General features: G+C 41.5%; 4 protein-coding genes across 12 annotated transcripts in view; 2 read left to right on the top strand and 2 right to left on the bottom strand.

Moving 5' to 3' along the window:
* The window catches only part of LOC149130183 (uncharacterized), a 20202-nt gene extending 14450 nt beyond the window's left edge, over positions 1–5752 (top strand). Inside the window, exon 2 of the mRNA XM_089345934.1 lies at positions 1–5752. This exon is cut by the window's left edge and continues 3641 nt beyond it. Within this exon, the coding sequence (XP_089202060.1) occupies positions 1–3043 (3043 nt within the window). The 3' untranslated portion in view covers positions 3044–5752.
* An 8711-nt stretch (positions 5753–14463) lies between these two features.
* LOC106884179 (uncharacterized) lies at positions 14464–39109 on the bottom strand. Of its 2 annotated transcripts, XM_089345928.1 has the most exons (9): positions 38967–39109; positions 30617–30692; positions 28342–29559; positions 26824–27098; positions 22992–23396; positions 21717–21834; positions 19161–19362; positions 16193–16359; positions 14464–15518 (listed from the first exon to the last, which is right to left on the bottom strand). In XM_089345928.1, exons 3-9 carry the CDS (start codon positions 28452–28454, stop codon positions 15371–15373), a joined length of 1428 nt encoding a protein of 475 aa, XP_089202054.1. In that variant the 5' UTR covers positions 28455–29559; positions 30617–30692; positions 38967–39109; the 3' UTR covers positions 14464–15370. The 2 variants fall into 2 exon arrangements, with proteins under 2 accessions (XP_089202054.1, XP_089202056.1); XM_089345930.1 differs by lacking the exon at positions 30617–30692 and having other exon boundaries at positions 38967–39101.
* A 5292-nt stretch (positions 39110–44401) lies between these two features.
* Positions 44402–56998, bottom strand: LOC106884185 (uncharacterized). Of its 2 annotated transcripts, none has more exons than XM_089345927.1 (2): positions 56904–56998; positions 44402–49752 (listed from the first exon to the last, which is right to left on the bottom strand). In XM_089345927.1, exon 2 carries the CDS (start codon positions 48931–48933, stop codon positions 45874–45876), a length of 3060 nt encoding a protein of 1019 aa, XP_089202053.1. In that variant the 5' UTR covers positions 48934–49752; positions 56904–56998; the 3' UTR covers positions 44402–45873. The 2 variants fall into 2 exon arrangements, with proteins under 2 accessions (XP_089202053.1, XP_089202052.1); XM_089345926.1 differs by lacking the exon at positions 56904–56998 and adding an exon at positions 53460–53618.
* Positions 56862–72089, top strand: part of LOC106884180 (uncharacterized) — a 48433-nt gene continuing 33205 nt past the window's right edge. For 3 of the 7 annotated variants that reach the window (XR_016239132.1, XM_089345925.1, XM_089345920.1), the window contains exons 1-7: positions 56862–57000; positions 65386–65450; positions 66140–66202; positions 67829–67896; positions 70217–70374; positions 71586–71624; positions 71743–71912. Coding sequence is in view for 5 of the 7 variants with exons in the window: in XM_089345925.1 (XP_089202051.1) it covers positions 65405–65450; positions 66140–66202; positions 67829–67896; positions 70217–70374; positions 71586–71624; positions 71743–71912 (544 nt within the window). In the remaining 2 variants the exon portion in view is untranslated. Of the gene's footprint in view, positions 57001–60190; positions 60312–61290; positions 61425–65385; positions 65451–66139; positions 66203–67828; positions 67897–70216; positions 70375–71585; positions 71625–71742; positions 71913–72089 lie in introns of those variants that run through there. The other 4 variants (XR_016239133.1, XM_089345922.1, XM_089345923.1 and 1 more) reach the window with 3 other exon arrangements.

The following is a 72089-nucleotide window of genomic DNA, read 5'->3' as shown; positions in this document are numbered from 1 at the left end:
CACCAACTGCCTGCTCATTGTAGTCATAAGCCGATCTCCCAGCCTGCGGGGTTACGCGAACTACCATTTACTGAATCTCTGCTGCAATAACGTTCTCTTGTGCGTCTGTGCGTTCCTACTGTTTTCAACGATGATGACGGACGGGCAAACAGATCCACAGAATGGTTGCTTAGGTTCCATGTCTTCAAACCTTGCCTCATTGCACCTTCTTGGTGCAACCCCGACAAAGCTGAACATTACACCATCAGATCCTACAGCGTCAAGCCCCACACTGTCAAGCTTTCTACGATCAGATCCTTCAGTGTTAGGCCCCACAGTACCAAGTCTACATGTGTCAAGTCTTGCATCTACAACTCAAGTGTCAGATCCTGTGGCGTCGACCGTTGTGCCATCGGACCAAATGATGCTCAACTCTGCAAAAACATCAATGTGTGGCATCCAGTTGTTCATCTGCTCGAACTTCTTCCTGCAGTACTGCTTCGGGTTCATGTCAGTTAGCTATTACCACTGCTGGACACTGCACCGCCCGCTGGTCACTCTGCACAGGAGGCGAAAATTTATAATCTATTCTATTGCAACGTCCTGGCTCCTCTCAGCGCACTTGAGCGCTGCCCTAGTTGTTGTCTTCGTAGACGACCTCACTTGGAGGCTGTTCACACCATTGCTCATCTCTCAGACAAAATCTGCAACAGCAACGATGCCGACAACAACAGCGGCAATGGTAAACGCGACAAAAGCACCGACTCTAAATGCCAAACTGCGACACGGTGACCTCACGACGGCTCAACTCCTTATCATCTTTATCTTCCTGATGTTGTTCCTAGCCAGTTTTATTTTCGTGGTTGTCATTCATATAAACGTCTACTTCATGTTGAGAAATGGTGCCGCAAGGAGCGTCAGTTTTGAACTTGGTCTTTCGAAAACAAAGACGACGAGAAAGAACGAAGAAATGAAGAAGGAGAAGAAGGAGAAAAAATGGAAGTTAAAGAAGACAAACCAAATCAGACCTTATGGTATGATACTCAGTAACAATAAACCCCTAAATGAAACAACAAGCCCCCTAAGTCTCTGCAATGTTGTTTCCATCCACAAAAATATCGCAGATTCGTCAATTTTCATTGTGGCCACTCGGGAGAGCTATGCTTCGGCAATGTTGGGAAAAGCCAGACCAGAAGCACAACAGCTCCACCAACGTACCTCATCATGCTTATCCACATCGTCGTCGTCATCGTCGTCATCAACATCGTTGTCAGCGTTACCTTTGATAATACTACCATCACCACCGCCACCACCACTACCACTACAACAACAACAACAACAACAACAACAGCAGCAACCACCACCGCTACCGTCGGCACCGAAACCACAACCACTGCCGTCGCCGCTTTCGTTGTCATCGGTTTCGTTCCACGATGACGCCGATCGCAACTACAACAGTAGCAACAACAACAGTGTGTCAGGTGGTTGTAATGGCAATAGTTGTGTACATAATAGTGTACATGAGGATAATGGTGATTGTGATGGTGGTGGTGGTAGTAGTGGTGGTGGTGATAGTGGTAGTAGTGGTGGTGGTGGTGGTGGTAGTGGTGGCTTTGGTGGTAGTGGTGGTGATGGTTGTGGTGATGGTGGTAGTAGTGGTGGTCGTTGTAGTGATGGTGTTGGTGATGGTGGTAGTGGTGGTGGTGGTGGTGGTGGTGGTGGCTTTGGTGGTAGTGGTGGTGATGGTTGTGGTGATGGTGGTAGTAGTGGTGGTCGTTGTAGTGATGGTGTTGGTGATGGTGGTAGTGGTGGTGGTGGTGGTGGTGGTGGCTTTGGTGGTAGTGGTGGTGATGGTTGTGGTGACGGTGGTAGTAGTGGTGGTCGTTGTAGTGATGGTGTTGGTGATGGTGGTAGTGGTGGTGGTGGTGGTGGTGGTGGTGGCTTTGGTGGTAGTGGTGGTGATGGTTGTGGTGATGGTGGTAGTAGTGGTGGTCGTTGTAGTGATGGTGGAGGTGGTGATGGTAGTGGTAGTGGTGGTGATGGTTGTGGTTGTGGTGGTAGTGGTCATGGTGGTTGTGGTGATGGTTGTGGTTGTGGTGAAAGCAGCACGAATGCTTATGAAGAACGTCATCCATACAGCTTTCTGCCAAAGAAATCGGCCCTCGGGGCCAACAGAGCTCCTCGTTTCGATGACATCTCTCCTCTCAACTACACCAGCATTGCCAGCAACAACACCAACAAGAACAATACAACCACTACCAACAGCGCCACAACGACCACACTTGCCTCCCGTTCTAGCATTACCACTGCCACCTACCCCAATACCACCACCGCTACACACATTATCACCACTACTGCCATCCACCCCAACACCACTACCACCACCCACACCAACCCTGGCACCACCACTGCCACTCACATCCGTCGCAATACCACTGCTGTTACTAACTCCAATGCTATCATTACCACCACCAACACTACCACTATCGACAACACCATCACCGTCACCACCAACAACAATAACGGTGCCATCAGTAACAACAGCAACAAGACAAATAATATAATTAACACCAACACCAACACCACTACCATCAATACCATCCCCACTGTCACCGTCAACAATACCTACTCCACCACCACCACCACCACCACCAGCATCAACTGCACCAATGTCAATCTAAGCAGCGTGATGGCTACCAGTCACACCAAAACGGATGATGTCTCAATCCCTCCACTCAACAACTCCCGGACAAGCCTTCTCAAATGTACCATGAAAAACAACCTAATACTGGCCCTGTCTTTCTACATACTTACTGCACCATTACCATTCTGTACAGTGTTTCGGATGAAAATGCAGTTCCACCCGGGGACAAGCGATCCTCTAGGTAACTGGACTCTGCTCGTTGTTTACCTGTTGTTTCTCCTTAATGGGATTATCTGCCCTTTCTACTATTTCTTCTTCAGTAAACATGTCCGACATTGTGCTCTCCGACTGTTTGCAAAAGCCAAATTGAAATGGGCTAACTGCCGTGCCAGCTTTTGCTTTTCCTCCCTCCGTACCTGACAAGAATATATAACAGCATAGGTCTGAGCAGATTTTAGGTTTATTAAAATACATTTGTGACATCTTTCAACCACCAAAAACAAATTCACCACAGTTACCATGGAGAAAAAAAATTCTCTCTTATGGCAAAAGGAGTAAAAACACCATATCTGCCCAGTATTGCCAATTATCAGATTCCCACACGCAGCATTTCTAGCTCTTTAGCAGTTATCAGTGAGGAATACCAAAAAGAGACAACTCTAGACTTGATTAAAACTACAGCTTTAACTAGAACAGAGTCAACAGCATTGACTGAGTTGCACTATTTGATCCCCAGGTTAGGCGAAATTCAGAAGAATCAGCACTAAACAGTGTTTAGACACAAGCAAATTTTAGGCTTGTTAAAATATGTTTGTGACTCATCTCAACTTCTAAAGGCAAATTTACAGCAGTTACCATGGGGAAATATATTCTTTCTTATAACAAAACGGTGTAAAAACACCATATCTGCCCAAATAGGTCTGTTATAAGTCTTCAGACTCATTAGGCTAGAGGTTACTCCAGTTTCTATGGCCTTTAAGCGACCACCTCTTTGAGTGGAATGCCAGTCCATTGCTGCATTAACCATCCTGCAAGCTGCTGTTGGTACTCATCCTTGATTGAAAGGAGGGGCAATAACAAATAAAGGGTCAATAGAATAAAGTGGCTGTGTTGTTAAATGTTTGTAGCTGTGGTATTTCATCTAAGGAAGGCCCCTGTAAAGACATATAGTGCCAAAAAACACAGTATAATTCAAAGCTAGGTGAAAAAAAACCACATCGGAAATGAACAAGAATGATATATATATATTAATTCATTATTTACATTATTTACATTCAACAGATATTTGTCCTCATCTTGTTTGTTGTTAACACAACATTTCAGCTGATATACCCTCCAGCCTTTTTCAGGTGTCTTGGGGAAATTTTGAACCTGGGTTCTCGTTCCTAATGTATTTTCGATGTTGTTGTTGTTGTTGTTATTATTATTATTATTGTTCAGGTCACTGCCTGGAATCAAACTCGGAATCTTGGGGTTAGTAGCCCGCGCTCTTAACCACTACACCTTATGCCCGTATATATTGATATTTCACAGTATTTTCTGCTCATATAGGCATGGGGGTGTGGTAAGAAGCTTGCTTCCCAACCTCATGATTCCAGGTTCAATCCCACTGCATGGCAAGAGCAAGCCTTGTGAGTGGATAAGTACCAGTTGAACACTGGTGTTGATGTAATCAGCTTACTCCTCCTCTAAAAAATTGCCAGCCTTATGCCTAAATGTGATACTAAACTCTGCCAAGGTCAACTTTGCCATTCATCCTTTTGGAGTTGATAAGTACCAGTTGCGTACTGGGGTTGATGTAATTGACTTAGAACATCCCCTAAAATTATGCCTAAAAGTTTGATATGTTGGGGTCAACTTTGCCACTCGTCTTTTCAGGGTCGATAAAATAAGCCCCGACTGAGAGCTGGGGTTGATATAAATTACTCTCTTTTACTCTTTTACTTGTTTCAGTCATTAGACTGCGGCCATGCTGGAGCACCGCCTTTAGTCGAGCAAATCGACCCCTAGGACTTATTCTTTGTAAGCCTAGTACTTATTCTGTCGGTCTCTCTTTTGCTGAACTGCGTTTTTGATTTCAGATCCTGCATAGGACAACTTTACCTTTCATCATTTCGAGGTCAATAAGCTAAAGTACCAGTCAGTACAGAATACTGACAACTTCTCTGCTCCTAAATTTGCTGGCCTTGTGCTAAATTTTGAAACTGTAAAGATGGTGAGCTGGCAGAATTGTTAGCACCTCAGACGAAATGCCTGGCAGCATTTCTTCAGGCATTTTATGTTCTGAGTTCAAATCCCACTAACTTTGCCGTTGTTCATCCTTTTGAGTTCGATAAAATAGGTACCAGTTGTATACTGGTATCACTGTGAATGACTAAACTCCTTCCTCAAATTCCTGGTCTTGTGTTTATCTTACAAACTTTTATAATTATAACTTTTTACTTCTTAGATTTTTTGCCTTAAGATGAAGGAAAATGATTAAAAATTAAATTTCTTACAAAAGTCAATAAAATCATATTTGTTTGTTTTTGCTTATTTTTATTTTTTATTTTACATAATCTGAGGAAAGAAGGGACAACACCTATAGCTTCTGCTCTGCGCCCTAGTGTTAAAGGATGTACACACACAACAGAGTGTAAGCTCCCTGAGAAAAATGTTGGACATAAGAAGCATCAGATGTGGTGTGCAAGAGAGATGTTTGCGCTGGTATGCTCTATTACTCTTTTACTTGTTTCAGTCATTTGACTGTGGCCATGCTGGAGCACCGCTTTTAGTCGAGCTAATCAACCCCAGGACTTATTCTTTGTAAGCCTAGTACTTATTCTCTCGGTCTCTTTTTGCCGAACCGCTAAGTTACGGGGACGTAAACACACCAGCAACGGTTGTCAAGCGATGGTGGGGGAGACCAACACAGACACACAAGCACACATATATATACATATATATGACGGGCTTCTTTCAGTTCCTGTCTACCAAATCCACTCACAAGGCATTGGTCGGCCCGAGGCTATAGTAGAAGACACTTGCCAAAGGTGCCACGCAGTGGGACTGAACCCGGAACGATGTGGTTGGTAAGCAAGCTACTTATCACACGTACTACGGATGGATGAGATCTGTGTGAAGAAGTGCCACTCCCAAACAGTGGAAGGAATCCGGGGGAGAGGGAGACCCAGGAAGACATGGGATGAGGTGGTGAAGCATGACCTTTGAATGTTGGGCCTCACCGAGGCAATGACAAAAGACAGAGACCTCTGGAGGTATGCTGTGACTGAGAAGATCTGGCAAATAAAATGAGTCCACAGCTGTAACCTACACCAGTGTCGCATAACCAGCCCACCCAAAAATACCTTGGATCGTAGGGCAACATGCCGTGCTTGAGGAGACCTATTGAGTCAAGTACATCAGCATCAGCAATATCAAAATCAAATCAAATGGAAATTGTAGTTGTGAGCCCTATGCCGATAGCACATAAAAAGCACCATTCGAACGTGGCTGATGCCAGTGCCACCTTGACTGGCTTCCGTGCAGGTGGCACGTATAAAGCACCATCCGATCATGGTTGAGGCCAGCTCCTCTGGCCCCTTGTGCCGGTGGTACGTAAAAAGCACCCACTACACTCTAGGAATGGTTGGCATTAGGAAGGGCATCCAGCTGTAGAAACACTGCCAGATCAGAGTGGAGCTTGGTGCAGCCTCCTGGCTTCCCAGACCCCTGTCGAACCGTCCAACCCATGCCAGCATGGAAAACAGACTTTAAACGATGGTGATGATGATATATACATATACATATATATATATATATATATAAAATTTAAGGAATGGAGAAAACGCATGTTATAATTGCATACTTTATTCCTACATATGTTTCAAAGGATTACAACCTATGTGATCCATAGGGATCTGTGGTGTTAAAATTGTAACCTTCTCTTCGGGGAATGCATGGGAATCATCTTAAACGTAAGCCATTATGACCGAATGTATATATACTAATATTTAGCAGAAGCGATAGAGACTCAAGGGAACGGGTAGTGTATATTTTGTGTCTTAAATGAAAGAAAAAGAGATTAATATATTAAAGGGTATTGAGAAGGAGAAAAAAGGGGAAAAAAGGAAAAACGGATATAATTTGTATTATGATATTTTCTCTTTCCATATTATTCTGGATTTGCTATTTACACATTGAATTGAACTTTATTGCATTTTGATTATAAGCATAATTAATAAGTTTATTATTATTATTATTATTATTATTATTATTATTTAGAAATGAATTATTTATCCCTTTCTGATGACTTCAGGTTCGACATATCTTGCCGCTATTTGCTTCTACTTGAATCGAATTTTATAACCTCAAGTTTTTGTATAGCAGTATTATGGATAAGGGAGGCGCAATGGCCCAGTGGTTAGGGCAGCGGACTCGCGGTCATAGGTTTAGATTCCCAGACCTGGCGTTGTGAGTGTTCATTGAGCGAAAACACCAAAAGCCCCACAAGGCTCCGGCAGGGGGATGGTGGCGAACCCTGCTGTACTCTTTCACCACAACTTTCTCTCACTCTTTCTTCCTGTTCCTGTTGTACCTGTAATCGAAAGGGTCAGCCTTGTCACGCTGAATATCCCCGAGAACTACGTTAAGGGGTGCACGTGTCTGTGGAGTGCACAGCCACTTGCACGTTAATTTCACGCGCAGGCTGTTCCGTTGATCGGATCGACTGGAACCCTCGACGTCGGAAGCGACGGAGTGCCGACAACATTATGGATAAACATGATCTTATATGACATTATTATATATTTATACACACATGAAGAAATAGTTTAACAGAAAGAAACTCAAATTTGTTTTTAAAATGCATGATTGACCGATGACACTGGAATTAAAGGCGCGTACACACATATATATATATACATATATATTGGCACTTGTAAACTTTATTATTTCTATGGGGCAGCGATGAATGATCGAACCAACAAGTAAGTAAGAAATATTCTTAAATGTAAATTTTGAATTTTGCTTTTGTTATAAAATTACATCTCACAGCTGCTAAAAATATTTTTTTTTCGGCTATAGAATTATTTCACACATCTGTTTATATTTTTCGTCAAACATTTGAAATTACTATGCCCAGTGCGACAGACAACAGGTACTTTGCTTTCAAGAAATTTTTCCTCAACTTCGACTCCATTGTAATTGAAGTTGCAAATCAAATATCTGGATAATTTTTGCTGTTTAACAATTAATATTCTTTTCTCTGTTGGTTTCCATGTCAATTTTTTCCCCCACAGTAATGTCTAATTTGATAATTTTCCATTTTCAAACAATCATGTCTAAATCGGGGCAAAATAACTAATGACTAATTTTAGTATTGGCAGAGTTTTGGATAAAAAATCTCCGTTTCGACGGTGATTTTTCGAATTTCTTTTCCACCACAGTCTAACTTTTTCTCATCTCCCTCCCTTCTTCTCTTTAACCCCCATCCACACCGATTTCAGCCAATTTTTTTTCTTTCTGTAGCACGCACTTTGGAATCCGGATGGATATAAAAAGAGGGGTAGGCCTAAGAACTCCTGGCATAGATCAACACACAAGGAACTAGAGAAAGGGGGACATTCATGGCGGAGTATAAGTAGAGAAGCGAGAAATTATGCGACATGGAATTCAATTATTAAGTGGCCTATACTCCGTGTTGGAGGGTTAAAGGCAAGAAGAAGACGCACTTAAAAACGATGGGAGAACCCTTTAACGGTTAAAAAAAAACAGAGAGATTATATTTTCACAAGAAAATGTATGTAAAAAAGATTATATTTTCACAAAGAAAAGGAGTACCAAAAGGGCTTCTCTCACGACCACACTCCATCTCAATAATTTCTTCTCGGTGGAGATGGTGTATATGTAATCTGGGTATACCCCCACTTTTAAATTTTGTTTTTTTTTTACGGAATCCTATGTTTCAGACCATGGAGAATCCGATTGTGGAAAAAAATTTTCAAAAATCTCAATTTCAAAATTTCGATCCCCGCCCCCCGGTTTTTATATAGATCCACAGGGTAAACCTAACCCTAACTCAAACCCTAACCCTAACCCTAACCCTAACCCTAACTTCGACTCCATTGTAATTGAAGTTGCAAATCAAATATCTGGATAATTTTTGCTGTTTAACAATTAATATTCTTTTCTCTGTTGGTTTCCATGTCAATTTTTTCCCCCCACAGTAATGTCTAATTTGATAATTTTCCATTTTCAAACAATCATGTCTAAATCGGGGCAAAATAACTAATGACTAATTTTAGTATTGGCAGAGTTTTGGATCAAAAATCTCCGTTTCGACGGTGATTTTTCGAATTTCTTTTCCACCACAGTCTAACTTTTTCTCATCTCCCTCCCTTCTTCTCTTTAACCCCCATCCAGACCGATTTCAGCCAATTTTTTTTCTTTCTGTAGTACGCACTTTGGAATCCGGATGGATATAAAAAGAGGGGTAGGCCTAAGAACTCCTGGCATAGATCAACACACAAGGAACTAGAGAAAGGGGGACATTCATGGCGGAGTATAAGTAGAGAAGCGAGAAATTATGCGACATGGAATTCAATTATTAAGTGGCCTATACTCCGTGTTGGAGGGTTAAAGGCAAGAAGAAGACGCACTTAAAAACGATGGGAGAACCCTTTAACGGTTAAAAAAAAACAGAGAGATTATATTTTCACAAGAAAATGTATGTAAAAAAAGATTATATTTTCACAAAGAAAAGGAGTACCAAAAGGGCTTCTCTCATGGTTTTTAAGTGCGCGGGGCTGAGGTGAGAAAGGAAAAAAAAAATCATAAATTTTCAAAAGGAATTTTTCATAAAAAGTCCACAACCACACTCCATCTCAATAATTTCTTCGGTAGAGATGGACTATATGTAATCTGAATCTTTCCCCCCTTATTTATTAATTTTTTTTACGGAATCCCACGTTTTAGGCTATGGAGATTCCGATTCTGAAAAAAAAATTTTTGAAAAATTTCACCCCCCGCCACCAAGCAGGCTATTTACATGCTAGAAATAACAGCCAAATCTCACAAAACTAGTGTTAGGGTTAGGTTTAGGGTTAGGGTTAGGGTTAGGGTTAGGGTCAGGGTTACGGTCAGGGTTAGGGTTAGGGTTAGGGTTAGGGTTTGAGTTAGGGTTAGGTTTACCCTGTGGATCTATATAAAAACCGGGGGGGGGGGGGGTCGAAATTTTGAAATTGAGATTTTTGAAAAATTTTTTCCAGAATCGGATTCTCCATGTTCTGAAACATAGGATTCCGTAAAAAAAAACAAAATTTAAAAGGGGGAGTATACCCAGATTACATATACTCCATCTCCACCATTTCTTCTTTTTAACTTTAGGGACGGGGTGTATTGAAAAGCCTAAAAGTAGATGTTTTTGCATATTCACAATCTCTGTTGGAGACAAGGTCGGAATCCGTAGAAAAGAAAAAAAAAGCACAAAAGGTGGTATGGTTATTCTCGGTGTCCTCACACACACACACACACACACGTAATTAAAAATGTTTAATCGGGGAATTATTTCATTCAATGCCTTTCTGTTAGAAACGTTTAGACCTTTGGCTGTTATTTCTAGCATAACCAGTTTTCTGGTGAGAGCTTCGTCTGCTTTCATTGCTGCTTCAGAAGAAATCTACGGATGCACAAACGCACAAAATGAAACAAATATGGACGAACTGTTCCGAAACACTCCCGAGTGGAGAACCGTTCTCAAAAATAGCCTCCGATTGTTTTCCCACCAAATCCCTATGCCCTCGGAATCTTCATAGCCCGGGGTTATATTTGCAGAAAATTTCATTAAAAAATATCCATTTTTCTGAAAGTTATGATCATCTAAAGTCCGTGGGTGGTGGGGAGGCTCCGGTCCCAGTCAAACTGTCTGACCCTTGACAGCATGGAAGACAGATGCTAAATGATGATGATGATGATGATGATGATGATGATGATGAGATATATATATATATATATATATCATCATCATCATCATCATCGTTTAACGTCCGCTTTCCATGCTAGCATGGGTTGGACGATTTGACTGAGGACTGGTGAAACCGGATGGCAACACCAGGCTCCAGTCTAATTTGGCAGAGTTTCTACAACTGGATGCCCTTCCTAACGCCAACCACTCAGAGAGTGTAGTGGGTGCTTTTACGTGTCACCCACACGAAAACGGCCACGCTCGAAATGGTGTCTTTTATGTGCCACCCGGACAAGCCAGTCCAGGGGCACTGGCAACGATCTCACTCGAAAATCCTACGGAAGCCAGTCAGGCGGTACTGGCAACGGCCACGCTCAAAATGGTGCATCTCATGTGCCACCCACACAAGAGCCAGTCCAGGGGCACTGGCAACGATCTTACTTGGCTTGCCGGGTCTTCTCATGCACAGCACATTTCCAAAGGTCTCGGTCAGTAGTCATCGCCTCGGTGAGGCCCAATGTACGAAGGTCTTGCCTCACCACCTCAGCCCAGGTCTTCCTGGGCCTACCTCTTCCACGGGTTCCCTCAACTGTTAGGGTGTGGCACTTTTTCACGCAGCTATCCTCATCCATTCTCACCACATGTCCATACCAGCGCAATCGTCTCTCTTGCACACCACAACTGATGCTTCTAATGTTCAGCTTTTCTCTCAAGATACTTACACTCTGACGGGTATTCACATTGACATTACACATCCAACGGAGCATACTGGCTTCATTCCTTGCGAGCTTACGTATGTCCTCAGCAGTTACAGCCCGTGTTTCACTGCCATGTAGCATGGCTGTTCGTACGCATGCGTCATACAGTCTGCCTTTTACTCTGAGTGAGAGTCCCTTTGTCGCCAGCAGGGGTAAGAGCTCTCTAAACTTTGCCCAGGCTATTCTTATTCTAGCAGCTACACTTTCAGCGCACCCACCCCCACTACTAACTTGGTCGCCCAGATAGCGGAAGCTATCGACTACCTCTAGTTTTTCACCCTGGAATGAGATAGAAGTTGTTTCCTGTTTGTTTACAGTCTTTATTGCACCTGAACATCTGCCACAAACAAAAACTAACTTGCTAGTTAACCTGCCTTTGATGTTGCTGCACCTCTTATGTGTCCATAGCTTGCACCGGGTACATCTTATATATATATATATATATATATATATATATATATATATATATATATGTATGTATGTATGTATGTATGTATGTATGTATGTATGTATGTATGTATGTATGTATGTATATATATATATATATATATATATATATATATATATATTATTCGTGGCTGTGTGGTAAGTAGCTTGCTTACCAACCACATGGTCCCGGGCGGGTTCAGTCCCACTGCGTGGCATCTTGGGCAAGTTTCTTCTACTATAGCCTCGGGCCGACCAATGCCTTGTGAGTGGATTTGGTAGACGGAAACTGAAAGAAGCCTGTTGTATATATGTATATATATATATGTATGTGTGTATGTGTTTGTATGTCTGGGTTTGTCCCCCCCAACATCGCTTGACAACCGATGCTGGTGTGTTTATGTCCCTGTAACTTAGCGGTTCGGCAAAAGAGACCTAAAGAATAAGTACTAGGCTTCCAAAGAATAAGTCCTGGGGTCGATTTGCTCGACTAAAGGCAGTGCTCCAGCATGGCCACAGTCAAAAGACTGAAACAAGTAAAAGAGTAAAAGAGTAAAGGAATTCCAAATCTGTCTGTTTTTTATGTTTTATTTATATTCTTATAATATTAATGTAGGATATAGAATATATAGTATATTCAGTAAAATGAAATGAAGTATTGATTGTCTTATTGAATAAATGAAATATTGAATATTAAATATTAAGTATTGAATATTAAGGGACTAGTATACTTTCTTGCATTTTAGCAATCTTCAAGGTCCCACGCTGTGACAGGAGTGTTATATGTTCAAACCAGCCAGATCTGGTCCAGATGCGAGAAGACTGCTGGTTTGGTCATGTAATGTGTATGGATGAGGACAGCTGCTTAAAGAAGTGCCAATCTCTAATTGTGGAGGGAACGTGTGGAAGGAGTACACCCAGGAAGACATGGGACAAAGTGGTGAGAAAGGATCTTCTCAGAGGCTATAACCTCGTTTTTATAGCTGAACCACTACCAGAACCAGAGAAGAAATATTGAGTTATGGAAACAAGGTCTGGATTCAAAGGGCCTCAGTGTTAATTTAACAAAGACCAAATAAGATGTAGGAAAACAAACAAATCACATTTAATAATGATGATGATATATTTATATATACATAAATACATACATACATACATACATATATATATATATATATATATATATATATATATATATATATATATGGCAGTGAAACATGGGCCGTGACTGCTGAGGACATGCGTAGGCTTGCAATGAATGAAACCAGTATGCTCCAATGGATGTGTAATGTCAGTGTGCATACTAGACAGAGTGTAAGTACCTTGAGAGAAAAGTTGAACTTACGAAGCATCAGTTGTGGTGTGCAAGAGAGACGATTGCGCTGGTATGGTCATGTAGTGAGAATGGATGAGCATAGCTGTGTGAAAAAGTGCTAAACCCTAGCCGTTGAGGGAACCCGTGGAAGAGGTAGGCCCAGGAAGACCTGGGATGACGTGGTGAGGCACGACCTTCGAACATTGGGCCTCACCGAGGCAATGACTTCTGACTGAGACCTTTGAAAATATGCTGTGAGTGAGAAGACCCGGCAAACCAATTGCGATCTAAATCTAAGGCCTCAGCCAGCCAACTTATGCGTACCTCCCTTCATTGGACACTAAACTCCGCTTGCAAAGACCTATTGAGGCAAGTGAAATCAAATTAAATTCGACGACTGGCACCCATGCCAACGTCGTCTCCTTCATTGGACACGAAACTCGGCTTGCAAAGACCTGTTGGGGCAAGCGAAAGCAAAATCGTCATGGCACCTGTGCCCAGCATCGCCTTCCTGGCACTTGTGCCGGATGGCACTTTTAAAGACATTCGAGTGAGATCGTTGCCAGTGCCGCCGAACTGGCTCCTGTGCAGGTGGCACGTAAAATACACCATTTTGAGCATGTCTGTTGCCAGTACCACCTGACTGGCCTTCGTGCCGGTGGCATGTAGAATCACCCACTACACTCTTGGAGTGGTTGGCGTTAGGAAGGGCATCCAGCTGTAGAAACTCTGCCAAATCAGATTGGAGCCTGGTGCAGCCATCTGCTTTCACCAGTCCTCAGTCAAATCGTCCAACCCATGCTAGCATGGAAAGCGGACGTTAAACGACGACGATGAAGGTATATATATATGTATATATATATATATATATATATATATATATATATATATATATATATACATATATATATATATATATATATATATACATATATATATATATATATATATATATATACATATATATATATATATATATATATATATATATATACATATATATAGATATATATATATATATATACATATATATATATATATATATATATATATATATATATATATATCCATATATATATATATATATGTATGTATGTATTTATATGTATTTATGTATATATGAATATATCATCATTATTAAATGTCTGTTTTCCATGCTGGCATGGGTTGGCTGGTTAGACAGAATCCAGTGAGCGGCAAGGTTGTGCCAAGCCCCAGTGTCTTCTTTGCCATGGTTTCTATGGCTGGATGCCCTTCCAAATGCCAGCCACTGTGCAGAGTGTACTGGGTGTGATGTTACAAGAGCCCTCGACTGAGGGGCAGACAGTACTGAGGGAGATGGATCTGTGCCACCTCCTCTCACTGATCCACATCAAAATTGACAACAACAACAACAGCAAAAATAACAATGCATTTATTGCGAGCAATATAAACAGAGGAAAATGGTGTTGATGGCGTCAATGGTTGTTGTTGGTGGTGGTGGTCATGGTTGGCTCTAGAAATGATGAGGGTGGTGGTGGTGGTGGTGATGATGGTGGACGGTGGCATGTGTGTGTGTGAATGCGTGCATGTGTGTATATGGCTGCGTGTATGTGTGTCTGTAAATACATGTGTGTATGTGTGTGTTTGAGTATGTGCAAGTGTGTGTGTGTGTGTGTATGCATGCGTACCTGCGTATATACATGCAAGTATATGTGTGTGTGTGTGTGTGTGTGTGCATGCTTACATGCATATGTATGTCTGTATGCACTTACATTTGTGCGTTTGTGTGTGTATATATGTGTGTGTGTGTGTATATATGTGTGTGCGTGTGAACATGCACATGTGAATAAACGTGTGTATGTGTGTGCATGTGTATGCATGGGTGAGTGTACACAAGCATGTGTGTGTGTGTGTGTGCATGTGCATATGTGTGTGTGTGTGTGTGCATGGGTGCATATGTGTGTATGTGTATGTGAAAAAGGACTTCCTCTTTGTTCTTCTTGCCATCCCCACCGCCGCCGCCGCCGCCACCACCGCCACCTCATGGTCAACTGAAAGAGAAGAGGAAAAGAAAGGGAGAAAGAAAGACAAAAGAAACAAATGACGATAATGACAACGATGATGACATTGCTACTGATGATGATGATGATGACGATGACGATGAAAGTGAAAGTGAAAGAGGCAGCAGAGCAGTCCAGCGGGGCAGAACAGGGTACAATGGATTGGGTGGGAGAGTGGGATATGGTCGTGAGTGCAGTTGTACAGAGGCAGGGGGCAGGGAAGGGGTGTCGGGAGTGGGGATCCAGAGGATGCTTGCTTGTTTTTCAAAACATCATTTCCCTGTCTTTTAGCCGCCGTTTCTGCAGAGTTCGAGTTCGCTTCCGTCGTTCCACTGCGGCATTGCCCACCGTCTGCTTCAGAGGAGGTAATGTGAGGTTGTCGGCTACAGAGGCGGCTCCACGTTCCTCCAGCCTGTGGTTGAGAGAGAGAGAGAAACGGAGTGAGAGCAATAAATAGAGAGAGAGAGAGAGAAACAAGAAATAGACAAATAGATAGATAGATAGATAGATAGATAGAGAGATAGATAAAAAGAGAGAGAGAGATAAATAGACAAAGAGACAGACAAATGGATGGATGGATGGACAGATAAAGAATAGAGAGAGAGAGAGAGAGAGAGAGGGAGAGAGACAGATAGACAGACAAACAAACTGAGAGAAAGAGAGACAAACAGACAGATATTGCTAGATAGATAGACATGTAGACAGTTAGCTACATAGATATTGCTAGACAGATAGACATGTAGACAGTTAGCTAAATAGATATTGCTAGACAGATAGACATGTAGACAGTTAGCTAAATAGATATTGCTAGACAGATAGACATGTAGACAGTTAGCTAAATAGATATTGCTAGACAGATAGACATGTAGACAGTTAGCTACATAGATATTGCTAGACAGATAGACATGTAGACAGTTAGCTACATAGATATTGCTAGACAGATAGACATGTAGACAGTTAGCTACATAGATATTGCTAGACAGATAGACATGTAGACAGTTAGCTACATAGATATTGCTAGACAGATAGACATGTAGACAGTTAGCTAAATAGATAGATAGAGAGACAGAGGATGAAATGACTTACTCCTTCTTTGAGAGCAGTTTAGGTGTCGACCTCAATGGTTTACTTCGGTCCTTCTGAGCTGCCTTAGCATCATCGAAAGCGATATATGCCTTAGCTATGAGGTAGGCATCTGGTGTCCACTTGTGTGAGTACAAGACATCCCTGAGGTCAGACTTTAGTGCTTGAAGCTGTAAAAAAGAAAAAAAAACACACAAGGATACACAACGAAATACAGGAGACATCGAAATATTTTATAAATAGTTGACATCTATCTATAGCAGTGATTGGTTCTCGACTGGGGTCTATAAGGTCCTTGGGAGCCCATCTGAGTATTTGCTGTTAAAAGTTTATGTGTGACATAGGCGTAGGAGTGGCTGTGTGGTAACTAGCTTGCTTACGAACCACACGGTTCTGGGTTCAGTCCCACTGCGTGGCACCTTGGGCGGGAGCACTTCAGCTGGTCTTTGAATCTGTGTTTTGGGGATTCTCAATGTCATTTGCTGTTGACAAACTCGCTGTAGAGCCATGGCTCCCAAAATTTTTCAGGCTGCCACCTACTTGGCACCCAGGCCACATTCCTAACATGCCACCCACCACTCAACACCACAAATATGCCACTTTGTACATCAAACTTGGGTGGATGTAAAGAATGTGGATCACACCCCCTTTCGTTTTTTTTTTTTTTTACAGAATCCCCCATTTTCGAGTACAGAGATTCTGATTCTCCCCCCTCAAAAAAATGCCATTTAAAAATTTGAATCCTTCCCCAACCAAATTCTTCAATTTACAAACATAATCTTCGTATTTTTCTACATATTTCACAAAAAAAGTTTCTGAAAAAAGTGAAACTTGAAGAATTGGGGTGGGGGGAATTAAAATTTTAAAATGCCTTTTTTTTTTTTTTGGAGAATTGGGATCTCCATACTCAAAAATGGGGGATTCTGTAAAAAAACCCAAAAAACAAAAGGGGGGTGCGGTCAACATTCTTTACGTCTGCCCAAGTTTGTGGGTGGGGAAAAGTCGATTACATCAACCCTAGGGCTCAAATAGTGCCTATTTTATTGGCTCTGAAAAAAAATGAAAGGTGAAGCCAACCTCGGCAGAATTTGAACTCATAACGACAGATGAAATGGCACTAATCATTTTGCCCAGTCTGCTAACAATTCTGCCAGCTTCCAGCATTGGTAATGATGACGAGAATGACAATGACGACAGCAACAATGATGATGACAACGATGATCCTTTCTACTAAAGGTCCACATTCTTTTATGCCCGCCCAAACTTGTCCTTATACCGAAATTTGAAACCAATAACTGTGCCCTGATAGGGAGAGGACAGCCCGAATTCTTGAGATGTCTGGAAGCTTTCCTGGACACAACTTAATCTCTCGTATTGGTGGGAGACTGGAAATGCATTTCCAATGCATGCATATTGGGATTGTGCTGGAGGCGATGCTGCTCCTGGTGATAAGAATGATGTTGGGAGTGATGGGGGATCTTTTTTAAAACGGGGGCCACATTTTTCATTAACGAAACACTTTGAAACTCGGAACACTGGTAGAATGTGTCATATAAAACATCTTTTTCTCTTAGTCTTCTTAAAAAAAAAGAAATCCATAAGTTATTCCATGTTAAAGTTGTCGTATTTCTGTAATTTCAACCAATCACTGACGTCCATTCAGCCGATATACATTAAGTGCCGACTACATAAACAAACGATTCTGAAACAATTAACCCTAACCCTAAGGTTAGGGTTAGGGTTAAAGCAAATTTAAAATGAAAAAAGCAAATAAAACGAAGGTGTGGAGATTAAATATGCTTTACATCGCTTAAGCAGCCAAAGGAGTAAATATAAACAACTGAATACTTGTCAGTGATTGGTTGAAATTATCGAAATAAGACAATTTTTTACATGAAATAAATTCGAATACAAAAATATTTTTCTGTTCTATAACACAAAATAGATAAGTATACGAAGTTTGAAAGTCTTTCGGTACCAACAACACTACGTAAAACATTAATGAAAAATGTGGCCCTCGTTTTAAAAAAGATCCGTGATGGGCATTGGTGGTTGTGGTGCTGCAGCTGATGATGAGAATGCTGATGGTTGTGGGGGTTGGAGGTGATGGTGTTTGGTGGTTGTGACGATGGTGGCTGTGTTGGGATAGTTGTGGTGGTGGTGATGATGGATGGTGATGACAGGGGTAATGATGATGACGGTGGTGGTGGTGATGATGGTGGTGGTGGTGATGGTGAATACGGGTGATGATGATGATGATGGTGGTGATGACAGGGGTGATGATGATGATGATGGTGGTGGTGATGACGGATGGTGATGACAGGGGTGATGATGATGATGGTGGTGGTGGTGATGATGGTGATGACGGATGGTGATGACAGGGGTGATGATGATGATGATGGTGGTGGTGATGATGGTGATGACGGATGGTGATGACAGGGGTGATGATGATGGTGGTGGTGGTGATGATGGTGATGACGGATGGTGATGACAGGGGTGATGATGACGATGGTGGTGGTGATGGTGAATACGGGTGATGATGATGATGATGGTGGTGATGACGGATGGTGATGACAGGGGTGATGATGATGATGATGGTGGTGATGACGGATGGTGATGACAGGGGTGATGATGATGATGGTGGTGGTGATGACGGATGGTGATGACAGGGGTGATGATGACGATGGTGGTGGTGGTGGTGGTGATGGTGAATATGGGTGATGATGATGATGATGGTGGTGATGACGGATGGTGATGACGGATGGTGATGACAGGGGTGATGATGATGATGGTGGTGGTGGTAGTGGTGGTGGTAGTGGTGATGACAGGTGGTGACAGTGATGACGCTGATGGCAGTGAAGACAATGTTAATGTTCAGGAGTGTGATAATGGCTACAGTAGTAGTAGTAGTAGTAGTAAAGGCGTTAAACAAGGAGATATATTAAGAGTAGTCCTCTTAAATGAAATTTACCTCGTGTGATTGGCTGTCGTTGACCTCCTGCAAATCTTTTATCATGTTCTGCAGCTCCAGTATGGACATGTGTTGGTTCATGTGGGAGTTGGTGGTGATGTAGGGATGCATTGCTGAATGGTGACCAGTAAACTTCACATCGTTGTGGAAATTGGCGCCAAACTGGGCGAGTTGGAATCGCAGAGACTCAATCGTCAGAATTCTGTGCCCCAGGGAGAAACAAAAAAAAAATAGCAGTGAATACTTCATCAAATATGGAAAACACATTTTTCTTTTAGTTTTTTTTTTTTTTTTTTTTTTTTTTTTTTTCACTTTTGAAGAATTTTAGATAAAAAGACTCAACCCCAGTACTTGCTTTAGTTTGTTTTCTCTTTTAAGCCTGATGCTCATTCTACCGGTCTCTTTTTGCTGAACCACTAAGTTACAGGGGCATAAACACTCCAGGACCAGTTGTCAAGCAGTGGTGGGGGACAAAGAGAGAGACACACACAAATATATACATTCACTCCCGGAGTGGTTGGCATTAGGAAGGGCATCCAGCTGTAGAAACTCTGCCAAATCAGATTGGAGCCTGGTGTCGCCTCCTGTGTCGCCGCCACCAGTCCTCAGTCAAATCGTCCAACCCATGCTAGCATGGAAAGCGGACGTTAAACGACGACGATGATGATCCAGGCTTCCATACATACATACATACATACAAGAGGGCACCCAAAAGTAACCAGAAATGTTCTCTGTCAGAGAAGTCCATTGTAGTTCAGGCTTTTGCTGTGAGAAGCCACTTGATGTGATCCTCAGGCATCAGTATGCCGACCGGCATCATCAAGTGTAGTCGTACTGACTTGTGGTGCAACATTGTTTTGCGGTGCTTCTCCCCGGTTCGTTGATTTTTGCGGTGGTTGAAACGAAGGAACAGTGTCCTTCTGTGAAATTCGGTTTTCTGCTGGGGAAAATAGTGGCCGAAACAGTTTTCATGCTACAAACAGCTTACAAGGACGCTGCCATGAGCAAAACTCAAGTTTACGAGTGGTTTTCATGCTTTTGGAATGGTCACTTGTCGCTTGACTAACTTCGTTCAGGGCAGACGTTGACCTACCAAACAAATGAAAACATCATGAAAATTCATGAACTGATCTTGAAGTACAATCACCGAACAGTCGACAAACTTGTTGATATGACTGGTGTGTCCTGGAGCCCCTGGCAATGAATTTTGAGCAAGGAATTGAGAATGAATTTTTATGTGGCACCAGCACTGGCAAGGTCACCATATATCTATCTATCATCATCATCATCATCATCATCATCGTTTAACGTCCGCTTTCCATGCTAGCATGGGTTGGACGATTTGACTGAGGACTGGTGAAACCGGATGGCTACACCAGGCTCCAATCTGATTTGGCAGAGTTTCTACGGCTGGATGCCCTTCCTAACGCCAACCACTCCGAGAGTGTAGTGGGTGCTTTTACGTGTCACCCGCACGAAAACGGCCACGCTCGAAATGGTGTCTTTTATGTGCCACCCGCACAAGAGCCAGTCCAGGGGCACTGGCAATGATCTCGCTCATATATATATATATATATATTATATTACATACAAAAATAAGAGGAATGACCAGCAAAAGTGGACTCCTATATGCTAGAAATAGATGCCGAATCATCTAACCACGAAAAATATGTTCTCAGTAAAAATTTAGCGACACAACAGACTGAGAACATATTTTTCGTGGTTATATGATTCGGCATCTATTTCTAGCATATAGGAGTCCACTTTTGCTGGTCATTCCTCTTATTTTTGTAATATAATATAATTTTAATCTTCGAATTTTTTTAATATGCTAGACTACTGGTTTTAATTGATTAATATCAATTTCTACCCTTATTAATAAATTTTATATATATATGTAGGATTTTCGTGCAAGATCGTTGCCAGTGTCCCTGGACTGGCCCTTGTGCGGGTGGCACATAAAATACACCATCTTGAGCGTGGCCGTTGCCAGTACCGCCTGACTGGCCTTCGTGCGGGTGACACGTAAAAGCACCCACTACACTCTCGGAGTGGTTGGCGTTAGGAAGGGCATCCAGCCGTAGAAACTCTGCCAAATCAGATTGGAGCCTGGTGTAGCCATCTGGTTTCATCAGTCCTCACTCAAATCGTCCAACCCATGCTAGCATAGAAAGCGGACGTTAAACGATTATATATATATATATATATATATAAGCACCTACTACACTCTCAGAGTGGTTGGCGTTAGGAAGGGCATCCAGCTGTAGAAACTCTGCCAAATCAGATTGGAGCCTGGTGTAGCCATCTGGTTTCATCAGTCCTCACTCAAATCGTCCAACCCATGCTAGCATGGAAAGCGGACGTTAAACGATGATGATGATGACGATGATGATATATATATATATATATACACATACATACATACATATGTAGACACACATTCCTGAAAGACAGGAAAAAGGGAATATAAATGAGGAAGATGAAGAGACAAACACAAATTGAGAGAGTGAAAAAAAAAAGAGAGGCAGACAGAGATGGTGCCTCATTTTCACTCACTGATGTCTCCGGTGCTCCTCTGATTGTTCCAGCAGTTGGCTGAGGTAAGAGCTACGCTGTTGATGCTTTCTCAATTCCTCCTCTAGCAACAGGATCTTCACTTCTTCTAACTTCTCCTCTGAAATTGAGACACACACAAATGCAGCACTAGCACCACAGATCAATGGAGCATCACACTCGAAACAGTCTTCGTTCTTCCCTCTCTCTCTCTCTCTCTCTCTCTCCTCTTTATTCCTCCTCCTCCTCTCTCTCTCTCTCCCTCCTCTCTCCCCCTTCATCCTCCTCCTCCCTTCTTTCTCTCACTCCTCCTTCCTTCTCTCTCCTCCTCCTCCTTCTCTCTCTCTCATTCCTCCTTCCTTCCCTCTCTCTCTCTCACTCCTCCTCCGTCCTTCTCTCTCACTCCTCCTCCGTCCTTCTCTCTCACTCCTCCTCCTTCCTTCTCTCTCCTCCTCCTCCTCCTCCCTTCTCTCTCTCTCACTCCTCCTCCCTTCTGTCTCTCACTCCTCCTCCTCCCTCATCTCCCCTCACCCCCTCTCTCTCTCACACACACACACAACAAAGTAGAAAACCAATGAATACACTGATATATATATATATATATATATATATATATATATATATATATATATATATATATATCGACGTAAATTGAGGTGTACCCGAACATAAATGAAGAACGAAGGACAAGAAGTGATAAATTCCGATTTGTCAGTGCGTTTCGTTTCGATTTCAATGTCAAGTTTTACATTCCATTGTCTTATTTCTGGTCCAGTTGAATCCACACCATTTAACTAAGACTTTTTTTTTTTCCGCCAAAGAAATCAGTTTGAAGAGATCGGAAAGAGAAGTCATAAATAATAATAAGCCTATGCAGAAAAACAGATTGGCTGATGGCACTGGTATCAAAGAATCATTAGGATTTTCAAGCAAGATCGTTGCCAGTGCCCCTGGACTGGCTCTTGTGCGGGTGGTACATAAAAGACACCATTTTGAGCGTGGCCGTTGCCAGTACCGCCTGACTGGCCTTCGTGCGGGTGACACGTAAAAGCACCCACTACACTCTCTGAGTGGTTGGCGTTAGGAAGGGCATCCAGCTGTAGAAACTCTGCCAAATCAGATTGGAGCCTGGTGTTGCCATCCGGTTTCACCAGTCCTCAGTCAAATCGTCCAACCCATGCTAGCATGGAAAGCGGACGTTAAACGATGATGATGATGATGATGATGACATATATATATATATATATATATATATATATATGTATATATTTTTCTTACCTTTATCCATCTTCAGTTCCCTGTTCTGTGTTTCTTGAATTCCACCTTCTTGGCTCAGAGCTGCATCAGTGAGGTCAGACAGCTTGTTCCCCTCAACCAGGTCACCAAGATGGCTCAAGTCGCTGAGGTCACTGCGCTCGCCCACAATCACATCCTTGACATCTTCTCCCTCTTGCCGGTCTACACTCAACACACTTAGTCTTTGCTGGCCATCGTTGTCATCATTGACATCGTCATCACCATGTTTGTCATCACCATCATCGGTTCTTTCTTCTGTTCCTCTTCTCTGTTCTTCTGTCAGAACTGTTTTGTCGTCATTTCCACCGTCACCTTCTGTGCCACTGACATCACAGGCAAGTGAGGACCTTGAGTCTTTCTGTGACATGATAATCTTGAAATTCAGATCTGATGAATGAGACACAGATAGATAGATAGATACATTTCTTTTATTAGCCACACAGGGCTCAACAAAGATGGGACAAATACAATGTAGAGCTTTTCTTTTGGAGAGGGGGAAGGGGGAAAAAAGGGGGGGTCGATCAAAAGGGATCGAGAAAAAAAAAAGATAGATAGATAGATAGATAGATAGACAGACAGATGGACAGATAGATAACTTTCTTTTATTAGCCACACAGGGCTGCACACAGAGGGGACAAATACAACTGTAGAGCTTTTCTTAAAAAAAAAAAAAAAAAAAAAAAAATCCGATCAAAAGGGATCGGTAGGGGCAAAAAAAAAAGGAGGGGGGAGGGGGTATCGTATATCAGAAAATGTCAATTGTGTAAAATGGGGTAACATCAGGTTTATCCATGGAGAGAAAAGCCTACAGAAAAGACCATGGTGACCTCAGCAGGGAATAGACACATGAGAGCGAAGTGCTCTCTCTCTCTTTTTTTTTTTTTTTCATTCTCGATTTATAGGATCATGCTCAAAGAGGTATCGTCACTCGCAGGCACCATCTTTGCTACATTCACCCACCTTTTAATGAAACTTTCACGAGACAAAAACTGTCTCTCTATTCTCACCTTCCTTTTCAAGTGATACTTGAAAAAGTTGATGAGCGATTGGCCAGAGAGGTAAGTTTTCGTCTCTAATCCTTTCGCTCGGGTCCACCACACACATTCTTTCACCATGGTCACCAGTATGATGAACACTGCCTTGCCTTCCCTGTTGAGAGACGGTGGTGGAGCAATTTGCACAATAGACTCGGCTGACAGGTGGACTCGTCCCACACGTGACAGCAGCTGTTCGGCATAAGCCCACAGGTCGGAAATCTTTGGACACTGCACGAGTGCGTAGATAGATAGATAGATAGATAGATAGAAGACAAAGAGACAGACAGATAGACAAACAAGCAGATTGACATAAATAAGTAGATAGATAGATAGATAGATAGGTGGGTAGGTAGGTAGGTAGGTAGGTAGATAGGTAAATAGATAGGTAGATAGATAGATAGATAGATAGATGGATAGATTGATAGATAGATAGATAGTTAGATAGATAGATAGGTAGGTAGATAGACAGGTAGATAGATAAGAGACAGACAGACACAAATAAGTAGATAGATAGATAGAAGACAAAGAGACAGACAGATAGACGAACAAGCAAATTGACATAAATAAGTAGATAGACAAATAGATAGGTAGGTAGGTAGGTAGGTAGGTAGGTAGAGAGAGAGATGAAGTAATTGACAGCATCATCCAAATACTACTACTGCTACAGTAACTCCCAACATGGGGCATATGCCCCACTGACAGGGCTTGGGAAAATTGCAGTGGGGCATAGAATCCAAAGTATTTTCTTTATCCTCCCACTTTTTTGTTTTTGTAGTAAGACATGGAATTGTTAAAATATTTTTTTCACAGCTGAAAAGTTCCTGGCTTTAAGGGTATCGCAAAATGCCTGGTTGGGAGCCCAACCTGCCAAGTTCCTTTTATAGCACTCAGAAAAACTGATGGACTGCTGCAATAAGTGTGAATCTGAGAGGGGAATATGTGGAATAAAATCATAATTAACTGATCCTCCTGTGTTTTCTTTTACCCAAAACCAGGAACTTTTCAGCACCCCCTTGTATGTGTGTGTATATCTTAACCCTTTTGTTACCATATTTCTGTATGTGCTTAAAGTACCATTGCCAAACGCAGCATCTTTCAAGGTGACTCCCTCTCCTCATTACTCTTTTGCATGGCACTGATCCCACTCTCAAATTAACTGAATAACACCAGCTATGTGTACAAAGTTTATAATACTATAATAAACCATTTGTTTTATGTGGACAATCTGAAGCTGTTTGCCAGAAATGATTAAGAGCTAGTAGGGTTGCTAACAACTGTTAAAAAGTTTAGCAATGACATTGGGATGGATTCTGGCCTTGATAAGTGTGCTAAAACAACTCTTGTAAGAGGCAAGCTCAAGCAAACAGCTTCCATTAAATTAGATACCAATGCTACCTACCGTCAAGGAACTTTACCCACAAGAAAGTTATAAATGCCTTGGGATAAATGAAAGAGATGGTATACAACATGTTAATATGAAGGAAAAAAAATAATGAAGGAGAATAAAACTCAAACTAAAAACTGAATGCAACTCTAAAAATTGCATCAAAGCCATTAACATCCTGGCACTTCCAGTAGTCCAAGACAGTTTTAACATCATTAACTGGAATCTTACAGAGCTCCAACGCCTGGACAGGAAGACAGGAAAACTACTAACATCTAACATGAAAAGGAAGACAAGAAAACTACTAACATCTAACATGAAAAGGAAGACAAGAAAACTACTAACATCTAACATGAAAAGGAAGACAAGAAAACTACTAACATCTAACATGAAAAGGAAGACAAGAAAACTACTAACATCTAACATGAAAAGGAAGACAAGAAAACTACTAACATCTAACATGAAAAGGAAGACAAGAAAACTACTAACATCTAACATGAAAAGGAAGACAAGAAAACTACTAACATCTAACATGAAAAGGAAGACAAGAAAACTACTAACATCTAACATGAAAAGGAAGACAAGAAAACTACTAACATCTAACATGAAAAGGAAGACAAGAAAACTACTAACATCTAACATGAAAAGGAAGACAAGAAAACTACTAACATCTAACATGAAAAGGAAGACAAGAAAACTACTAACATCTAACATGAAAAGGAAGACAAGAAAACTACTAACATCTAACATGAAAAGGAAGACAAGAAAACTACTAACATCTAACATGAAAAGGAAGACAGGAAAACTACTAACATCTAACATGAAAAGGAAGACAGGAAAACTACTAACATCTAACATGAAAAGGAAGACAAGAAAACTACTAACATCTAACATGAAAAGGAAGACAAGAAAACTACTAACATCTAACATGAAAAGGAAGACAAGAAAACTACTAACATCTAACATGAAAAGGAAGACAAGAAAACTACTAACATCTAACATGAAAAGGAAGACAAGAAAACTACTAACATCTAACATGAAAAGGAAGACAAGAAAACTACTAACATCTAACATGAAAAGGAAGACAAGAAAACTACTAACATCTAACATGAAAAGGAAGACAAGAAAACTACTAACATGCAACCCCCAAAAACAGACATTGATTGTCTGTACCTACCTAGAAGTAATGGGGGTGGGGGTGAAGAGGAATGATGCTGTGCTGTGCTATAAGACCTCCACAATAGCAATGAACGGGTACTTATCGAGTACAGGGGACTGGATGCCACGGCTTGTGTGCAAACATGAAAGCAGCAAAAAGTCTCATTCTATTGTCATAGGTCACAACCTCCCCATCTGAGACAAAGATAAAAAAAAAAAAAAAAAGAAGCCCTACCTTTGTTCTGTCGTTTCAAATCATCGATTTCCTGGTGCAGACTTTGTAAAATTTCACAGTGTTGTTTCTTTAACATCTCCATGCTTCTCTCCAGATACTGCAGCCGTCGGTTCGAGTCCTCGTCTTGTGAACCAGCAGCTCCTTTTTGTTTCCTATGAACTTCATCTTCCTTACTGCCGACCTTTTCATCCTCACTGATTGGCGTTGATCTTCGTCTGGGCGCAACAGGTTCGTTAGGATACGCCTGTTTGTCCTTCTCAAAGTAGCGTGGATACCTGGGCAGAGAATGAAAGAAAATATATATGAGAATCTTGTTCAAGAGTTTATTTCTAATTTTTCAATTATCGTTATGTAGGTGTATTTTATTTTTTTTTACCTTTTACTTGTTTCAGTCACTGAACAGTGGCCATACTGGGGCACTTCCTACATTATTCATTATCATTACCATTATTTAGTGTCTGTTTTCCATGCTGGCATGAGTTAGATGGTTTGCTAGACCAGGCTCCAGTCTGATTTTTGGCTTCCTTTCTACAGCTGGAGGCCCTAAACTTCGTATTTCTTATATCAGTTTCTTTTGATGAACTATCAAGTTATGGGGACAACCCCACCCCCACCCGCACACACACACACACACACACATACAAAGAGCACTTCATTCAGCTTCTGCCAACTATATCCACTCACAAGGCTTTGGTCAGCCCAAGGCTATAGTAGAAGACACTTGCCTAAGGTGTCAAGCGGTGGGACTGAACCCGGAACTGTGTGTTTGGGAAGTAAATTTCTTTTCTGTCCATCAGATTCACTCACAAAGCTTTGGTCAGTCCAAGGCTGTAGTAGAAGACAGTTTGCCCAAGGTGCCAAACTGGAAGTGAACCAGGACCATGTGGTTGGGAAGCAAACTTTTTACCACACAGCCATGCCTGTGGCTGAACTATGTGTGTGTGTTGGCACTCCGTTGCTTACGACGTCGAGGGCTCCAGTTGATCCGATCAACGGAACAGCCTGATCGTGAAATTAACGTGCAAGTGGCTGAGCACTCCACAGACACGTGTACCCTTAACGTAGTTCTCGGGGATATTCAGCGTGACACAGAGTGTGACAAGGCTGGCCCCTTTGAAATACAGGAAGTAAGAGTGAGAGAAAGTTGTGGTGGAAGAGTACAGCAGGGTTCGCCACCATCCCCTGCCGGAGCCTCGTGGAACTTTAGGTGTTTTCGCTCAATAAACACTCTCAACGCCCGGTCTGGGAATCGAAACCGCGATCCTCCGACCGCGAGTCCGCTGCCCTAACCACTGGGCCATTGCGCCTCCACGGCTGAACTATAACTTATCATTAAAGAACTAAGTAACCTCCATTGTTGGTTGTACATGTAGCCTCATACATGTAGCCTCATTTATCACTCATTTATCATGTAGCCTCATTTATCACTCGTTTATCAGTAGGCTGTTCCATTGATCGGATCAACTGCAACACCCACCCATCATTATCGAAAGAGTGACTGTTCTAATGTCCACTTACCTGGTCGTGTCCAAAGTGTTTAACCGTGTCCAGTGTGGTAACTTCGTTCGCGAAGGGAGATGATGATCGACCATTCCGCTGTCGTTCTCTTCCGCAACGTTCTTGTGCAACATCCTGGCTCTCAGTAGCGGCGGCGGATGTGGTGGTAGTAGTGGTGTTCTTGTTGATAGCGGCGGTGGTAGTAGTAGAGGTGTTGGTAGTTGTAGTGGCGGAGTTGGTGGTGTCAGTCGTCGTCGTCGTGATGGTGTCGTCGTTGTTGTTGTTGTTGTTGTTGTTGATGTCGTCGTTGTCGTTGCCGTGGCAGTGGTGGTGTAGGTGTGGGTGTTAGTGGTGCCGGTGTTTGTAGCTGTGGTGTTGTTGTCGTTGTTGTCGTCGTTGTTGTTGTTGTTGTTACTGTTGCAGTAGAGGTTATAGTGGTAACAGTGGTATTGTTGTTGCTGTGTTGGTGGCGGTGGTGGTGGTGGCGGCGGTGGTGGTGGTATCTTTTCTGCTGCTGTTGTTGTTGTTAGTGATGGCTGTAGTTGCAAGGTCGCCAGTGTTGGTGTTGGTGCTGGTGCTGGTTGTAGTGTCAGTGGTGTTTGCAGCAGTGATAGTAGTTGTGGTGGTGGTGGTAGTGGTGGTACTGATAATTGTGGTGGTGGTTGTGGTGGTAGTGGTGGTACTGATAATTGTGGTGGTGGTGGTGGTAGTGATGGTACTGATAATTGTGGTGGTGGTTGTGGTGGTGGTGGTGGTGGTAGTGATGGTACTGATAATTGTGGTGGTGGTTGTGGTGGTGGTGGTAGTAGTGATGGTACTGATAATTGTGGTGGTGGTTGTGGTGGTGGTGGTGGTGGTAGTGATGGTACTGATAATTGTGGTGGTGGTTGTGGTGGTGGTGGTGGTAGTAGTGATGGTACTGATAATTGTTGTGGTGGTGGTGGTGGTAGTAGTGATGGTACTGATAATTGTGGTGGTGGTTGTGGTGGTGGTAGTGATGGTACTGATAATTGTGGTGGTGGTGGTGGTGGTGATTGTTGTTGTGGTGGTAGTAGTGATGATGGTAGTAGTGGTGGTGGTAGAGGTGGTGATGGTGATATTGGAACTGACGTTGGTAGCAGTGGTGTTCTTAAGGATATTGGTAATGCCGTTAGCGGTGATGGTCGTGTTTGTATGGGCTGTCGTTGTCGTTGTCGTGTTGGTAGTAGCCGCTCACATCACTCACATCACATCAGTCTCCTGTATCAAACAACAACATTTTCATCGATAAACAAAGTACCAGTCAAATACTGGGGGCTGATTTAATCAACATCCCGATCCCCTCAAAATTAATGGTCTTCTGCCAAAATTACAAACAACTATTTTAATTATTATTATTATTATTATTAATAGTAAAAAAAAAACGTTTGGGAGTTGACAGAATATATATATATATATATATATATATATATATATATATATATATATATATATATATACACATATATATATACGTATATATATATATATATATATATTTCTTTACCTCAACAGGCCCTGCCCTGTTTAACATTGTCCCAAAACTGATCAAAGAGGAAAAGGATCTCATCACCTTTAAACGGAATCTGGACAAAGTTTCTTCAAGGATTACCAGATAAACCACCTATACCTGGAACTCCCTACTCGAATGGACCATGATACCACAAAACTTGACTTAAAAAGGATTTAGATAATCTTATCATGTGGTGCTATTAACTTAGACATGGCCTGGGCCAATCTTTGGTCGAAACATAACTAAGTTTATCTAAATTTATGTATATATATATATATATATATATATATATATATATATATATATATATATATATATATATATATAATATATTGTTTGTATGTGAAGTGCATATATATATATATATATATATATATATATATATATATATATATATATATATTATACCTGTATTTTGAAGGGCCAGCCTTGTCACAAATCCTATGTCGCACTGAATCTCCCTGAGAACTAAGTTAAGGGTATGAGTGTCTGTGGAATGCTCAGCCACTTGCACATTAATTTCACGATCAGGCTGTTCCATTGATCGGATCAACTGGAACCCTCGTCGTCATAAGTGGACAGGAGTGAAAGTTGTAAGCCAGCAGAGGAGCATACGGCTGATGAAACTACCATGAGGTATGTCCAATGACACAGACATGCTAGTGCAGGTGGAGCTAACAGGAAATAATGAACTAGGAACAGGCAAGAAACTACCAATAATGCTTGTCAATTTCTGGGGTTGATGAAATTGTCTAAAGCCCTTACCTTCAGAAATGTTGGTCTTGTGTCTAAATTGGAAACCACTATCATCAACAAGGGGCCAGTATGACTTGTAGAGAACCTACAAGAAACATGTAAATACTGGAGTATAAGACCATACTTCCATCTTGGCAGTTTCTATCATTTAGTCTGGTGGTCAGCAAGGAGTTTTTTTTTTTTTCTGAAGTCAGTCTTATATCATAAAAGAGAAGCCTATCTCTGTCCGTCAAGAGATATATGTGAAGAAGGGGAGGAAAAAGGGGTGATAACCCTGTCACAACATATATTTAGAAGGAGGGAAGAAGGGGAGGAGAAAAGTTGTTGAAAGTGATAGAGAGTGTGTGAAAGATAGATAGATAAATAGTGTTACCACCATAATAACTAACAAATTTTAAATTAAAAACATGGGGATTTTAAGTGCAAGTCTATCAACACAACACAACACATCATCATCATCATCGTTTAACGTCTGCTTTCCATGCTAGCATGGGTTGGATGATTTGATTGAGGACTGGTGAAACCGGATGGCTACACCAGGCTCCAATCAAATTTGGCAGAGTTTCTACAGCTGGATGCCCTTCCTAACGCCAACCACTAATATACATATTAGGCCCAAATATTGTTTCATGTTCAGAATGGCCAGGTCTGGCCTCTCACAACTACCCTACAATGTCATTCTCAAAAATAAATTATCACCTCTTTGAAATGTGAAAGCTGAGATAATACAGACTAAAAGAAAAAACAATTTCACTGAAATTTTTTACAAATAATCTTCAGATGATGTAGATTCTGATTATATTGGAATAGGTAGTGAAAAACAATTTTCTGAGGATGGGGTGAGGACTTTCAAAAATTTCACACTAGTTGAATTTGGTTACGCATAAGTGTGTAGATTATATACATTATTTACATTTGATGGATATTTGTCCTCATCTTGTTTGTTGTTAACACGTTTCGGCTGATATACCCTCCAGCCTTCATCAGGTGTCTTGGGGTAATTTTGAACCTGGGTTCTCATTCCTAAGGTATTCTTCAATGTTATTATTATTATTATTATTATTCGCTAAAAAATAAAAGGAAAAAACTTAGATCCCACGCCCCAGAAGAATTTCCCCAGGCCCCGTATTGGGATTCACTGCTTTAACACCTCGTTAAATAAAAGATAAGAAAAGAAAAGAAAAAAAATCCGTCACTAATTCGTTGACGACGCTATTGTTCAACATTACCATAATGAAATAAATGTGTCTGCGAGTTAGTCGGAATATCTTATCTGTCTGCCTGCCTGCCTGCCTGCCTGCCTGTCTGTCTGTCTGTCTGTCTGTCTGTCTGTCTGTCTCTCTCAGTCTCCTGAATTTGGTGTATGTATGTATGTACTCGTACATATATCCAGCCATCCATCCGTCACTATATCGTGGCACTCCGTCGGTTACGACGACGAGGGTTTCAGTTGATCCAATCAACGGAACAGCCTGCTCATGAAATTAACGTGCAAGTGGCTGAGCACTCCACAGACACGTGTACTCTTAACGTAGATCTCAAGGAGATTCAGCGTGACACAGAGTGTAACACGGCTAGCCCTTTGAGATACGGGTACAACAGAAACAGGAAGTAAGAGTGAGAGAAAGTTGTGGTGAAAGAGTACAGCAGGGTTCGCCACCACCACCTGCCGGAGCCTCGTGGAACTTCAGGTGTTTTCACTCAATAAACATTAACAACGCCTGGTCTGGGAATCGAAACCGCGATCCTACAAGCGCGAGTCCGCCCTAACCACTGGGCCACTGCGTCGGACTCTATAGGAATTTCTACAGATGTGTAACCTCCACAGACTTTGTTTCCTCATAACTTCCAGAAAAATGGATATTTTCTCATAAAATTTTCTACAAATATGCTTCCGATGAAACATTGTATCTCATTATATCGGGATTTATTGTGAAAAAATGTTTCCGAGGGTGGGAGTGAGGAGTTTAGGAAAATTTACACTAGACAGCTTTCTTTACACATAACTTTCAGAAAAATGTGTAATTTTTTTTTATGAAATCTCCTATAAATACCTTTCAGAGTGTGTAGAGTACGATTATATACTCTATTACTCTTTTACTTGTTTCAGTCATTTGATTGCGGCCATGCTGGGGCACCGCCTTTTAGTCGAGCAAATCGACCCCAGGACTTATTCTTTGTAAGCCTAGTACTTATTCTATCGGTCTCTTTTTGCCGAACCACTAAGTTACGGGGACGTAAACATACGAGCCTCGGTTGTCAAGCGAAGTTGGGGGGGGGGCAAGCACACACGCACACACACATATATATATATACGACAGGCTTCTTGAAGTTTCCCTCTACCAAATCCACTCACAAGGCTTTGGTCGGCCCGAGGCTATAGTAGAAGATACTTGCCCAAGGTGCCATGCAGTGGGACTGAATCCAGAACCATGTGGTTGATAAGCAAGCTACTTAACACACAGCCACTCCTGCGCCTATATAGGAATTTAATACGAAAAAAAAAAAAATTGGCGGGTTCATATACATACATACTGACACATCAAATATATCTACAAACTGAAACTTGAAATTTTGACAAAAATCGTAATGTACAGGGTGTAAAATTTAAAAGTTGACTCGATTGATTAACTGTCAAAATATTGTCTCTCTCTGATTGACATGACCTTCTTCAGTGACGAGGTTTGGATTCACCTATCAGGATACCTAAACACTTGTATCTGGAGTGCTCTCAATCCTCATGAATTTGTCGAATCACCCTTACATGCAGTGAAGATTGGTGTACAGATGGGTGCCGAAATACCTCAACGCAGATTAGACGCGCATCAGAGTGACGACGTCAAAGGCGCGATTTTGGATCAGTTTGTAGCGGGAGAGGCTGATTTTACGGCTCGTTTAGTCACCATGGATGAAAACTTGGCTTCATCCTTATGATCCCCTAGACCAAGTAGCAATCGACTGAGTGGCGTCACAGTGGTTCACCGCGCCCCGAGAAGTTTCGAACCCAGAAATCAGCTGGGAAAATTCTGGCTTCAGTGTTCAGGGGCAAAGACTGAGTACTCCTCATAAAATACCTCCAAAGCGTTGCATCGTCAGCGCAGAATACTACATGTTTCTGTCGGACAAATTGCGTGAAGCTGTGAAACAGAGAAACACTGTGGAAAGCTGAACTGTGGTATCCTGTTTTTGCAAGACAGTGCACCAGCACACATGTCCGCCTTCCATTCTGGCATGGGTTGGCCTGTTTGACAGGAGCCGGCCAGGCTATCGTGTCTGTTTCAGCAGGGTTTTTACGGCTGGATGCCCTTCATAACACCAACCACTCCACATGGTACTAGCACACACGAGATCAGTTTTGGCATGGTTTTCACGGCTGGATGCCCTTTGAAATGCCAACCACTTTACCGTGTGGAATGGATGCTTTTTTACGTGGCCCCCAGCATCGGCAGGGTCACCAAGTAACTTGCACGACAAGGAATTTTGAGAAGAGAGGAAGCATTGGAGGAAAGGATCTTGTGTCAGATGATGAAAGGTTGGAGTGTGACAAAGAGACAGAGAGGCAGAAACAAGTGTTTGGATCTATTTCAAAAAGGGGGTTTGGTACCGAAAGACTTTCAAACTTCGTATACTTATCTATTTTGTGTTATAGAACAGAAAATAAATTTTGTATTCGAATTTATTTCATGTAAAAAATTGTCTTATTTCGATAATTTCTACTAATCACTGACGTCTATTCAGTTGAAAACAGTTAGCGCTGTAATGGTGTATATCGTATTAATCCCCTAACCCTAACCCTAACCCTAAAACTAACCCTAACTCTAGAATCCGAACTCTGAAATTGTTACACACATAGATACGCACAGCGTAATTTATTATATAAACAATATATGCGTATAAATTACGATTAAACTGGATGAAAAATGTCACAGGGAATAACATTTTTATGACCGCCCAGCAGTAACTCTATTCAGCTGAATAGACGTCAGTGATTGGTTGAAATTACAGAAATATGACAACTTTAACATGGAATAACTTGCGATGTACGTTTTTTTGTTAAGAAGACTAAGAGTAAAAGATGTTTTATATGACACATTCTACAAAGTGTTTCGTTAAGAAAATACTGGTGCCCCCGTTTTGAAATATATCCAAGTGTTTTGTTATAAAGGAGGTACGTGGTTACCCGGCCAAGAGAGAGAGAGAGGAAGAGAGATGGAAAGAGAGAGAGAGAGAGAGAAAGGTAACAAGAAAAAGGACAGAAACAGGTGTGCTGATGTAAAGGAGATACTTGGTTACCTAGCCAGAGGGAAGAGTAAGGGAAAGAGAGAGAGAGAGAGTGTGGGTGGGAGAAACAGCAAAAATGCAAGAGAAAGATGGCAGCGAAGTGCCAGGGTACACTCACAAGTAACAAGGATCAGAGCATAGATGGGATGGTAAAGTAAGGAAGAGAGGGAGATAAATAGTGGCAATTGAAGGTACGGAGGTCATAATATACGCGGCCAGGTATTGCCAAGAAGGCGCGAGCAAGGAAGGGGAGTCGCAAAGACGGGGGTGGGGGTGGAAAACCCGGGGTATAAAAAGATGGGGACGGGGGGAAAAAAGCAGCGATACAGTGAGTAGGGCAGGGATGGGGAGTGGGAGATAATCATAGTGTATGAAGAGGAAATGTGAGGAAGAAAAAGATGAAAAGACGCAGTTGAGAAGAGGAGACGTAGTTTGGTTCCTTGGAGTAGTTGTGATCACAACTGCCCGACGAACGGGAATGCGAAACTCTGAGTAGCAGTTTTTTTGTGATGTTCTTGCAGCTTTAATAAAAAGAAAAGTATATATATATATATATATATATATATATATATATATATATATATAATATAGGATAAAATCTTTATAAGAATTTATCAAGTAGTCAGCGTGAAGAAAACCTCATAATGAAAAAAATTTCTCATTTTTTTCATAAATATATATAAATAATTTATATAAAGGGCATTAACTGTGTAGTAATGCCTCACGCTTCGAGGGACTAAATAAGTCAAAAACTACCAAAAAATAAGCAACATATTTAACTGAAAGCGAGGGAATGCAGCTTTCAAAATTTATCTCTTAAAAACATTTAACTTAACAACGGTAAACCACTTATTTTTTGGTAGTTTTTGACTTATTTAGTCCCTCGAAGCGTGAGGCATTACTACACAGTTAATGCCCTTTATATAAAATTTTTTTATATATATATATATATATATATATATATAACTTTGCCATTGGTCTCTATCTTTTTCTTTCTTTATCCATACACACGCTAATACACGACCTATGTTATCTTCCCCAGTCACGTTGCTACCACGACAGGGGCAAAACTAGTCGGTATACAGCACTTACTCGGTATTGCTTGTATCTTTAGGGTTTGGTTGACTCCAATACCCTTCATAACCTTTATATATATATATATATATATATATATATATATATATATATATATATATAAACAAATAGTAAATGAGTATATGCATGTATACATACAGGTATGTGCATACCGACATCCACCTGTATGTATATATATATATATATATATATTATACACACGCAGATGTAAATTACACATATATAAATACACACACACATATATGTATATATATATTTATATATATATATGCGCATTATACATACATACATTATGCATGCACATACCGTACACAATACATACAGAGCGCTCGATTGTCGGAATCGTTAGAGCGTTACACAAAATGTCTGGCAAAATTTGTTCCGGCTCTTCGCGTTCCGAGTTCAAATCTCGTTGATGTCAGCCTTGCAGGATGTCGATTAAGAATGAAATAATAAAAGTCCCATTCAAGATACAAGGGACCCCCCCCTCTCTCTCTCTCTTTCTCACACACACATAAACACGCAAACAATCTGCCAAGAAGGTCGTTAAAGGACCGCTTTTAGCCAGTAAACATCCTTTTTTTCTTCTCTCTCTTCAAGACAACAAATTTCCTTGTATCGTTGTGTCGAGGGGCCTGATCATCACACGAAAACATATATATATTATTGATATTTAGCAGAAGCAACAGAGTGACTGGAAGTTCGAGAGTTTCGTTGCGTTGGCCCTAACCAAACTCTCAGGCCTTGAGTCACACTGTTACTTCTGGTAAATGTTAATAAAAATATGCACGTATCCATATTTTGCGTTCTATTTTTCCTGTTTACATCGACATACCTATGTATGTATGTATGTATGTATTCTGATTATATGTCTGCACACGCTTGAATGTGGTGTGTGCCAGAGGGCTTGCAAATCCAGTGGGGGTCTTAAAAGACATGTTAGGATCCACAATGAGCAGAACTTACCTGCAGGTATTGGTAGTTCAAATCAGAGGTGCAATCTGCGTGGGTGTTTTTCTTCTTCAGAACATTGTCTGGTTTAAAAAGCCACATCAGACGCCATGAAAGGGCTAAGGTGTAGGTGCAGGAGGTGGTCAAACTCTGTGTAAGGAGTGGACAACCACCACTATGTATGTATGTGTATATATATATATATATATATATATATATATATATATATAGAAGGTTTTTAGTTTACTGGTGATCTAAACCAATAGGTACGCTGTGTAAGGGCTATGCTATAATTGGTCATCCGTTAGGTTCCAAGTTCACAACTGAGGCTGGAGCTATGGATCCGATCCGATCCGTATTCGGCTTCCGTGTTAGCAGATATATATAAGAGGGAAAGGACAACAAAAAACCAAGGCAGGACGAGTATCTCAAGTCATTTAGAATAATTTAGTTAATTAAATTATTATAAATGACTAGAGATACTCGTCCTGCTTTGGTTTTAAAGCAGTGTTAAATGAATTTGGTTAATTATATCCAACAATCAGATCCCGATAAATGCAAGTAGAAAAAACATCGAAAGTAATTCTTCATGTTTGACAAGTAAATGCAAATTCCGTTTAGAATTTCAATAAATTCGGAGTATAAGTCAACGAGAATAAGAATGGATAAAATCAATCTTTAATTGGTGATTACACCATGATGATTATCGATGATCGTTTATATTGTGCCAGGATATTCAGACAGAGAAAAATAAGGTATGAAATACCAGTGAAATTAATATATCGGAATATATATGCTAACACAAACGTTATCAAGGCAGTGAAATAAGAAAAAATATCTCTTAAGTAGATGAACGCATACACACACACACACACACACACACACACATATATATATATATATATATATATATATATATAAACAAACTAGAAATGACTCATTCATTTTTCAGGTCGTTCGATTTCTCTCAACCGATCAATGGGCCGATTGGGTAAACCTATCAATAACGAATCTATGATGACAACTGGAAATAGACTTAAGTGAAATTTACTACAGCAAAGAAAAAATATATATAGTGACCATTATTTTATATCTTGTCTTGTTTACATGACCCTGTGTGAAAAAAAAACAGTATACACGGGAACACGACCATGGATTTACAATACAGAATGGTGTATAACCTCGGGCCCTGCCGTAAGAATACGCGAAGGTCTTTACTAATCTGGTGCCCTAACAGGGAGCTTATAAAGTATTTTGCCCCCAGATTGATAATCCCTCATTAATAACTCCGTTTCATACACACACACACACACACATATATATATATATATATATATATACATATATATATATATATATATATATATATATATATATATATATATATATAAGATTGACCAGTGACCGGTCTGTCAAAATGCTATCGAATTTTTACCATATTATGTTAATTATATATATATATATATAATTAACATAATATATATATATATATATATATATATATATATATATATATATAGTTAAAAAAAACAATAACAAAAAAACAAAAAAACAACAAAGTGAGGACGTGATATGGATAGTATTATATATATATATATATATATATATACACCAGAGTAAGCACATAAAATGTGCAACAAGGTGGAAAAGAGAGTACTCAAATACCAGAGGTAGAGTAATATGCTTTATTTAAAAGCAGCAGAAATATAACAAAAGACTGTTACTCGGAGTTTCACGTTCCCGTTTCTAACAAAACTGTCCGATGAACGGGATCGTGAAACTCCGAGTAACAGTCTTTTGTTATATTTCTGCTGCTTTTAAATAAAGCATATATATATATATATATATATATATATACAATTTGAAAAACCTACACGACTAGGTGAAAAGCGCTTCATTTAATATGTGACATTAATAAAAATCTGTAAATGTACAAACATCCAGGTTTCTGAGTACCTTAATTAATTTTTTTCTATATATATATATATATATATATATATGGAAGGGATGAGGAAACAAGAGAGGTACAGACCTGTAAATGCGAAGAGGCGATACACCGGTCATTTCCGCCGATGCCAAGTCTGTAATAGTCACTGACTTCGTTGGCGGTGGCGGTGGTGATGAAGTCGGATTGTTTTTTTTTTTTGTTTTTTTTTTTTTTTTTCCTGTGGTCGTAGTGGTAGTAGCAGTTGTAATGGAGATAGTTGTGGTGGTGGTGGTGGCGGCGGTGGTGGTGGTGGTGGCGGTGTGTTGGTGGAAGTAGTCGTAATAGCGATAGTGGTGGCGGTAGGAGGAAATTGGGGGGTGGCAATGGGAGGAATGGTGATAGTGAAGGTGAAGGTGGTGGTCGCGGCGGCGGCGGCGGCGGTGTTTATAGCAATAGCATTGATTATTATATTGGTGAAGGTGGTTGCGACGATAAAGCGATTTGGTTGCTTAGTAACGATGTCACATAGAGTTATTTCCCTTAGCAAATGATTTGTTTTTGTTTTTGTTTTTTTTTCGCTTAAAAAAGAAGCGTCTTCTGTTTGAAAATGTAACCATCGTGAATTCAGCCTCCTCCTCTAATACATCTGTGGAGGCGCAATGGCCCGGTGGTTAGGGCAGCGAACTCGCGGTCATAGGATCGCGGTTTCGATTCCCAGACCGGGCGTTGTGAGTGTTTATTGAGCGAAAACACCTAAAAAGCTCCACGAGGCTCCGGCAGGGGATGGTGGCGAACCCTGCTGTACTCTTCCACCACAACTTTCTCTCACTCTTTCTTCCTGTTTCTGTTGTGCCTGTAATTCAAAGGGTCAGCCTTGTTACACACTGTGTCACGCTGAATATCCCCCCCCCCGAGAACTACGTTAAGAGTACATGTGTCTGTGGAGTGCTCAGCCACGTGCACGTTAATTTCACAGGGGATGGTGGCGAACCCTGCTGTACTCTTCCACCACAACTTTCTCTCACTCTTTACTTCCTGTTTCTGTTGTGCCTGTAATTCAAAGGGTCAGCCTTGTCACACACCGTGTCACGCTGAATATCCCCGAGAACTACGTTAAGAGTACATGTGTCTGTGGAGTGCTCAGCCACTTGCACGTTAATTTCACGAGCAGGCTGTTCCGTTGATTGGATCAACTGGAACCCTCGACGTCGTAAGCGACAGAGTGCCAACGACAACGACCTCTGACATAATCTGACAAATGCCAACCAAGATGGCATGAATCAGCCAAGCTTTACTTGCTAGAAATAGCAACCGAAATGCTTTTAAATCAGATCCCAATGCTGGATGTTCAAGAACCAAATGAAGGGTATATTTAAAATCCTGGGATCATCCTGATTCCATAAAGAGCATACTATGTCTATGCAGAGGAAATGCTGACTGAGAAACAGGGGTCCCAGACAGACACAGCATGTGAGTGGAATATCGTTGATGCAAGTTGAGAAGTGACTGCAGATTTGCCTGGGTGCCATCCCAGTTATGGAAAAACCTGACATTTTAATGTGGTGTGAAAGAAGAAAAGTTGTAAATCTAGTTGAGTTAACGGTTCCTCATGAAGATAATATGGACGCCGCGCGGGCTCGAAAGATGGACCGTTATAAAAACCTCCTCGAGAAATGTGAAGACGCAGGCTGGAAAGCGGAGCATTTTCCAATCGAAGTCGGATGTAGAGGATTTGTAGGAAACAGTGTGAAACGACTGCTGTTATCGTTAGGCCTAACTCATCGGAAGGTAAATACCACTATGAGTGATATCCAAACTACAGTGGAGAAGGCTAGCCACTGGATTTGGTTAAAAAGAGACGATGAGCGATGGCTAGAGAAATATTGAGCTTTGTTTAATAACCAGTTGATCTAGCAAGCGGGGCCTCATATCAGTGAGGGGGGCCGGTGCGCATTGATGCCGTCGAGAGGTAGGCCCCGAAACGGCGCGCATTCTCTCCTGATGACCCCATACACTTGCTGGCTTCCGGTATATGGAGTTCTTGACTGGTAGCACTTGCATGTGCAAGGTGTTTGCAAGACACTTAGGCTGTGTTCATGAGTGAAGGGAAACAGGAGACTGAATTGGATGCTAGAATTGCACATGCTGGCAAAATAATGTGCCAGTCTCCAGGATTCAATCCTCAGAAGAGGAGAGAGTGGAAAAATAAAGCCAAACTTTCCATCTTCAATTTGGTTTTCGTGTCTACCCTCACTTATGGTCATAAATGTTGGGTAATGATCGACAGAGTATGAGTGCAAAGCAGTAGCTGCCGAAATGACATTTATCTGAAAGATCTTTAGAGTAACATTACTTTGGCAGGATGCAGAGCTCAGAGATCAGAGAGAATCTCCAGGGTGAAGCTGCTACCTTCTTGCATCGAGAGGTGACAGCTCTCATATACATGTGATTAGAATGTCGTTGTAAAGAATCACAAGTTGGTTTCTTCAAGCTAAATCAACTGGCATGAGGCCGACGGGTAGACTAAGAATGAGATAGGTGGATGATATCCATAGTCTTAATTGATCATGCTTGGGAATCCAGCTGGAAAGTCTAAAAACAGTTGGTTCTGATAGGACTCTATGGAGGAGGTGCCTGATGGCTCTATGCCCTTCTAAGGAATAGTGGGCAGAGAACAAGGCTTTAATCAGTCCAAGGCTATAGTAGAAGACACTTGCCCAAGGTGTCACGCAGTGGGACTGAACCCTGAACCATGTAATGGGGAAGCAAGCTTCTTATTTCTTTATTGCCTACAATGGGCTAAACATAGAGGGGACAAACAAGGACAGACAAATGGATTAAGTCGATTACATCGACTCCAGTGCGTAACTGGTACTTAATTTATCGACCCCGAAAGGTTGCAAGGCAAAGTCGACCTCGGCGGAATTTGAACTCAGAACATAACGGCAGACGAAATACCGCTAAGCATTTCGCCCGGTGTGCTAACGTTTCTGCCAGCTCGCTGCCTTTACCACACAGCCATGCTTCTTACCACACAGTCATGCCTGTATATCTCACACGTCACATCTATAAGCAATTTCATCTCAGATAAAAACAGCAGTATTTTGCCTGTTAACAGTGTACATATGTTAAGTGCAATACATGGATGGCTGTTTTATTCCGATTGCTTCTTCTTCAAATATTTTTTTTTTTTACTTGTTTCAGTCATTTGATTGTGGCCATGCTGGAGCACTGCCTTTAATCGAATCAAATCGACCCCAGTACTTATTCTTTGTAAGCCTAGTACTCATTCTATCGGCCTCTTTTGCCGAACCGCTAAGTTATGGGGACGTAAACATACCAGCATCGGTTGTCAAGCGATGTTGGGGGGACAAACACAGAGACACACACATACACATATATATATATACATATATACGACGGGCTTCTTTCAGTTTTTGTCTACCAAATCCACTCACAAGGCTTTGGTCGGCCTGAGGCTATAGTAGAAGACACTTGCCCAAGGTGCTACGCAGTGGAACTGAACCTGGAGCCATGTGGTTGGTAAGCAAGCTACTTACCACACAGCCACTCCTGCGCCTATTTCTCCATTTTTTTCTTGTTCTTTTCATTTTCTATCAGTTTTTTCCCCACCCAATCTCCTCCATTATTTTCACTCATTCACTTTCATGCTGCAATTGTTTCTCCTGTTCCTCTCTGTTTGTAAATTCCCTTTTTCTCTCTCAATCAAATTATGCCTCCATCTTTTCTCTTCTTCTACCCTCATCTCCTTCCACTAATTCAACATTGTACACAAATTTCACTCTTCATTATTTTTTTTTCACTCTCCCAATCTGTTTTTCTTTTTCTTTTTCACATTAAATCACTAATTACCTTTCTCTCTTCTAGACCTTTGGTTTTTTTTTTTTCCACCTCCCCTCTCTTACTTATACAATTTCTTCCTCTCTCATTCTTTCCCCCCCCCCCCCATATTTGTTCCCATGACTACCTCACAAGCTACTGATTTTTCACTCTGTCAATCTCCCACCAATCTATTTATCTATCTAATCCATTCCCTCCTTATAACACGTTTTTTCTCTTTCAGCACAGTCACTGCTTTCTCCTTCCACATTTTATAGTGTGACAGAAAGCTGAAAATCAATAATACATAAAGTGGATATATGATTGACATTTTACATGCAGAGAGACAATTAATTATTGCTTTTTCACTCACTGCAAAGTTCTTTCTAGCTGGCTTTCTTAATATTGCATGTAATAAATGTTAATACTAACTTAAGTGTTTGCATTTATTACAATAAATCTTTCATCTTTCATTTGTTTCAGCCATTAGGCTGTGGCCATGAAGAATTTTCAGCCAAATGAATCAGCCCTAGTACTTATTTTTTTTTTAAAGCCTGGTACTTATTCTATTGGTCACTTTTGCTGAACTGCTAGGTTATGGAGATGTAAACACAACACCAGTTGTCCAGTGATGGTGGGTGTCATCCTCAGACACAAACACACACACATGATGGGCTTCTTTCAGTTTCCATCTATCAAATCTACTCGCAAAGCTTTAATCAGCCTGAAGCTACAGTAGAAGACACTTGCCCAAGGTGCCACAGAACTGAACCCAGGACCATGTGGTTGGGAAGCAACTTACCACTCAACCATGCCTGTGCCTATATATATAGATTATATCATCATCATCATCATCGTTTAACGCCTGCTTTCCATGCTAGCATGGGTTGGACGATTTGACTGAGGACTGGTGGACCAGGAGGCGACACCAGGCTCCAATCTGATTTGGCAGAGTTTCTACAGCTGGATGCCCTTCCTAACGCCAACCATTCAGTGAGTGTAGTGGGTGCTTTTACGTGTCACCCGCATGAAGGCCAGTCAGGCGGTACTGGCAACAGCCACGCTCAAAATGGTGAATTTTATGTGCCACCCGCACAAGAGCCAGTCCAGGAGCACTGGCAACAATCTCACTCGAAAATCCTACGAAGGCCAGTCAGGCGGTACTGGCAATGGCCACGCTCAAAATGGTGAATTTTATGTGCCACCCGCACAAGAGCCAGTCCAGGAGCACTGGCAACGATCTCGCTCGAAAATCCTACGAAGGCCAGTCAGGCGGTACTGGCAACGGCCATGCTCAAGATGGTGTATTTTATGTGCCACCCGCACAAGAGCCAGTCCAGGAGCACTGGCAACGATCTCGCTCGAAAATCCTACAAAGGCCAGTCAGGCGGTACTGGCAATGGCCACGCTCAAGATGGTGTATTTTATGTGCCACCCGCACAAGAGCCAGTCCAGGGGCACTGGCAACGATCTCGCTCGAAAATCCTTACACATGTCACGGGCAAAGTTGCTTTTATTCCCCCCACCCCTCCCAACCACTGGTGGGGCATAAATTTTTGCTGGAAAGTTATAGTGGAGCCTGTGGGAAATTAGGTTGGAAAACACAGATGTGATCAGCTTGAACATAAAACAAAGAGAATACTTGGGCTAATTGTGCATGTTCTTTCAAGTCTTAAAAACTTTTTGACAACACAACGAAACAAATTTAATTACAATTTTATTTTAACTCAAAAATTAAATTCATTTTTAATCAATTTTTTTTTTTTTTTACCTTTTTTTTTTTGTCTTGGTTGAATATATTAACAAAATGTAAACTTCCATTTTTTTTCTTCGTGTTAGTATTTTGATTGGGGCAGTGGAGTTTCCAGAAAATATTTATGTAGGGGTCTCTCTCTTTCATACTCCAAACTCTTGTATTTTCAGGGGTGGGGGTGGCCAGAGCAGGGTGGGTTAGAAAGAGATGTACAAAATCCTGAGACTGGAGGGATTTTTGTTTTGTTTTGTGATGTTTCTTTTTTTTTTTGTTATATATTTTTAAAATTTTTTTGAAAGAAAAAAATATTTATTTTAAAAACATTCTCCAGTTCTATGAGACAAGAAAGCTGACACCTTTTTTTTTTTAGGTGGTTGTAGAGTTCACTGCTTGACAATAAAAAAAAAATTGAAAAATAAATAACAACAGTTCCACTGTTGAATCTGTGACTGAAGTTCATTCATGTGTAAAATAAGTATCACAGGCTGGTAAATATATAGTGCCATTGGGTGGTGTCATAAGCGCAGGGTACTGTGGACACAAGATACACCAGGCTTGTATTGGTAAATGGTACCACAAGATCATATGAACACAACGTACCATAATCTAGTATACAATTGGTGTACCACAGAATGATATAGACACAAGGTACCACAAATTAGAATACTTGCAGGATACCAGTGGGTGATTAACAACACAAGGTACCACAAGCTAGTATACAACTGAGGCACCACAGAATGACATGGATATCATGTACCACAGGCTAGAATACAGTCAAGGTACCATATGCTAGTATATGATCAAGGTACCATAGAGTGATTTGAATGTGTGGTATCACAAGCTAGTATACAATCAGTGTACCACTGGTTTATAATGAACACAATGTACCACAGGCTAGTTTACAATCAAAGTTCCATAAGTTAGTATCCAATCAAGGTACCACAGACTGCTATGAAAGTGTGGTACAAGTTAGTATACAATCAGGGTATCACTAGTTTATTCTGAACACAATGTACCATGAACTACTTTGTAATCAAGCTAGTATATGTTCAAGATACCAGAAGGTGATATGAACACAATGTACCACAAGCTAGTATACAACTGAGGTACCACAGGATGATATGGATATAATATGCACAAGCTGGTGTACAATCAAGGTACCATAAGGTGATTTGAATGTGTAGTGGTATACAATCAGGGTACCACTGGTTTATCAATTATGAACACAATGCACTACAAGCTAGTATACAATCAAGGTACCGTAGAGTTATATGAACACATAGTACCACAGGCAAAGCTTGAGTGAAGGCCATTGATGGACATATCCAGGACACTCTTAGTCATGGCTATGCTGAGTACAACGAAGGCCTAGGGTTAAATAGCATTCTTTTGATTCAGAATTCTTTGAAGTACCAAACTTCAGATCCTGAACTCTAATCCTGCCAAATCTTGTCTTTGGCAGCAATTATAGTGGAAGAACTGCTCGTTTGAGTATTTGTGGAGTGCGACCAGCGTGGTGTGAGACCGTAGATGAACACGATATACAGATTCATTTAAGTAGATCTTCCCGCACTCAGCACAGCTGTGGAAAGTGAGACCAGCCTCAGCAATCGAGAACAGGGATGAAGTGTAGTCGTAGGAAACGGTGGCCACCTGGCTGTCATCCGATGGATTTTGCTGCTGTGAGTTCTCAAACACAAACGTGCCCATGTTTTCGGCCCTGGCCAAAGGGTCGGCCGTTGTACTGCTGTCGGCTGGGGTGGCATATCTGAATTCCATCACCTGCACTGCTTGGATGTCCGATACCGACTGCACGCCTCCGTCTTGGTTATCGACGCCGGTGGGAGTGGGGAGGAAGGATTGGATACACTCGTGGACATCTCGCACTTCAACACCGGGCATTGACTTCACGCACTGGATGTCGTCAACTTGTACCCCGGGTAAAGCTTCCATGCACTGGACATCTTCTACATGCACCTCGGCCACAGACTGCATGCACTGGACGTCAGGCATAACAGGGAGGGCTTCGATGCACCGGACATCTGCTGCATGCATCGTCTCCATACCCTCCATATTCTGAACCAGCTGCACATCAGCAGCAGACGGTACACACTGCACATCATGCAACTGCATAGTTTGGTGTGATTGGCTTGGCCGATCATCTTGTAGGCTGACCGTGGTCACTGGTGCAAAACATTTCATGCTCTGCATGGGCACCACCGGCATGCACTGACCCCGATGCACCCTGTGAAAATTCCCAGCATCTGACAAGCAGAGGTCTGATGGTGTCATCGCTTCAAGTTTCAGTTTTATTGCTTGATGATGATGATGATACTGCTGTTGGGGTTGTGGCGCAACAGATGACATGGACAGTCGGGGCACAACGTCAGACGATGCCACCGGCGGCACCTGTTGAACTAACTGGGTCTCTGACTCCGCTGCTCCTTCTACTGTACAAAGTGATACCAACGACGAAGGTGACATTGTTACTAAAGAACCGTCTGCAGTCGCCGATGTTGTTGTTGCTGTTGTTGTTGTTGATACAGGAACAGCCTTTGTTAATATAGTTGTTGTAATAGTTGCTGTTGTTGCTGTTACTGGCGTAGTTGTTGTTGTTGTTGTGGCTGTAATGCACGTCACTGCTGTTTTCAAATAGCTGTCGTTGTCGTGGTTGGTGGTGTTTATGTTGGTGGTGGTGGTGGTGGTGGTGGTGTTGGTGTTGGCAGCATTGTTGTCATTGTTGGTAGAGGTGGTGCTGGTGTTAGCGCTGGAGTTTTTGCAGTATTTATGGTCGAAGCCTTTCAGCCGAGCGTGACCCCTCGTATGCCGGGCCAGGTGGCTGGACACGCGGAACGATTTGTCGCAGTACTTGCACACGTACGGCTTCTCGCCGGTGTGGGTGCGCATGTGCTTGGTGAGGTAGCTGGAGCACGAGAACGACTTGGAGCAGCAGGCGCAGCAGAACGGCTTCTCACCTGTGTGGCAGCGCCGGTGCACCGTAAGGCTGGTGGAACGCGAGAACAACTTCTGGCAGATTTCACAGCGGAATGGCTTCTCCCCCGTATGCGACCGCACGTGCTTGGTGAGGTCGCTCTTGTGTGCAAACGACTTTGCACACATTGAGCACGAAAAGGGCTTCTCACCTGTGTGCACGCGCAGATGCGTTGCAAGCGTGCTCGGAGAGACAAACGTCTTGTGGCAGTATGTGCACTGGATGGCTGAATTGTTGGCACCCCCTGAGAGATTACTGTGATGCTGGTGCACCGACTTGGAATGGGCTTGCATCTCGGCATTCACAGTGAACGACGCATGACACTTGCAGCACTCAAACAGCTTTTTCTTCTCACCTGTGTGGATGCGACGGTGGGCCGAGAGGCTGCCTGACTGCGAGAAGGTTTTCCCGCAGTGTGAGCACCTGTACGGCTTCTCACCGGTATGTATTCTCAGGTGGCGCTGCAGATCACAGCTTCGACTGAACGCCTTTGGACACCAGCTGCACGAGTGTCTACGCTGCTTATTTTGCTGCAGTTGTCGTTGTTGTGGCAGTGTAAGTGATGATGACGACGATGATAACGATGGTGTAGAAGTTGAAGATGACATTGTAATCATCGTTGTCACTGCTGTTGAATTCATCACTACAGAGTCCACTTCTGGCACAGTGACCATCATCGATGACGGTTGTGAGCAGATGCCGGAAACAAAATAGAGTTTCTTAACAACTGCGGTGGATGCCACTGCATCATCTTCAGGTACAGCAAGTCCATCCAGGGCCAAAGAGTCACCCACATCAGACAGCTTTAGGCTTTTCTTTTTCAAAGATAGAAAATCAGAAATCAAATTATTGGCTCCTGCATCTGTATTGTCCTGAGATTCGACAGGATTGCCAACAACAATGACATTGCTAGTCGTCGAGTCATCCTGATTAATATTGTCATCGTCAACACCGTCGTTGTTATTTGTCTTGCCACCATTCTCAAAGACAACTTCAGAGGTGCCACCCGCAGAAGAACTCCCCTCTTCATCAATGCCATCCACTCCAGACGCAGAAATACAAGGGAAGTTATTTACGATGTTGGACTTCAAGACAGTGATAGTCACTGACTCACCACCACTGTCACCATCACCACTGTCATCATCATCATCATCATCATCACTGTCAACAACATATTCACCGTAATCATTGCCGGCTGCACTCACCTCCAAAGCAGTACTATCTCTGTCTTCAGAGATGACCGCAGAAATGACAAACAAATCGGTCACAGCATCAGTGTTGGGGTTTGACGATTCATTGCACTGCGAGGCAATGTTGGAGCTGCCATATTTCTCAGTGTCAATGTTGTTGCTGTCGTTGTTATTGTTGCTGTTGTTGTTGTTGTCGTCGATGTTGTCAGTGTTGGAGATGGCACTTGGCAACAGAAAGTCTTCCTTCATCGCTCTGAAACAGATGTCAATGCTGTCGGCAGGCAGGACTGTCTCCATGTAGTGACGCTGTGATGTAGTGTTGTGTTATGCGATGTTGTGAGATGTGTTGTGAGGTAGCGTTGTGTGGCGGTGGCGGTGAAACTGTTGTGTAGTTGACTTGGTGAGGGGTTCACTTCAACCTCTTTACTGTTCTTCAGAAATGTGTTCAATCAGGTTAGTTTGAGTGTTACTCCAGAAGTTTAGGTGATGGCCCAGGAATTTGAGGAATAGCATTCCTGGGGTTTGTGTTGTGTTCCAAGAATTTGAGTTTTAAGTGGTGCTCCAGGAGTTTGTATTATCTTCCCAAACTTTGAGTGGTGCTTCAGATGTTTGAATGGTGTACTCAGAGTTTGAGTGTTGCTACAAGAGTTTGTGCTGTGTTCCAAGAATTTGAGTGGTGCTCTAAGAGTTTGAGTAGTGCTTCAAGAAACTGTGTAATGAGCCAGATGTTTGAGTGGTGTTCCAGGAATTTGAGCAGCACTCCAGGAGTTGAGTGGCACTCAAGAGCTTTTGTTGAGTTGAGTGGTGTTCCAAAATCGGAGTGGTGCTTCAGGAATTTGAGTAATGTATCAGGAGTTTGTACTGTGTTCAAAGAATTTGAGTGGTACTCCAAGAGGCTTTTAAGGGGTGCTCCGAAAGTTGGTATGATGTGCCAGGAGGCTGAGTGGTGCTCCAGGAATTTGAGTAGTACTCCAAAGTAGTACTCTCAGAAGTTTGAGTGGTATTCCAGAAGTTTGAGGAGTGGTGCTTGAGTAGTTTGAATGGTATTCCAAGAATTCAAGTGATGTCTCAGTAGCTTGTGTTGACAGCAGGACTTCAACTGGGCCCAAAAAACACCTAGACACCAAGAAAACATAAAACAAACATTAAAAAAACATAGGTTCAAATCATGGAGGTTTTGTTATTGTTAAAAATACACACATAAATATGTACATATATATATGTATATATATATATATATATATATAAATATATATATATGTATATATATATATATATATATGTATATATATATATGTATATATATATATATATATATATATATATATATATATATATATATATATATAAATATAAATATATATAATGCAGCACAGAATTTTGTCAGTGAACAGGTCGCGGTCTCAAAGCGACGAAAATATTTTGACAAATTAAATTTAAATGTTGAAGTGAATCTAACGGATTTTGTGTGTTATTTTAAATGGCTTATAAACACCTTCCACGCTGCAATTGTTTTCGTTCCAGCACACGATCTCAGATCAGGTCACTTGCTATGCAAGTGCATCTCCGTAATCATCATCATCATCATCGTTTAACGTCCGCTTTCCATGCTAGCATGGGTTGGACGATTTGACTGAGGACTGGTGAAACCGGATGGCAACACCAGGCTCCAGTCTGATTTGGCAGAGTTTCTACAGCTGGATGCCCTTCCTAACGCCAACCACTCAGAGAGTGTAGTGGGTGCTTTTACGTGTCACCCGCACGAAAACGGCCACGCTCGAAATGGTGTCTTTTATGTGCCACCCGCACAAGCCAGTCCAGGGGCGCTGGCAACGATCTCGCTCGAAAATCCTACAGGAGCCAGTCAGGCGGTACTGGCAACGGCCACGCTCAAAATGGTGCATCTCATGTGCCACCCGCACAAGAACCAGTCCAGGGGCACTGGCAACGATCTTACTTGGCTTGCCGGGTCTTCTCACGCACAGCACATTTCCAAAGGTCTCGGTCAGTAGTCATCGCCTCGGTGAGGCCCAATGTACGAAGGTCTTGCCTCACCACCTCAGCCCAGGTCTTCCTGGGCCTACCTCTTCCACGGGTTCCCTCAACTGTTAGGGTGTGGCACTTTTTCACGCAGCTATCCTCCTCCATTCTCACCACATGTCCATACCAGCGCAATCGTCTCTCTTGCACGCCACAACTGATGCTTCTAATGTTCAGCTTTTCTCTCAAGATACTTACACTCTGACGGGTATTCACATTGACATTACACATCCAACGGAGCATACTGGCTTCATTCCTTGCGAGCTTACGTATGTCCTCAGCAGTTACAGCCCATGTTTCACTGCTATGTAGCACGGTTGTTCGTACGCATGCGTCATACAGTCTGCCTTTTACTCTGAGTGAGAGTCCCTTTGTCGCCAGCAGGGGTAAGAGCTCTCTAAACTTTGCCCAGGCTATTCTTATTCTAGCAGCTACACTTTCAGCGCACCCACCCCCACTACTAACTTGGTCGCCCAGATAGCGGAAGCTATCGACTACCTCTAGTTTTTCACCCTGGAATGAGATAGAAGTTGTTTCCTGTTTGTTTACAGTCTTTATTGCACCTGAACATCTGCCACAAACAAAAACTAACTTGCTAGTTAACCTGCCTTTGATGTTGCTGCACCTCTTATGTGTCCATAGCTTGCACCGGGTACATCTTATAGAGTTACTACCTACTCCTTTTCTACATACTGAGCAGGGCCATCTACCTGAAGGGGTTTGTGTTTTATCTACCTTCCTACTTATTAGGATTTTGGTTTTAGCTAGGTTGACTCTAAGGCCCTTCAATTCTAGACCTTGCTTCCACACCTTAAACTTCTCCTCTAGTTCTGATAGTGACTCCGCAATTAGGGCAAGGTCATCAGCATAGAGGAGCTCCCAGGGGCAACCTGTCTTGAACTCCTCTGTGATTGCCTGGAGGACTATGATAAATAAGAGGGGACTGAGGACGGAACCTTGGTGGACCCCTACCTCTACCCGGAATTCATTGCTGTACTCATTTCCAACCCTCACCTTACTGGCAGCATCTCTGTACATGGCTCGCACAGCTCTCACTAACCATTCTTCTATCCCAAGTTTCCTCATTGACATATATATATATATATATATATATATATATATATATATATATATATATATATATTCTTTCACTTGTTTCAGTCATTTGACTGCGGCAATGCTGGACCACCCACTTATTCCTTGAGAGCCTTGGACTTTTTGTATTGGTCTCTTTTGCTGAACTGCTAAGTTACGGAGACATAAACACACCAACACTAGTTGTCATGAAAGGTGCGTGTTTATATAACTATAAATATATATTGTTATATATAGGGATGGAAAGTTGTGTGCCATCTATTACTTTTTCTTCCTGTTTTGTATATTTTCATGGGTCAACTATGAAAATTAGATTTGAATGGTTTCTGTTATTTTTGGATGTGTATTGCTAATAATAATGACGGTGATGATAGCAATAATAATGGGACCCTGAGGAGATGGAGTATCCTATGTTTTATAATATTTTATGATATGTATTAGTCATTCTGGATGTTGTATCGAAATGTAGATAGGTCTATTTATTTGTTATTATTATTGTTATTGTTGTAATAAAGTATTTTCAACGGATCAATTTTCAGCTCTATTTAAAGTTGATATATATATATATATATATTATTTATTTATGCACCCTTTTCAAGCCTAGCCAGGCTCATGGGCCCGGTTTCCCGGTTTCCATTGCGTATGTGTTCCCCCTCCAGCTGGACGGGACGCCAGTCCATTGCAACGTTACTCAAGAAACAGGAATAAAGAGCGAGTGAAAGTTGGGGCGAAAGAGTACAACAGGGGTCGCCACCACCCCCTGCCGGAGCCTCGTGGTGCTTTTAGGTGTTTTCGCTCAATAAACACACACAACGTCTGATCTGGGAATCGAAACCGCGATCCCTAACCACCGGGCCATTGCGCCTCACTATATATATATATACATATATATACTTTTATTCTTTTCTTTTACTTGTTTCAGTCATTTGACTGCGGCCATGCTGGAACACCGCCTTTAGTCGAATCAAATCGACCCCAGGACTTATTCTTTGTAAGCCTAGTACTTATTCTATAAGTCTCTTTTTGCCGAACCGCTAAGTTACGGGGACGTAAACACACCAGCATCGGTTGTCAAGCGATGTTGGGGGGGACAAGCACGCACACACATATATATATATATATACATATATACGACGGGCTTCTTTCAGTTTTCGTCTACCAAATCCACTCACAAGGCTTTGATCGGCTCGAGGCTATAGTAGAAGACACTTAACCAAGGTGCCATACAGTGGGACTGAACCCGGAATCATGTGGTTGGTAAGCAAGCTCTCCGAACATGCATACATACAATATGTGCGTGAGTGTAGTTGTGGTTTAACCCCAAGTTAGCCTGTCCGTGTAGATTAAGGCATTCCGATCATGACTATCCCGTCTTTATAGGAATATGTTGCACTACATGATGCAACGTTTTTAAGTTGGTGATGTTTGTTCAAAGCGAGATTTTGTTGTTACTAATAGTACGTTGATTATCATGTTAAAGATCTCATGTTGGTTGAACAGCTTCCCTATGTAAATAACTTGAATGTATATATTTACAAACACAGGTGTGTGTATGTATAATATATATATATATATATATATATATATATATATATATATATATATATATCTTAGTTATCGTATACAAACAACAAAGACAGACGAACAAAGAGACAAATATGTACATTTAGTAAATGAACTAAAACAACCTGTATTGCTTAAGGAGTAGATCTGTTCGCGTGTGAGGAGTGAGGCGAATTCTAGCCGGTAAAGTGAGCAGAAGGGACCAAATAGCGAAGAATATTAACATTGGTGATGATCACATCTTGTAAACACGACCATCTTGGAGCCATTCTTACAAATTGTACTCCGAACGAACGAGAGTGACTACGGTGTAACAACAAGCCAGAAAGAGAAAAAAAATAATTAACAAGAGTTATTGCCCTTCCAATTCGAACATATTCTCTGTGTGGGTGTATGTGTGTGTGTGTGTCTGTGAGGGTTCTTCAGTCGAACAAAGTGAGCTTTATCCTGAACCACTATGTTACCGGGAAGGTAAATAAACTAACACCGGTTATGAAGCGGCGGTAGGGGACAAACACAAAGATACACACCTTCACATACATACAGGAGGAATTCCAACCACGTTTCGTGGTTCGCTACCTCAATAGCTCCCTTTATAGGATCCAGTGGCTAAAGGCATCATCGGGAGGAACCACGTCCGGTTTCGGCCCCTATTCCTATACCGTTTTCGACGTGCGGGGCCCCTCCCCCTACTTTCGGAGGTGACCTCAGCTCTGGTGTTGAATGCCTTGAGTTTAGCACGTTAGTACAGCAATGGGTTTGAGAGATAAAAACAGTAATTTATAATGATTACCAAATTTAAGCATTCATTTATTTGTTTCAATCACTAAATATGACCCAAATATTTTGGTGGTATTTCAATTCACGACGCTTTGATTTAAGGTTACAGAAATGTAGAATGCGTATGAGAGAAAGAGAGCTAGTTTAGTAAGTTAATACAGTTTGGAAGATAAAAAGGATCTTTCTGATTTGACGGGCACCACTTGTTTTCTTAACATGAAATAACTTCGAATGCAAAAAAAACATTACATAAAACATAAATGAAAAGTGTTGCCCGTCAAATCAGAAAGATCCCAAATATTTAGGTGGTATTTCAATAGACGACGCTTTAGTTCAAGGTTACATCTATGTATTGCTAGCGCGCGTACGAAATGGAGGGAAGTAGAAAGAGAGAAAGGTAAAGCGACTGAATGAAAGAGAAAACAGACGTTGTTTACTACTACTTCAATGAAACCTACTACTACTACTACCACCACCACCACCACCGCCGCGTCACTACTATAGTGGTGCTGTTCCAATTGTTGTGTTCTTACTGGGAAACGGTACAAATAATAATAATAGTACCGCATATTTATCATATTTACACATTTGTAAATATGATAAATGTTTTATTTCTAAAAATCATAGCGATCCAAAACGCCAGATCATACATTCAAAATAAATGGAAGTGGAGAGACAAGTTAGTGAAGAGATTGCAAGAATGCAATGAAATAATTTAACAAAAAACTATATAAATTAATAAAGGACTGAACCAGTGCGTGTGTTTAATACTGGCATAATGCCTCTCCCAAGGTTTAATTGTATATATTTTTTAATTCTTTGAAAATTTTGTTTGCTCATACGTGTACATAGTTGAAATTCCAGGGAAAGGAATTTAGGTTAGAAACCGACTACTTCTCTAATGGCAAGAAATCTTGAAATAAAACTGACTAATCAACACACACACACACGCACGCACGCGTGTGCATTTAGATCCTTTCAGTCATTTAACTATGGCCATGCAGGGACCACGCCTTGAAGGATTTTGTGGAACGAATTCATTCCCCTGTACTTGTTTTGCAAAACAAAAACTGGATTAAGTTAAGCATAAAGTAAATTTTAACAAAAATGTATGCACAAGAAATGAATAAATATATTGGAAACTGATATTTTGTGTAAGAAATTAATCTACAAGGGCAGTTCACATCCCGCGCTAACATCTTCACTGCAGATGGCGCCAAATGGAAAATCGGCCTCATCCTTCGTCATTCGGTCTTCTCCCCTTCCTTTTCCCCCACCACTCATGCTTTCTTTGTTTTCCCCTTTTACTATATCTTCTCTCCTCCCCTTTCTATACAAAATGTATTTGTTGATCACTCTCCTTTCCCCACCGCTTCCCTTCCCTCTCTTTACAACATCATCTGAATTGTTGTGTTACCCTTTTTTTTCTCCTCCCCCTCTTTCGTCCTCGTTTTTCGCCAACACTCATCTCCTCTCTCTGTCTTTAAATTGTATTTGTCACCGTCTCTCTCTCCTCCTCCCTTGCTTTCCATATGTATCTTTTTGTTTTACTTCTCGTCATGCTTTCCTCCCTTCCTCTCTCTTCAAATCTGCATCGCTGACTACATGCCCGTTCGTGGCCTCCTTCTCCTCCCCTTCCTCCTACACCATTTTTTTTCCTCTCTGACACTAAGTCTCATCTGCTCTCTCTCTCTTTAATATCTATTTGTCCTTTTCACTTCTTCCTCCTCCCTTTCTTTCTACATCTATCTATCTTTCTACCTCTCCTCATCCCCTTCTCCCTCCTCCCTTTGTTTCTATATCTATCTATCTATCTACCTCTCCTCATCCCATTCTCCCTCCTCCCTTTGTTTCTATATCTATCTATCTATCTATCTATATCTATCTATCTATCTATCTACTCCTCCTCATCCCAATCTCCCTCCTCCCTTTGTTTCTATATCTATCTATCTATCTACTCCTCCCTTTGTTTCTATATCTATCTATCTATCTACCTCTCCTCATCCCATTCTCCCTCCTCCCTTTGTTTCTATCTCTCTTCCTCCCTCTCCTCATCCCATTCTCCCTCCTCCCTTTGTTTCTATCTCTCTTCCTCCCTCTCCTCATCCCATTCTCCCTCCTCCCTTTGTTTCTATCTCTCTTCCTACCTCTCCTCATCCCATTCTCCCTCCTCCCTTTGTTTCTATCTCTCTTCCTACCTCTCCTCATCCCATTCTCCCTCCTCCCTTTGTTTCTATCTCTCTTCCTCCCTCTCCTCATCCCATTCTCCCTCCTCCCTTTGTTTCTATATCTATCTATCTATCTATCAATCTATCTATCTTTCTACACCTCCTCATCCCATTCTCCCTCCTCCCTTTGTTTCTATCTCTCTTCCTCCCTCTCCTCATCCCATTCTCCCTCCTCTCTTTGTTTCTATCTCTCTTCCTCCCTCTCCTCATCCCATTCTCCCTCCTCCCTTTGTTTCTACCTCTCCTCATCCCATTCTCCCTCCTCCCTTTGTTTCTATCTCTCTTCCTACCTCTCCTCATCCCATTCTCCCTCCTCTCTTAAATACTTCAGTCTGTATGGCTGACTGCCTGCATGCCCATTCGTTGCTGCGTGTCAGTAGCAAGAGGTTCATTACGCAGCACAACGTTTTATCGTCTGCCATCATACATTTTCCCCCCTTCGCTCTGCTTAAAAGGTCAACGTATTACGACCATGTAAACCCTACTAATTCGACTTGACCACAACTGGTCGTCTTTTCACCTTCAGTCTCAAGCCAAAAAAACAAACAAAGTATCACTTACCGCAACCACCCAAGTCATCGTCCACCACTCTTCATCCATTAAAAAGAAAAACAACACACACACAAACATTACCTCGGCCGTACCCGTAGGAAATCTCGTAAGTCGGATATTTTTCAAAACTTTTACTACTGCCTCATCGTTTCTTTCACCATTCTGTAAATCTTTCATAGATCGAGAAATCAAAAATGATTTTAAAAAATCTCACAACCCCCCCCCCCCCTCCGATCATTCATTACGATAAACTTAACTGAAATAGCAGTCAAATCTTTTTTTTTTTTTGAAATTCTGAAGATGTACCCTTAAATTTATTTAAAAAAAAAACAAAAAAACAAACGAAAATGTAAATAGGAAAGGGAAAAACAAGCAATAACTGAAATATAGATGGGGGGGGGGGGAGATTGTCCTGGCTCTGGGAAGTCTTTGATGGTTCCATACCGCATACCAAAGGGTTTGTTGCTAGGGCAGGCTTGGCTCTGATCTTGGATTAAAATAACAGCCATGATCGCTTTGGTTAATCCCCGTCCCTGTCTGTCTCTCTCTCTCTCCCTCTAGAATTCATATACGTATGGATGTGTTTATATATGTGTATATAATGTTTGTATAATATACATGTGTATATGATTATGTGCATGTGAGAGTATTAAGCCCCATAGATATGACTATATGTATGTATGGGTTTATATATCCCGTCGTATATATGTATCTATATATATATGTATGTGTTTGTGTGTCTGTGTTTGTCCCCCTAACATCGCTTGACAACCGATGCTGGTGTGTTTATGTCCCCGTAACATAGCGGTTCGGCAAATGACAACGCTAGAATAAGTACTAGGCTTCCCAAAGAATAACTCCTGGGGTCGATTTGCTCGACTAAAAGGCGGTGCTCCAACAGGGCCACAGTCAAAAGACTGAAACAAGTAAAAGAGAGTAAAGAGTATATATATATGTATATGGCGATCTTTCGATACCAATCCTTTTTCTGTCATCTCTTTATTTGCATCAATTCGGCAGTTTTATATGTATATATATATATATGTATGTATGTATATCTATTAGTGAGGTAGGCTGGTTTAAGGGGTTACCCTGGGTTTCTCGCTCATGAGGGGTTTATTTTAAAGAGGTACCCCCATAAACCGGCCTACCCCACTATAAAAATATTAACTGCTCTACATTTTAGAGTCTGCTTCTCCTCCGGGTTCATGTATTTCTGCAAACGATCCTTATATATATTTATAATGACATGAGTATACACATGTATGCATGAATATTACATGTAAATATATACATGTATAATTGTGTGCATGTATAATCATATACATGCGTTTGTACAGTGCATGTGTACCTATATATGTACATCTACACGTGTGTATATATATATATCCATGTCTTTGTGGTTATTGGAAATGTAACATTTGTCTAAGGGGGGGGGGGTTATTGATTTCCATTGCTAGAAACAGCAGCCAAATCCCCTCAAACCAACTACAATGCCTATCTAAGGGGGAAGGACACATCAGTGCATCCGAACCAAAATATTATATTCTGGCCCCAAGAAAAAGGCAAAGTAGTTACAGCTGAACTACGTTTGATTGGCCTGTTTAGGGTTGATCCTGGGGTTAAACATAACGACAATTTGCAGGTAGCCTCTTCGTGGTTGCCCCTCGTGCTAGAAATAAGAACCGAATTTCCTTCCGGCTAGTTGATGGTTGACCGACCCAGTGCTAAACATAAAGACAGCTATCAACATGTAGCCTCTTCATGGTTGCTACTCCTGCTAGAAACAACAACCAAATCTCCTTCAGATCACACTAGCTGATGATGTACTCTTCATACCTTGCCCTAAATAGGCCACACTAACATGGGAGACACATTAGGTAAATGTGTTGTTTGTCGTTTAGGTCCAGGTCAACGTTAGATCGCGGTGACCCGATTGAAAAGTCGGCCATGACCTGCTAACCACTCCCGGTCTTTCAGAACTATTCCAATATGTCAGGTTTACTTGGGTTACAATTGCATGTTGGTGTTGTCAAAGATTTCGGTGCCACACCTCCATTTTTCATTTTCTTCTTAATTTTCTGAAAAATCCATTTATGAATATGTTTTTTAAATGAAATTTTGCAGAGAACTGCATGGCACTTGGGGCAAGTGTCTTCTAAGACTATAGCCGCGGGTTAACCGAAGCCTTGTGAATGGATTTTACTGCAGCCATGGTGGGGCACTGCCTTGGGTAATTTTTTCAGATTAACACCCGCACGATCTTCACTAAGGTGTTAGGGTTTTAGGGTCAGGGTTAGGGTTACAGTTAGGGTTTGGGTTAGGGAAGTCCGTCCCTAACCGTAACCCTAAAACCCTAACCCTGACCCTAAAACTCTAACCCTAACACCCTAGTGAAGATCGTGCGGGTGTTAATCTGAAAACTTACCCTGCCTTGAAGGACTTTTAGTCGAATGATTGCTTGGTACTTATTCTATTGGCCTCAGTTGCCCAACCGCCAAGTTTCGGGAACGTAAACACTAGCCACTACTGGGGTGTGGGTGGGACAAAGACACACACATATCACGCAGTGGGACTGAACCCGGGGCCATGTGGTTGGGAAGCAAACTTCTTACTACTCAGCCACGCCTGCACCTAAATATCTGTGTGTGTGTGTGTGTGTCTGTGTGTGGTTTGCCTCCTCAACTTGGATGTTCGACAAAAGAATCCAACAGATCGATAAGTAATTGGATCGACTAAAATCTCTCAAAGCCGTGCCCAAGCAAAGCCTCAACAAAAGATGAAAAAAGAAAAAAAAAAGCTTGTTGCCCCTTGCTTTTTTTTTCTTTCTTGAAATTACATATATCTACTTACTTTTTGTACGTCATAGTATCTTATAATTAATGGGTAGCGGTTCGGCAAAAAAGGCCGATCGAATAAGTGCTAGGCTTACAAACAACAAGCTCTGGGGTCGATTTGCTTGACTAAAGGCGGTGCTCCAGCATGGCCGCAGTCAAATGACTGAAACTAGTAAAAGACAAAAAAAAAACAATAATTTAAATACGGGAAAGTTACCTAGCTTTCCTATTTTTTTTTTTTTGGTCTTGAAATGACAATCAGCAATAGATGGTCTTTCGTTTCGGTATTGCGTTTAACACTGGATATTTTTATACACTCCCCATTCGTGGAAACTACGCCGTTTGTCAAACATTTGTTGACTGATCGTCTTAGATTTTGCATATGTCTGTGTACATGTTTATATATATATATATGTTTGTGTGTGTATATATGTATGTGTAGGGGCAACTGATGAAGGAAATATTATCTATGTGGCCTGTTTGTGCTCTGTTTATGTTCTGTTTTTCATTTTGTCCACGTTTTTTTTTTTGTGACGTCCTGTACCCAGATATACATGTAGATGTAGGTATGTACATACATGTACGTATATATGCATATACTCACATTATTTGTATTATATATTGCACAGGTGTACCTAAAAAATTTTGTTTCCTCATAGCTTTCTGAAAAGTGGATATTTTTTTACTGAAATTGGATCTTTCTGATTTGACGGGCAACACTCTTCATTTATGTTTTATGTAGTGTTTTTGGTACCGAAACACTTTCAAACTTCGTATACTTGTATATTTTGTGTTATGGAACAGATAAAAAAATTTTGTATTCGAAGTTATTTCATGTATAAAAAATTGTCGTATTTCGGTAATTTCAACCAATCACTGACGTCTATTGAGGTGAAAACAATTACTGCCGTGGAATGTAAACAACACGTTCTTTATTGTCAATTAAAAGATTTCAATTAAAAAACATATATAAAATCAAATTGCCCATAAAAAGTATTTGCTGTCTAAGGACCCCCTGTCTTGTCCTTGCGGACAACAGTTTGAAAACCCCTGCCCCAAGACATCAGAAATTCTTCCAGGGTCTTCCTTTCATTCACATAGTCCAGAGGAGAGGTGGGGGTTGTTCGAACCCCAAATTGTTAAACGTTTTGTGTCGATAATAGAGGCACACACACACACACACGTATTTATACATAGCTTACGTTTGGTCCACACTTAAAATGAGATTTGGGATCATGTCTTACGAACCCTTAAAAGTGATGATCACAGTGAGAAGTATTATACTTGTGTGTGTGAGCAACCATTCTAGAGAACTTGGTTGTTAATCGTTCGAAACTGCCCTTAAAATCGCAATTTATTAATGAAAAAATCGGAGACAAGACTAATTGAACGTCGCAGTGGTGTCACCCTACGCAACTCGAAAACCCCTTAAAAAAAAAAAAATAAAGCAATGAAAATAACGAAAACTTAGCCTAGAACAAAACGGGCGGGAGTTCCCCCCCAGCTGGTCCCCGACTTTGTAACCGAACATTTGGCTGGAAATGGCGCGTTATTTATTTACTTTTTTAAATATCATTTCCTGTCACCGCTTTTTGTGTTTCGTTCTGCAAAGGGGCAAACTTTGTCGCTCCTTATTTGATCTTTCTACCATTGGCCTGGATTAAATGATAGCTTTGGATTTATGGCTGTAGATGTAGGTATTCCGATTGTTGCTCTATAATCCTTATTAGTGACTCGAGGGTTGATTAACCATCAAAATATGCATATCTGTGTCTTATACTGTTTGAATATATGTCTGTCTGTATATCTACATGTCTCTATGGTCTAGATCTCTGATCGTCTGTCTCTTGTAGGTCAGTAAATCTACGTCTCTGTTATATCTTATGTGTCGGTATGTTTGTATATCTGTGTGTTTGTCTCTTTCTAGTGTAAATATGTGTGTCTTTCCTGTTTTGCTAGTTTCAGCCGTTGGACTTGCTGCCATCCTGGGGCACCGCCTTGTAGGGTTTAATCGACTGTTTGTCAAGTGGGTTGAAAGTGACAAACATAAAAAACACACACGTTTGCTACACGGGGTCTTCCTCGCAGTTTCAAAGCTTAGGTACTAAACCTAAAATCGCATAGCTGCATATCGATTTTCTTAACTATATTGCCACACCTGTGTAGATGGAAACTGAAAGAAGCCTATCGTCTGTCTATCTATCTATCTATGATCCATCCATCCATCCATCTATCTATCTATCTATCTATGTTCCTATATTTGTCCCTTACCGCCGCTTGACAACCGATGTTGGTGTGTTTACTTCCCTGTAACAGCGGTTTGACAAAAGAATCTGACATAAGTACCAGGCTTTAAAATACGTATCTGGGTCTATTCGTTCGCCTAAAAATTCTTTAGGGCGGTGCCCCAGCATGGCCGCGGTCTGGTAACTGAAACAAAGTAAAATATAAAAGATGTGTGTGTGTGTATGTATGTGTTTATGGGGAGAAACGGTTGGTCGTGAATTATGCTAAAAATAAGTTAAATTGCCCTTATTTTTAGCATAAGTTAAATTGCCCTTAAATCACCCAATTGTTTTTTGTTTGGTATTTGCATAATGGTATGAATTCCTGTGTATAGAACACAAATTCTCTAGGGCGGTGCCCCAGCATGGCCGCAGTCCGGTGATTTGAAACGAGTAAAAGATAAAAGACGTTTGTTTGTTTGTGTGTGTGTGTGTGTGTTAGTTTTTATATGTATGTCTGTGTATGTAGACAAACATGGTACTACTAAAGCAGAGTGGTCCCGAACGCGCAAGCTAGTTGTGAGTGGTCGATCCTAACCCTAACCCTAAACACATGCGTTCGGGACCACTCTGCTTTAGTAGTACCGACAAACATAACGCATGACCTATATTATCCAGTTTGCATTGATTGAGGTCAAAACGATCTTATAATGTTATGGCGCGGTTTTATCTTCGTCACTGACAAACCTTGGGACATAACCACGTGTGTTTTTTTTTTCCCGGGTTCTCTAACCGCCGTTTCCATTTCTTATACACATAAACCCCTAACGAAGGCGTTCTCGACTCCTCTCTCCCTGTTTTCATCATCATCACCGTCATCATTTAGTGTTTTTCGAGTGTTCTTGCTTATCAATTTCGTCTCGCTTTTATTTCCGATTCTCAATAAGACCACGAACTAAATACCTCTGTATAAACTACCTTGTACATCATTTTCACTGATATGCTTACTTGAATTAGTATATTTAGCTGGCGAAATTCCAGTTCAAGCACCCCGTATAACTCCTCATAATTTTATTTTTTGTAATTTTCAGAAAGTTTTTGCGAATTTGTGTTCTACATGGAGATTTATACGATTATGCCATAAAAAGTCTTTTTTTTAAATCTCAAAGTGTTTGAGTCAAGGGTGATTTAACTGTCGTTTTTAGCACACGGGAATTCATACAAAAATGTTTTTAAATTTGGTAAATTTTCAGATTAACACCCACACGATTTTCACTAGGGTGTTAGGGTTAAGGGTTTAGGGTTACGGTTAGGGACGGAATAACCTTAACCCTGACCCTAAAACCCTAACCCTAACACCCTAGCGAAAATCGTGTGGGTGTTAATCTGAAAATTTACCAAAAATTGTTATACCCACCCCCTAAATCCTAAAATTTCCACTCTTTTTCAAATTATTTATTTGTAGTCAGATTAAAATGATGGCCCGAGTTTTTTGCTTAAATCCCAGCAATGGACCACCACTAAGTGCATTATTCCATTAAATGTGTTCATGGGGAGAAAAAATATTGATAAAGAAACGAGGAAGGTATCGGTTGGTCGTGATTTATGTTAAAAATAAGTTAAATTGCCCTTAAATCACCCAATTTTTTTGTTTGGTGTTTGCATAATGGTATGAATTCTTGTGTATAGAACACAAATGCGCTAAAATGCGGCCACACTGGGGCACTACTTTGAAAAAAGTTTTACTTGTTTGTTAAAGCTCGTAATACTTCATCGATCTCTTTACGGTGATGCAAACATACCAAGCAGTAGTGGAGGACACACACATATATACACGACAGGCTTCTTTCAGTTTCCATCTATCAAATTCACTCAAGGCTTTGGTCAGCCGAAGGCCATAGAAGACACTTGCCCAAGGTGCCACGCAGTGAGACTGAACCCTGAACGATGTGGTTAGGAAGTAAACTTCTTACCAGACAGCCACGCCTACGCCCTAGTTAAATTGTGTTGGCCGTTAACACTTTTTTCTGCAAAATAGGGGTAGTTTATCCTGTTCAGGCTATATTATTAACATTATCCAGTGTTTGAGAATTTAAAATCACTTCTTTAACTTTCTAAGACATCTCAACGCTTCTAAAAGCAAACTTTGTTTGTTTGTTTACATCATCATCATCATCGTTTAACGTCCACTTTCCATGCTAGCATGGGTTGGACGATTTGACTGAGGACTGGTGAAGCCGGATGGCTACACCAGGCTCCAATCTGATTTGGCAGAGTTTCTACAGCTGGATGCCCTTCCTAACGCCAACCACTACGAGAGTGTAGTGGGTGCTTTTACGTGTCACTTGCACGAAGGCCAGTCAGGCGGTACTGGCAATGGCCACGCTCAAAATGGTGTATTTTATGTGCCACCTGCACAGGAGCCAGTCCAGAGGCACTGGCAACGATCTCGCTCGAAAGTCCTTACACATGTCATGGGCACAAGTGCCAGAAAGGTGACGCTGGGCACAGGTGCCATCCCGCTTTCGTTTGCCCCAATAAGTCTTCGCAAGCTGAGTTTCGTGTCCAATGCAGGAGACGACATTGGCATGGGTGCCAGTCGTCGAATTTAGTTTGATTTTGTGCCAGTCGTCGAGTTCATCGTAATTTGAATTGAAATATAATAAGTGGTTTTTTAAGCACATATGTATTCGTTTCGCTTTCTCAGGATATCCAATTCTATTTTTATATCTTCCCCTGGATTATTTTGGTTTCATTAGCCCTGCAGGTATCTGCCTAAAATGAAAGATCAATTTTTTTCAGTATTATAATTTCCATTGGAGACGCAATGGCCCAGTGCTTAGGGCAGTGGACTCGCGGTCATAGGATCGCGGTTTCGATTCCTATACCGGGCGTTGTGAGTGTTTATTGAGCGAAAACACCTAAAGCTCCATGAGGCTCTGGCAGGGGATGGTGGTGACCCCTGCTGTACTCTTCCACCACAACTTTCTCTCACTCTTTCTTCCTGTTTCTGTTGTGCCTGTATTTCAAAGGGTCAGCCTTGTCACACTCTGTGTCACGCTGAATATCCCCCAAAAACTACGTTACGGGTACACGTGTCTGTGGATTGATTGCTCAGCCGCTTGCATGTTAATTTCACGAGCAGGCTGTTCCGTTGATCGGATCAACTGGAACTCTCGATGTCGTAAGTGACGGGAGTGCCAACAACAACAATTTCCATTATGAAATAAAAGAACACTTGACTCTCCCTTCAAACCACCTTTTCCTACTCTCGGAGGTAGAATATTGATTTCAAATTGCAGAGCAAGCTTATTGAATGCCTGCACAAAAGTTTTCCTTTTCTTTTTGCTGTCTTATAAGACTCACATAGAACTGTTCTAATCCTGAACTGTGAATATTTATTAAAATATTTCCTATTTTTTATTTCAGTCGTCATCAACTTACCACAATGTCCATTCGCAGTAAAAGAACATTTTGGATGGAACAAAGTCCAGGTTAGGAACTAAAAGACCCTTTTATTTTTTCTCTCTCTCTCTCTCTCTCTCTTACTTCTCTCACTTTTATGCTAGCCAGACAGGGAACTGAGGGCCTTGGTGATTTGCTGTACTTGAGAAGACACATCAAGCTAAGTAAAATCGAAATTGTCCTTGCATATAGGCATGTCCTCTGCATCCCTCTCGAGTTGAGCCATTCCTAATCTTGCAGGCTTGTGGGCACTCATGCCAGTTCTGCATAAAAGCACTGTGTACACTCTGTAAAGTGGTTGGCATTAGGAAGGGCATCCAACTCTAGGGACCATGCAAAGACATGGTTCAGCTGGCCAGCTCCTGAACCCAGAACCACGTGGTTCAGAGGTAAGCTTCTTACCACACATCCATACAACCACACATCCATACAAGCACACACACACATATATATGTATGTATGTGTTTGTCTATATATCTCCTCTTGCAGTGTTTTAATTGGTTTGGTGCTGTAATAGAAAACACTTGCCCAAGGTGTCACACTGTGAGACTCTGGGAAGAGGGCTTCTCAACATCGCAGACCCTATTACAGGCTATGTCTCATCAAGCTCAGGTGCTTTTATGATGTTATAAACTCAAGGATTTGCAACACTTATGAAACAAACAAAAAATGTTTCGGTTTTATTTTGCTAATTTTTCTATTTTTCCTCATATTGCAGATAACGAATGTTTTCGTGATAAACGATCGCGCCTCAGCAGTGATGAAGAGGAGGATCGACGGAGTAAGTAATTCTTATTAGCTGTGGAAAAAAAAAAAATCAAAAGGGTATACTACATTGTAGTTGTCCCTCCAGTTCATTGCATTTTGAGTTCTAATCACACCAGGGGTGAATTTACCGTTTGTTCTCATGAGTAGGGGTTTTGATAAAATAAGGTACCACTTAAGCATTGGAGTTGATTTAATCAATTAGCTCAGTGGTTGACCCTTTTGATTTCTATTTCAATCAGGTGGACTCCTGTAGCCATTCGATAATTAAAAAATTCCTATTTTTATAATTAAATATTATTAGGAATCGCGTTAATAAAATTGTTAAAGTATTGTGCATTTATATTTTATCTTGTTTTAGTCATTTGACTGGCCATGCTGGGGCACCACCTTGAAGGGTTTTTAGTTGAATGAATTGACCCCAGTACTTATTATTTTTTGCATGGTCTGGCTCATGTGCGGGCGACATATGATATCTTTCGAGTGAGATCATTGCCAGTGTCCCTGGACTGGCTCTTGTGCGGGTGACACATGAGGGTTTTTTTTCAAGCGAGATCGTTGCCGGTGCCCCCGGACTGGCTCATGTGCGGGCGAGACATGAAATCTTTCGAGCGGGATCGTTTGCCAGTGCCCCCGGACTGGCTCATGTGCGGGCGACACATGAAATCTTTCGAGCGGGATCGTTTGCCAGTGCCCCCGGGCTGGCTCATGTGCGGGCGAGACATGAAATCTTTCGAGCGGGATCGTTTGCCAGTGCCCCCGGACTGGCTCATGTGCGGGCGACACATGAAATCTTTCGAGCGGGATCGTTTGCCAGTGCCCCCGGGCTGGCTCATGTGCGGGCGACACATGAAATCTTTCGAGCGGGATCGTTTGCCAGTGCCCCCGGACTGGCTCATGTGCGGGCGACACATGAAATCTTTCGAGCGGGATCGTTTGCCAGTGCCCCCGGACTGGCTCATGTGCGGGCGACACATGAAATCTTTCGAGCGGGATCGTTTGCCAGTGCCCCTGGACTGGCTCTTGTGCGGGTGACACATGAAATCTTTACATGCCCTGCACCGGCACGGGAGCCAGAGGGGGCTGGCATCGACCATGTTTGGATGGTGCTTTTACGTTAGTGTCATTATTATTATTATTATTATTATTATTATTATTGGTAGTAAGGTAATGAGATGGCAGAATCACTACTGCACTGAGCAAAATGCTTAGCAGCATTTCATCCATCTTTGTGTCGTGAGTTCAAATTCCACTGAAGTCGACTTTGCTTTTTATCCTTTTCGGGGGGATCGATGAAATAAATACCAGTTGAGCTCTAGGATCAATATAATCAACTTAGCCCTTTCCTTGAAATTGCTTGCCTTGTTCCAAAATTTCAAGTCCTTATTATTAATATTAAGGCAGTAAGCTGGCAGAATTGTTACTGTGTCCATCCTTGTGTTGTGAGTTCAAATTCCACAGAGGTCACCTTCGCCTTTTAATCTCTCGGGTCTTGATTAAATAAATACCAGTTGAGCACTGGGTCGAAGTAATTTGACTTACCCCAACTCCCTTAAAATTGCTGACTTCGTACCAAATATAAAATCATTTCCTCTTTCCTTGTCTGTATCATCTTTGTTTTTTGTTTTTTTTTATTATACAGGCAGTAAAATGAGCCCCAATGGTCTACGGAGTCCAACGTTTGGCTCACAGCACAATAAACCTGCTGAAGTAAGTATTGTCACTCTGTTGTTGTTATTGTCATCAGATATCTTTATTGCCTGATGTGTACAAAGTATCAAACTCAGTTAGAACTAGCCATCTTTACACTGTATATTTACAACATTTCCATCTTCAATTGGTTTAATCTGTGGTCGTCATCAGGTGTCTTGTTCCTGGATGTGTACATAGTACCAGGCTGGATTAGAGCTGATCATCTTTACGTTGTATATTTGTAATGTCAATGTGAATACCCGTCAGAGTGTAAGTATCTTGAGAGGAAAGCTGAACATTAGAAGCATCAGTTGTGGTGTGCAAGAGAGACGATTGCGCTGGTATGGACATGTGGTGAGAATGGAGGAGGATAGCTGCGTGAAAAAGTGCCACACCCTAACAGTTGAGGGAACCCGTGGAAGAGGTAGGCCCAGGAAGAGCTGGGCTGAGGTGGTGAGGCAAGACCTTCGTACATTGGGCCTCACCGAGGCGATGACTACTGACCGAGACCTTTGGAAATGTGCTGTGCGTGAGAAGACCCGGCAAGCCAAGTAAGATCGTTGCCAGTGCCCCTGGACTGGCTCTTGTGCGGGTGGCACATGAGATGCACCATTTTGAGCGTGGCCGTTGCCAGTACCGCCTGACTGGCCTTGTAGGCTTTTCGAGCGAGATCATTGCCAGTGCCCCTGGACTGGCTCTTGTGCGGGTGGCACATAAAAGACACCATTTCGAGCGTGGCCGTTTTCGTGCGGGTGACACGTAAAAGCACCCACTACACTCTCTGAGTGGTTGGCGTTAGGAAGGGCATCCAGCTGTAGAAACTCTGCCAGATCGGATTGGAGCCTGGTTTTGCCATCCGGTTTCACCAGTCCTCAGTCAAATCGTCCAACCCATGCTAGCATGGAAAGCGGACGTTAAACGATGATGATGATGATGATGATGATGATGATGTTGATGATGACGATTTGCAGTATTTGTATTGAACACGTTTCACTGTATGTTTGATGGAGGACTTTAAATGCTTTGAGATTTTCTTCCCATTTGTTGTATGTGTAGTGAAACTACCTATCGCCATTAGATACAAAACTACTATCGCCATTACATACAGTCTTCTCATTTAAATATAAACAAGCGCGGGCGTAGCGGAGAACCCATCTCCTTGTCATCACGTGACTGATTAATATTCGAAGCGGCAACTGCTTCGAACCGTTCCCGCCAGAACGCAAACTGACCAATCACAGCCCTTAATAAGGTCACGTGATAGTGTTTTTCTACTACGGTCGTTCTTACATATGTATACTAAGTTGAATCGTTGGTGTAACCATGATGTTGTGGTGATCTGATGAGCTGGCTTTCTTACCTGCACTGATTGGTGAATATACAATTGCATTGTATAATGCATTGCTGGCATATTAATGCAAGCATGTAAACATAATTTATTACGCATTGAAATTATTACTACATGAAGTAGGCTGTAAAACGACCATAATCCTAAGGATGTCAAGTGGCTAAATAGATATATATTCACCTCTCATATCTCCTGGCTTTATATGTATGTATGTATGTATATCCAAATTGAAGGGAGTGAAACCGAGCTACACAGAAACTTTCAGCTTATTGAATTTCCTCGTAACTTCGATATAGGAAAAAATGTGAAACCTTTAATGCCAATAAATTGTTATTGTTCCTGACTGTACAGTCCATTTTTTGTTTTCTATGCCTACCATAGACTGTTTGGAGCTTACAAACTTCCTACATTTGGATCCTCAGATCTTGTCCTTATATATATGTGTGTGTATATGTATATATATATATATATATATATATATATATACACACACACACACACACGTGTATATATATGTATATAGCGTTCGAGACATACACACTTCACGTCTGGCTGCACAGCCTTTTTGTTTGTTTATTTCACCGTTTCATTTTCCTGTCTTGTTTTCCGTCCGCCACTACCCTCCACGAAAACAATTTAATTTGTGTTCGTGGGAAGAACCATTTTAACGATGCGTACTGCCTTAATTCTTTGAAACGCCGGAGTTTTAATGGTGGCAGCTGATGAAGGGGATGTTTCTATGTGGCCTGCTTGTTTGTTGCACCTTGTTTACCATTTTTGTCCTTGTTCTTTTGCCACGTCATGTATCTATATGTACATGTGGATGAACGTATATACATACATGTACATATATATGCATATACTCATATATTGTTTATATATATATATATATATATATATATATATATATATATATATATATACACACACACACACACACACACACACATACATAATTGGTCTCTTCATTCTCTACCCGTCTCCCCACAGTTGTTCCGGAAAGATCTTATAAGTGCCATGAAATTGGCTGATTCTGATCCTCTCCAGCCTGAAGAATACTTTGAGATTTCTGACCCTTGGCGCCAGGAATGGGAGAAAGGGGTCCAGGTACCAGTGAACCCTACCAGCATTCCAGAGATAAATGTCAGGTAAGTTTTTCTCTCCCTTCCACTGTTCCTTTTTTTCTAGCCCTCTCTCTCTCTCTCTCTCTCCCTTGCCAATCTCCCCTCTCTCTCTCTCTCCCTTGCCAATCTCCCCTCTCTCTCTCTCTCCCTTGCCAATCTCCCCTCTCTCTCTCTCTCCCTTGCCAATCTCCCCTCTCTCTCTGTACATGTTGTAAAGCTGTTGACATTAGGAAGAGAATCCAGCTGCAGAGACCATGCCAAAAACTGGCAGTTAGAGCTTACTTAGTGCAATCGTCTGACTTGCCAGTGCATGTCAAAACCAACCCGACCCATGCCAGCATGAAAAACATGTTAAATGATGGTTATAATGATGATCGCGAAGAAAAGATCTGGAAGTTAAATAATCTAAGATATTTCTTTGAAACACACTGCTTTTTGTTACAATTAATTCTGAATATAAAGAAGAATTTAATAAAATAACCTTGTTATTAAGCTGGTGTTTGGAACATGAATTAAAATGAGGAGCGAGTTCGTTGCCAATACTGCTGGACTGGCTCCTGTGCAGGTGGCACGTAAAATACACCATTTTGAGCGTGGCCGTTGCTAATACCGCCTGATTGGCCTTCGTGCCGGTGGCATGTAATAGCACCCATTACACTCTCGGAGTGGTTGGCGTTAGGAAGGGCATCCAACTGTAGAAACTCTGCCAAATCAGATTGGAGCCTGGTGTAGCCATCTGGTTTCACCAGTCCTCAGTCAAATCGTCCAACCCATGCTAGCATGGAAAGCGGACGTTAAACGATGATGATGATATATATATATATATATATACCGTAAAAACCCATGTAATTTGTACATCTATGTAATTTACAAAGGTGATTTTCATGATAAAAACTGTTAAAAAAAGCTTCTACTCGTGTAAAATTCGCACCCGAAAGTTTTCAGAATTGCCAATATAACCAGAATCGATCTTGGAGTTAGTAGCCCGCGCTCTTAACCACTACGCCATATGCCCGTAGAGGGTGTATCAGCTGAAACGTGTTAACAAACAAGATGAGGACAAATATCCGTCAAATGTAAATAAACATGAAATTTTGATGAAAGATCTTAATTTAGATCATTTCAAAATAAGTTTGTATCATAGAGCTAAGGGTGGGTCCAAGTTGGTTAGTATCAGATGTTTTAAACAAACATTACGAATGCTTATATATATTGTTGTTCTTTGAATATTTCAGAGTTTTGCGAGAGAAACCCAAATCTGGCGACTTCAAAATGTAAGTATTTTTTTCTTTTCCCAGAAAACTTAATTATCTTTTTGTTATATTCCATCTTGAATTTACTAAAAATCTCTGCTCCTCCCACTTTTTTTTTCTTTCTCATTTTAACATTCAGCCCTCGCAACCCCCGTAAACTGCTCCACGCCACCCAGGACGAGAACTACAGGCAGAGCATACATGAGCTGACAGGCATGCAGCAGCTGGCAGAACAGGTGGTGCGTTACGACCTTGACGATATCGATGTGTGTTGGCTGACGAAGGTGAATGAAGAACGGGAAGAAATGGGTAAGTCGATGGCTTTGTGTGACTTATGTAGGGGTGTACATGTTCACTCATCTACCCCCAAGATGTTCTTAGTGTATGGTGCCTGACATAGCGGAATCAGTAACTACCATGCCTTATTTAGCCTTTAGTGATTTAACTCTTTTTTTTTTTTTTACCATATTCCTGCTGAAATACACT

This window comes from Octopus bimaculoides, chromosome 30, assembly GCF_046866305.1.
Source record: "Octopus bimaculoides isolate indiv1 chromosome 30, ASM4686630v1, whole genome shotgun sequence".
Taxonomy (NCBI): Eukaryota; Metazoa; Mollusca; class Cephalopoda; order Octopoda; family Octopodidae; genus Octopus; species Octopus bimaculoides.
This window is presented reverse-complemented; position numbering and strand designations above follow the sequence as displayed.

Coding starts and splice junctions, on each gene's coding strand:
- LOC106884185 (XM_089345927.1), bottom strand. CDS start 48,933: ATGGAGACAGTCCTGCCTGCCGACAGCATTGACATCTGTTTCAGAGCG.
- LOC106884179 (XM_089345928.1), bottom strand. CDS start 28,454: ATGTTGCACAAGAACGTTGCGGAAGAGAACGACAGCGGAATGGTCGAT. Junction 27,099..28,341: donor AACACTTTGGACACGACCAG/GTAAGTGGACAT, acceptor TTCTCTGCCCAG/GTATCCACGCTACTTTGAGA. Junction 21,835..22,991: donor GGAACTGAAGATGGATAAAG/GTAAGAAAAATA, acceptor TCTCAATTTCAG/AGGAGAAGTTAGAAGAAGTG.